We start from the raw sequence: 70655 nt of genomic DNA, 5'->3' as shown, positions 1-70655 counted from the left end.
TATTGAAACAGAAAAACTCCTTGTTGTGAATCTCCTGAAGAATACAGTTTACCAGGTTCAAATCAGACAGAAGTCCATCCAGGCTAAAAACTCGCTGTGGAGCGACTGGTCACCAGTTGTGATAGTTCCTGCAGGTAAACCGTTAAAATTCTCTGCTTCTTTTTAGTACAGTTGAAAACTAGAAGCATACGTCTAAGTACACACAAAAATCATTGAAACTGCACTAGTGCATGCAATTGTACCCACAAAGGCAGAACTTATCTGTAGCTATCAAATGAGCTGTAACCATTACTCTAACCTCACATTTTCAATGGTTATATTATCTTTGTAAACAATAGAAAGACTGCATTTGTGAAAGTACATGCAAAAGACAGAGTGCTTTAAAATAATATGATGTCTTTATTAACTCTTATTTGGTCTGACTGAAGCAAAAATATGTAAAAGTTTTTTAAAATTATGTTTCCAACAGAATTTGAACAACCTCCTATAATTAGGAGCAGATCTACACTTTTAAATGGCACTCGACAAGTAAACCTGAATTGGCAGGTAAGTCGGTTTAATTTACTGAATATTTTGTCACATAACAAAACAAAATTGAGTTGCACAATAAATAAATCAAAGAATAAAAATAGAATGAAGACATAATGTCATAACAGAGTTATTTAAATTGTAGTTTAGAACCAGTGTACTAGCATTGTGTAACAAGTGTATTTACTGCATAACTTTAAGTTCTGATAATGTGCATTTTGTATTGCAGTTAGGAAGTATAATTACATACTCTATAAACAGTGGATAAAACAATTAATAGCCAAAAACTCACAGGAAAAATAAGATGCAATTATGTAAATAATATGAAATTGATATTGGGAGCATTCAGTGAGTTTCTGATATGCATAAAATACTGTGAGTACTCTTATCTTGTGATAATTTTTTCTGAAATAGCATACATTTTGGCAAAACTGGACACATTTTTTGTGTTCAAGTTTTTGCATAACACACATTAATATTAATTTTAAAGTACTATTTATCAGTCAGATTGTGTCTTTAGGTCATGGGTTCAACAAATTTGTAACAAGTTGGGTCTGTTAGGCTAGTAACAAAAATGCTATATGCTTTGAACTTCTGAGGTCTTTTAGAAACCACATGATTCAGGGATTAAAATAATAACTTTGACATCTGCAAGTCCTTCCAGCTTCTTGAACGCCAAATATGAAGAAACTTCTTAATAACTCCAGGCTTTTAAACTGTAGTGAGTGCATCAAGATTCCAGTCTATCACTTCAGCACAGATTTGTTTCCTCTGTGTTTCCACTGTGACTCATAAAGCTGCAAAATATTGTGGCAGGTAGTTAACAAGTAAACCACTCGTCATTAACGGTGCATATTCTTCACCAGTCTGGAAGCCTTGCTCTGTTGCTCCATCATGTCTGTCTTACTCTTTCAGCTTGCATCTTATTTATCATGCATAACATTTTATAAAGGAACCTTTCTAATTAAAGTACTATCAAATACCTTCTGCACATTTACATGGAACATTTTAGAGAATTTCCCAGAACCATCAACAGATTTTCTAAGTCACTGGCTCTCCTTTGTGTTTTTATGCTGCACTACTGTGCAATATGAGTGGGGATTTTCCATTTGTTTCTGTATATAATTCGATCTCTGTTCGTCTCATCAGCAGATGCCCCAGGCAACAGCCATAAGCGGGGTGACTTATATTGTAAACGTCACACAATCCTCCCTAAGGTGTCCCTGTAAGAAGAAGAATAGTCACAATACCAAACGGAACAACTACACCGTTTATGTGTCATACTCAGCTGCCAACATCACTGTTATTGCCAAAAACGCAGCAGGGTTATCTCCTCCAGCAGTCGTGCATGTACCAGCTGTTTCTGCCCCAGATTTAAAAAGTAGGTCCTACAGACTGTGTGCATGTATGCTTCAGAACATGTTTATTTCCTTATGTCAACCACAAATGTTGTCATACCTTTCCTTACTTGCAGCTTGTGACCAAACAATGCTGGATAAAAAATTAAAGAACATGTGCCTTGAGTTTTACGAGCTCCAAGATGCAGATTTGATACCAGAAAGAATTTGGTATTTAACTTCAAAGAACAGATCAAGCAAAAAAGAGGAAATGAAAAACTGTAAGTTGGATGTTATGGTTTCTGCACTTTTTTATATCACATAATTTTTTCAGTTTTGTTCTTCCATGAAGAAAATGATCAAATATGGCTCCTCTGACAGCTGAAGCACCTGCTCTGTTTCCATTACAGACATGAAGGATTACACACGCTACCTTTACTTTGAACACAAATGTCATGCTGACAAACCACAGACAGGAAAAATGTGCCTATACTATAAGAAAGAGGGTGGTAAGTGTTTGCACTCAGCACTACGAACCTAAATATTATGTAGGTAGAACAGTGCATTTTCAACATTGTTGTTCATATATGCTATTATACTCGTCAACCATTGAACACTTCTTTACCAGTTCATACTTCCAGTTGTTATCCATGCAGTTGAGCGTCACTTAGTTGTTTTTTTCTTGGTAGATAAGTATTTAGGCTAAAGTAGAATAAATGATCTTGAAAATATTCAACTCTCTTGTGTAATTTATTCATTTGTTTATCAGTTCTGATCAATTAATATGATCAGAACTAATCATATTCTGATCATGTTCTGATCGGTCCATTGACCGAGGTGAAGACAGATTTGGGCAAATTGAATTAAGACAGATCGAACAAAATTAACAAAATTTTTTAGAGTCATATTCTATCTCAGCCCTACGACAGTCTAGCGACCTGTCCAGGGTGTACCCCACCTGGAGATAGGCACCATCACCTCCCGACCCCACTGGGGACAAGGGTGTAAGAAAATAGATGGATGGATATTCTATCTCAAAAAAGAACATAGTATGTAAAATTATAATATGGTTTTCAATTAAATTGTGATTAATCAATTACAGACTCTGCAATTAACTCTATTAAAAATTAAGCACTACTACTAACAAGAGCTATTTCACCATCAAATTATAATCAAGTGGGTCAGTCTTGACCAGTACAATCTGGCTGTCAAGTAGTTCTGACTCTGGATTTCTTCAGTAACCTCGCCATCAAGTTCTTCAATGGGAGTCATTGATGACGTTTAAGCATGTGCAGTACAGGAGGCAGAAACAGCCTGACAATTTATCAGTTATACTGAAAATAGGGTGTCCCTTTTCTCACTGGCTTTAGTGTTTAATAATCATTTGGGGAATATTCAGTTTGGGTTTTGTACATCTGTAAAACCTTAGTTATGATTTTTGCATGAAAAAATTTGTGCAAATTTAAATCACGGGATTATTTTGTACATTTTTGCTATAATTGTTTCCATTTATGCCTTTGTTTTTGCAGAGTCAGTAGAAATGTTATATAACAAATTACATATTTCCATATTTTGTTACTATTACAATGAGATATTACAAAGTTTTATCCCTTGATGCAGTATCAAAGTTGAAAGGACAAATAATAGATATACAAGTTGTTGTTGTTTTTGTTGTTTCAGTGCCAAGCAAAGAGCCACAGAACTTCATGACTGTTTCTGACACACACGACTCTGCTGATCTAACCTGGAAACAAATTTCATATGAACACCTCCATGGCTTCCTCACACACTACAAATTATGTACTGTAAAAATAAATTCACAGAGCAAGCCTCCAGGTTTGAAATACTGTCTTTTCTCTGATGGTTTCTGTTAATTTGTAGTTAGAAAGAAAATATATTTGCTTGTGTTTTGTCTCATTTGAACAGAGTGCATCAACATATCCGCATCGACAACAAAATACCACCTGAAAGATTTAACATCGGCAACCAAATACAACGTCACCGTGGCTGGAGTGACACAAACAGGAGAAGGGCCGATAGCCATGCAGAGTTTTACCACACTGCGAGAGAAGCCTTTCAATGGTATCAAGCCTGCAAATTCAACTACTGTGTCAACAAAAAAAAAAAGGCTTTTGTATAGCTGTGCATACTTTAAAATCACAACAGTGAATTTTCAAGTTGTGAATGTCTTACCTTCTCCTTTTTAATCTGCTATTTTCTCCTTGTCCTTAGTGTGGATAAGTTTTGGATTGTTGCTTGGGTTTTTCCTCTTCTCGATATTTTGCACCGTTGTGTTGAAAAGGTTTGTGAGACAAACATATTTATATCAAATGTCAATGTCAAAGTTCTTCAGAAATAGGCAAACAATAAAAAAGAAATAGTAAATATTGTATGGTGACAAAAATGTTAAAAAGTTCAACTAAGCTGAGTTTTGTGTTGTAAAATAATGTAACAAGTTTGTAATTGTTTTAAAGGTTGCCATATATTGTCATGCACTATTTACAGTTATGGATTATTTACATTGCTTTGTCATATGCTGTCATATTGTTTATTTAATCTTCCCCTCCCCAATTCAATGTCTTTTTGCAATCTAGCTGTATTTTCCACAAAGCTCACATAAAACGTGATCATAAGATAGAATTCATGAGTTCTTTTTTTGTTTATACTGGATTCTAATCATGTGTCCTATTTCACAGCTGGCTTTCTAAAAAACAAGGCTTCACAAGTTGCTGTTGTGTAAACATTTTCTATTCTGTCTTAATGTTTTAGAATCAAAAATAAGGTGTTCCCTCCTGTGCCAAAACCGGTAATGCCAGACTTCAGGCTTCGTCCACCAAAGAGCGAGGTAAGAAGCTGTGTCTCCACTGATTTTTCTAACAACATTTTTATATAATATAAAACTTTGTTTGCCTCAAATTTCACCATTTCTGCATCTAGTCTCTTTTAAAATATACCTTTAGTGTGTTTTAAAAATGCATTAATTTGGGCACATTGGTTTCAAGAAGGAAAGTCCCTATCAAGCATATAGAAAGATGATGTGAAAGAACTACTAACATTTTATTTCCCCGCAAAGCAGAAGCATGTTTTTATTTAAGGATCAAAAAAATTAACTTTGTCATAAATACATCAGAGCAGGGGGTAAACAAATAGAGTTAAACAAGGGAATATAGCATACTTCTATTTATTCATATAGAAAAGTTATTAATTATGTTACATCATAAAACTGTATGAAGTATTTAGAAAAGAATGAAGTCAAAAAAGATATAGTGCAGATACATGCAAATTTCAAATTATTTTAATAAAATGTAAATTTTCAATCCAAAAAGTCAAAGGTTCTTACAGCCCATTACATTCACATTTCCTTACATGAAAGTACAATAAATAGCCAAAACAAGAGCCAGTAATTTTGAAATGTGTGTCACATCCCACGACTGGCATTTAAAACTTGTTAAAAACATCCAGAACCAAAAAAATAAAGATAAAAAGTTCTGTATGAAAATTACTGAGAGTAATTTACTGGTATTACTTTCATCTTTGATGCCAATGATTGTTACTGAGAAGCTACTTAACTTCAGACTTTGTAGTTGTTCCTGTGCCCCAGAATACTGACTCTGTTCTCCGCTGACGTGACCCAATAACAGGAGATGTGGGAGAGAAAAGAGGAAGTGCATGAGGTCACGCTACACAAGCTCGTTCCAGAGCAGAAGCCCGTTTCAGAGGCCACAGTCCTGAAGAGCGAATGTGATGTGGAGGCAGGACGGCAGGTGGAGAAAGACGGGTGCTGCTCAGGAGAATCTGATGATGAGAGCTCGAGTCTTGCCTCAGCAGATGACACTTTGAGAAAAGTGGACTTAAAGGACCTGGAACAGGTGGAAACAGAGCTGGCCATGCTGATATACAGGAATGGTTTGGTGTTTGATGTAAAGTCAGGATCACTTTGAGTCACTTTAACTGCTTATCTGCCTCAACAGCACAAGACTGTACAAGCATTGGACTGAGTTGCTGATAAATGTTTATCCCTGTAAATAAAATGAAATATAAATGTGAATTTTTTAAATTTACTTTTCTATTTCTTTTTTGTTTACTTTGTGTGTATTTTCTGAACGTTACTGATGTCTAATTCAACATGAATTCAATAAGGTTCCAGTACTACATCAGAAAGCAGAATAATTCACTACCTCTTCACATTTGCACATTAATATTTTCACATTTTTCAAGAAAATCCTCAAGTGGTTTGTAGCATTTTAATATCTTCATTGTATTTTTCTTTTACTGCCTATTAAAATTCAAGTAGTGAATATCTTTGTTTTCTTCTCTCTTCCATTGTTATTGTCAAATGTGTATGTAGTTTTTCTTTTCCAAATCTGAGAATTTTATTTCTGTACATGATATAGTAATTATTACAATTATTGCAGCCGTGAGGGGCATCTTTGCACCAACTCTAAGATATACTTATAAAGTCTTCATCTCTATTAAAATCACACTGTATTTTAAGTATCTGTCAAGTTTTACTTAATTTCTACTCTGATGGTCCGATAGTCTGGCTCGTTATTCGTTATTGTAAAAAAAAAAAATGCACATAGCAATTTAAAACAAATGCACATGATGGCTCAAAAACTCAAAAGTAAACCTCCAGCATTTTTTGAGGAGGCTACATGACAGGAAGTGGTCACAACAAAAGAAAATTATTGACCTTCAAAAAATAAGCAAACAAGGACAAACTACTCATTACAAGAGACACAAAAGCTTTTGATCTGTCTTATTCAGACTAGAATATGTCCTGTTTATTTGCACACACAACAAAAGAGCTGACCTACTTGTATTTTCCACCGCATTGTACATGAATTTGAAAAGAAGCTTGAGTCAGTGTATTGCTTAGCTTGAAAGACCAAAACCAGCAGAGGGCATCTTCTGTAACCTGAAATTAACAGTGTTTATCTTTCACCGCATCGAGATAAAGACTTCCCAGTTTTGACCACAGGCGGGACGCCATGTATCTTTTGCACAATCTGTGGTCATTACGGTAGCATAGTGTTTTTTCTGTATGAGCACAGCAGTAAACATTCAAGTAAAGCCTCATTCCTTTTGTTTCCAGTTAAATTAATGTTTTGGGTTTTTTTTATAAACTGTGAAGTTTCAGTGAATTTTACATTGTATGTTTCAGTTCTGTTTTGTACCCCCATTGTGCTCCTGCTTCATTGCACATAAAGTATGCAAAATTACACATTTCATGCACACTTCTGCAAATTTCATCTGCAAAGGCCTCTTACTGCTGCATCACAATATCATGACTGTCATAATATACTAACAGCTTGATTTTCAGGCTGCAGAGACAATGTTTCACAGGTCCTGGAATACACCCTCAATTATTGGCAAGCACCTCACTTTTGAAATCTCTCTTTTGTGGTATGATTAAAGTCTGGAGCAGAGACATTCTAGTTGAGGATATTTCTCGCCCATTATGATCGATGGACAGGATGGTTTTAACTTCCTGCTCCTCTCTGCTCTGCATCCATCAAGCCTCCTTTTTCAAATTCTCTGGGAATTGTGATTATAGCTCAGGTATTATTTGAGCTTTTGAGATACATTTTGATATCACAAGATCAAAACAACACCTGAGCTATGATCACAATTCACAGCTGACATACAGTTGTAACTTACTGTATCTCAGTAAGTTGCAACTGAGATACAGAAACTGGAAGAGTCACTGAGTGGATACCCTTTGGCCACATCCTAGACTGATGACTGCTTTTCTGTGATGAGTAACTCTTTATGTTTTCAATAAATTTAACTTAAAACACAAATACTGAAACTTTTTGAGAGTAGTTTTCATAGCATCAATCAGAAGAGCATTCATCCACTGATCATTGCAAATTTAGATCAACACAGTAGTTTCATATTTTGTGAAAATATTTTTACCCAATTTGATCTGAAAAAAAGATACTTCACAAATACAGAGTTGTCCGTTACTGAATCAAGTCATTTCTTTATTGAACATAATAAAACTGTGTTTTCATCAAGAGCAGAGATCTCATGTGTTGCCAGGGTTTTCATGTTGGGGAGAAGAAGCACGTTACTCTGTCGACCTCTCGTGGTCAGATAACGGCGATACAGAGAAGATTCGTGTTTCAAACAGCCACCAAAGGGGACGGGTCACTTCTGTTTGCACAGCAGGACCTCAAACAGACAATTATTGTACGTCTGTCAGAAGTCGCCAACGGCTCTTCGCACGAAATAAACAAAAACAATAATGAATCATCCATTCGTGCCGATGACTTCCTGATAACATTCCTAAAAATGCTCTATGCATGTTGGTATGTGCTAGAAGATGGCGGAGTCGGACGGTGGCGATTTCACTCCGAAACAGTCGGAGAACAGGTGAGTGAGCTGCAGTTGATGGTGTTGTACGTTGGCGGTGTTTATCTGGTACCACGGTGTCTCCCCACAGCCATTGAACCGACTGTACTCCGAAGCGACTCGCGGCACGGCTTCTTCGGGTCAGGAAACACCGAGGCTCTGATTCGGCCTCCAGACTCTGGGGCTCATGTAGCTTTATCTGAGGATACTATAACATGTCTTCAGCAGGTTTAATTACGTTTACATTAATAATGCCTTACACAATTCAGTTAACATTTTTTAAGTTGCATTAATAACTTTTCTTTAGTAACCACAATACCACAAGAAATTTGAGATTTCAGATAGAATTAAAAAGGCAAATGCCTTATTTTTAATAAATAAATGAGACTTTCTTAGTGGATAGTCTATATCCAATAGAGGCTAATCATAGTATATTTCTGATACAATAAAATTAAAACTCACTTTATAGTAAGTGCTATTTAAAAGTCTTTTTGCAGTATTTACAAGTTGTCTTTTAACTTAAATAAAGTATAAATGGAATTTTACATGTTACCAAAACATCAAATATTCAAATGAAGCAGTGTGTAAATGTAAACTGTAAAAGATAAGAATGTAGAAAACGAAGGGAAAGGAGTAGGTTTTTGTGGTTCACTCTAACTTAAGATGATTGAATATATAAATATTGAACCTTAATTTTTTCCAGGGTTTAATGTTATTATTGCATCCAATGTCATGCTTTTCCGTTTTTTCTAAATTTTTGATATATCCACTCAGAAAAAAAAAAGAAATTTCTTTTTGGATTTATACAATGAGGGAGACTTTGTGTAAATGTTTGCACACATATATATTTTCCTCAGGCCTCATGTGTAATGGATGCATTTTTATATTTTTATTCTATCTGAGGTGATGCTGAAAAAAGTTCTCAGATGCTGTTTTTGTAATGTTAGATGTTGTTTTTACAAACAACTGATGGAGCAATATTTCCTTATGCTCTAATTGTTATGTTTTCGTACTAATTCCTTTTCAGCACGTGAGGATTTAAAGTTCCTGAAAAGATAAATAGCTTTCTCTTTAGTACCTTTGTCTTCATACATGCATTCTCACTCATTCAAAAGCTCTACGCTAAATGCATTCCCCTCTGCCTGACTAGCAAATTACATTATGTTTCCATTAGAATGCTACTGGGTACTACAGTTCCACACACTGGCCTGTTTTCATCAGCAGATAAGAGCTTCTAGATGTAACAATTCAGCTTAGATTTATGTTAGGAATATATTACATTTGCATTTGAAAAGGGGGGGAATTGCATTCTAGCTTATTGATGGTTACAAGGCGTATTTCTCTTTCCAGTATGGCTAACAAGAATAGTACCCTGCGCTGTACTTTCTCCGCCAAGAGCCACAGTGCCACTCTCCTCCGGGGCTTGTCGGTTTTGCGGACTCAGGGTCAGCTCCTGGATGTCGTGCTGGCTGTCAATGAAGAGCACTTCCAGGTCCATAAAGCAGTGCTGGCCGCCTGTAGTGATTACTTCAGGTTAGTCTGGAGATTTCACCAAGTTCATTCGGATTTTCAATCGAAAGCACTTAGTTGATGCTTACAAAAAATAGGGTGGGAATAATGACTTGTAAACTAGTGTTGTTTTCAATATATTATCCGAAGTTATTGAGTGAATGTTAATGGTGGATAAAAATGTTCAATAGGAAAGCCTACAGTGCCTTACAAAAATATTTCTACCTCTTCAACTATTTTGAATGTTTTTTTTATGGTTATTGTTAAGCTGTAAGCTGAACCTCTGTCCCAGTCACAAGTCTTTTGCAGCCTTTCTCAGGGTTTCTTCCCCTTGTCTTGTTGCTAGTTACATCCATTTTTCCATCAAGTCTGTAGAAAGGATATGTCTTCTCTTGCTGAAGACATATCCTTTCTATGTCTTCTCTTGCTGAAGACATAGCCTTTCTACAGAATAGTGCCTATACTATTTTTTTTACTGTAGTGTGGTGTGTTTGTGGATGTCCATACACAGTTTTTAATGTAGGCCAAAACTTTGACTTCACATTCTTCATGTTTGCTATAATTCCTACATGGCGTTCAGTAAACTGGGCTTTGTTTTGATATAATGGCTTTTGTTGTCGTCCATAATTAGCATATTTATATAGTTTCTGTCATTGCATTTTTACACCTGATCTGTAGATCTCTGCAACTCTTCCATATGCATTTTACCTAATTTGTGGTTGTTCAAACGGTATGAATACATTTGTAAGGCTCAATAGGCAATTAAGCCAAAAGATAACCTTGATCCTACTTTTTATTCATTGGCTGTTTAAACTAGAATCAGAAGGATCTCAAGCAACTGTTTCAAACAAAAGCACATAACATGATTTATTGTGCTCTTTTTGATTTCAGAGCTATGTTTACAGGAGGCATGAGGGAATCAAACCAAGACACCATTGAGCTGAAGGGTTTGTCAGCCCGAGGACTTAAACATATCATCGACTTTGCCTACAGTTCAGATGTAACTTTAGACCTGGACTGTATTCAGGATGTTCTGGGGGCTGCAGTGTTTCTCCAAATGGCTCCCGTAGTGGAGCTTTGTGAGGAATTCCTTAAGTCTGCAATGAGCGTCGAGACCTGCCTCCACATTGGGCAGATGGCCACCACTTTCAGCTTGTCTTCCCTTAAAGAGTCCGTGGATGCCTTCACCTTTCGTCACTTCCTCCAGATCGCTGAAGAAGAGGACTTTCTGCACATTCCTATGGAGCGCCTCACCTTCTTCCTACAGAGCAACAAGCTGAAGAACTGCAAAGAGATCGACCTCTTTCACGCTGCTACAAGATGGCTCCAGCATGATGAGTCCCGCCGGGCTCAGGCGAGTAGCGTCCTCTGCCACGTGCGTTTTCCACTCATGCGCTCCTCAGAGTTGGTAGATAGCGTTCAGACAGTGGACATCATGGTGGAGGATGTGCTGTGCCGCCAATATCTCCTCGAGGCCTTCAATTACCAGATCCTTCCCTTCCGACAGCATGAAATGCAATCCTCACGGACGCTCATCCGCTCTGATGTGTTGTCCCTCATCACCTTTGGTGGGACCCCCTATACCGACAACGACCGCACAGTGAGCACCAAGTCTTACTACCTTCCTGATGCTGCTTCCCGTCAGTTCAAAGAGCTGACCGAAATGGAGACAGGGTGCAGCCATTCCTGCGTTGCAGTGCTTGATAACTTTGTGTACATTGTCGGTGGGCAGCACTTACAGTACCGCAGTGGGGAAGGGGCCATGGACAACTGTTTCCGCTACGACCCGCATCTTAACCAGTGGCTACGCATCCAATCCATGCAGGAGGCTCGCATCCAGTTTCAACTCAATGTCCTGCAGGGACAACTGTACGCAACTGGAGGCCGTAATCGATCCGGGAGTTTGTCTTCTGTGGAGTGTTATTGCCCAAAAAAGAACGAGTGGTCTTATGTGGAACCATTGAAACGAAGAATTTGGGGCCATGCTGGGACTTCGTGCAGAGAAAGGTTGTACATTTCAGGAGGTTATGGCGTCTCGTTGGACGACAAGAAAACTCTCCACTGCTATGATCCAGTAGCAGACCAGTGGGACTTCAAAGCCCCCATGAATGAACCCAGAGTGCTGCACGCCATGATCAGCACCAAACAACGTGTTTACGCTCTGGGTGGCCGCATGGATCATGTGGACCGCTGTTTCGATGTGCTGGCGGTTGAGTATTACAGTCCAGAAAGTGACCAGTGGACGACCGTTAGTCCCATGAGAACAGGGCAGTCCGAGGCGGGCTGCTGCCTTCTGGATGCTAAGATCTACATCATAGGGGGATATAACTGGCACCTGAACAATGTCACAAGCATCGTTCAAGTCTACAACACAGAGACGGATGAGTGGGAAAGGGATCTGCACTTTCCAGAATCATTTGCTGGCATTGCAAGTACGCCGATTATACTTCCTCAGAACACCACACAACGCTGAGCTCCTGACCTGCAACTGTGAAGACTATTGTTCTGTGTCATCTTCTACTGCCCAGTGGATTAAATGAAGGTGTGAACATCTTGTTTACATATTGATGGTTTGTTTTTTAGTTCTTTAGGCTTGTAAACTTGTTAACTTTTTAATATATTACAGCATATTTAAGAAACTTTCTTTAAGTTTTAGGAATTATAGTTATGACTACTGATGATCAGGTTTCATTGAAGAGGCTAGGTTTTAGATAAGCTAATAATCAGAGTAAATGCAGGTCTGAACATGTATTAATCCAATCATAATTATTGCAGAGTTCCTACAGAAAAGGCTTGAATGTAATTACCCTGGTCTAGTTAACCATGGAAAAGATGACAAAATCTTTCCAGCCTTTTTTTTTATTCCTTTGTCAAATGTTTTATGCATTTCCCTCTGTCCTTTGTTTCTTCTTCGTGTTACTTCTGTCTATGTTTTCCTCCTTTCTCTCTTCCTCCCTCCCTTACGTCCATTTCTTTTGTGTGTGCTTCTTTGCCTTCTTTGTTCCTTGCACCCTTACTTCCTTGTCATGTCTGACTTTTTTCTTTTCTTTTTTTAGTTCTGCCTGCCTTTGTTATTATTTTTCTCCTTTTATTTCTCGTGTCCTACATTTGTTCATTACATGTGTGTTCCTTCCATGCTTCTTTCCCTCCTTGTCTACTTCCCATTTTGCATTCCTTGTATTCTTCCTTTTGTACTTTGAGCCATTTATTATTCCCTTCCTTTCGTCTTTCCTCCATTTTCCTTCCTTTTTTGTGTCGTTTTTATTCCTCCTCTCTTTTCTTCCTTTCTTACATTTGTTGTCCACCCTCCCTTTGTTCTGTTCATTCCTTTATTGTGTCTTTTCTGTTCGTTCATTGCATTCCTTATGTCCTATCTTTAGTCCTTCCTTCTATCCTGTTTCTTTATACAGTATGTGAATCCTGCTATAAATTGATGAAGAATGTTTGAAGTTCATAATTTTAAATAGTGGTAAGACTATGTCTGAAATCTTCAAACATGTTGGAACACTGTTCTTAAATGCTTGGCAATTTAGAAAGTGTTTTATCACAGCCAAGTTAACTGGTGTAGCATTAGCTAAATTATAGTAGATTTTCAGAAGAAAATATTACTTTAATTTGTAAAAGTGATAAAAACCAATGAAGGGATTACATTACAAAAGGCACATCAAATATGACATTCCTTAGAAAATCAGCATTCAAAATGTTGGACAATTTGATTGTATAGAAGTTTTATTTGTTATGCTGTTTAATTTTTTAAACAATGTACCTTTTAAGTCAGTTACTGTAGATATATCCTAACCACAAGCTACATATCAGCACATAATGCTGGCACAAAAATAAGAACAGGATGATTTACAGTTTGATTTACTGTATGTGTTCCACATGATCTTACTCTTTATGTGAATGTCTGTCTGATTTCTGATGTTTAATGGAAATGAAACTATTTTGGATGTTTCTTTTTCTCACCTAAGATTACACACAACTGCAGACCTCTTGCGGCAGCTACATGAATAATTGTTTTGTGTCTTAATGCATTGTTTTTTTTTCTCTGTCCTTGAAGCTTGTTCACTTAATTTTTACAATTTACATTTTTCTGCATCCTTTGCACTTTTGTAGCTGTATTTATGATGTATTGTGTTTGTACATGACCTATATATTTGTTTTTAGTTTAAGAAGCAAACCTTTTGTTTTTTTCCTTTTGAACTTGACCACCTCCAGTATAGCCAGGAGGTTTTTTTGTGGAAAAATGTCTGCTGTCTGCTTGCCTAAGCATGTCTTTTTCTGCCTGTACCCATCAAAGCACATTATATGGTCAAAGTGCAATACAGTGAAAACTGATGAACTCCAGGGGGAATGTACAAGATTGTGTAGCTTCATGTACATCCTTTATTAAACTCAATAGTGTTTTAAAAATGTAAACCTTTGTGTCTGTATTGGTTTTATAAATATGCTCTGATACTTCTGAATTAAAAAACAAACGATCACCTATACCTCAGTTTTAGAGAGAAACCAATCTGAAATTTGTGAATGACATTTTGAATATAGGGTTAACATTCTTTTTCATTATGTTAGATTTCTTTTAGTTGTCCAGAACTTAATTTACAATTTGTTGCAAAATGTGAATAAAACATTTGCAGTGCTTTGCAAAGAAATTACATCCATTTCTTTTCATGTCATACCTAGTTACAACTACAAGTTTGAATGTATTTAATTGGGATTTTATGTGGTGGAACAACAGAAATAGTCAAATGTTTTTCACTTTTTACAGGGTGATTTGACGTTATACATTTCCACTAAGCTTCCATTTTTCCTAAAAGGTCTGTGGCACTCTGAAAATGGGGCTTTTTAAATGTCTTTTAACAGTAATTGTATTCATACCAACTGTTCTATGCAAGCCAGATTTGTAGTGTCAGCAACAATTGTGTCAAAGTATATCAACTTAGCCATTATCCTGGACCAATCTACTATACTCCATCATATTAATGATGCTGTTTGTTCACTAATGTAATGGAAGACCCTCACCCCCATTAACAAACCTCTGTAGCCTTCACACAGCAGTTGGGTTACACTGAGATTGGATTCCAAACTAATTAGATTCCTTCTAATTACAGCATGCTGCCTTAGATTTTACTTAAGGCTATCAAAATAAGTGACAATACATTTTCATGTCAGATTCTTAAACCTATGTGTAATTTTTCTTCTTCATCAGCGATTTGCTTCTTTAGATGAGTATCACATAAAATTTTAATAAGCCCGAATCACACTCTGCTTTAGTAACGTGACAAATGTATTCATTGTATTTCAGTCAAGTTTTCACCTAGTCACTTTTTCTGTGTCTAAATTTTATTGTCTTTCCGTGCATATTCATGTTTATTCTCCCCCCTTTATGTTACTATTAATAACGAACATCTAGGGCACACAATTCCCCCTGTGGTGAGTCTTATTTTATCTCAAACTCGGCCTGCCTCTCAGACTGCAGGCAGCTGAAGCAGAGAGGGGGAACATCAATAGATGCGTTCGACCGTGCGTCGTGACGACAGTACGAGGGCCTAGCGTCGTGCGTAGCGTAACATTCCATTGAGAAGAAGAGGGAAAGATGGCGTCCTCTAACAATCCGCGCAAATTTAGCGAAAAAATCGCTTTGCATAATCAAAAGCAGGCGGAGGAGACTGCCGCTTTTGAAGAAGTGATGAAGGACTTGAACATCACCAGAGCCGCTCGGGTAAGACTCCCCACCCCCTCACAGGCTGGTCCCAGTTTGTTGCATCGCTGTTTTTGGCAGTTAACGAACACTGCGGTGATATGTTTGAGCGACTGCTCACTATTTGGGTAAGGTCCGTGTTTTCTTTCTTAGCTGTATCGGTCTATTACAATCACAACACACTCCCTTGTCTGTTGACGGACGCTACAGATTTTTATTTTGTCGATAAGACATGCGTGGTTTAGTGCACCGTTAATTGGCTCCGCTATCAGCTCGAGTGTAACGTGCACCTGTTCCCTGTGTATGATTTTAACGGTAAGTGCACGCGTTTCGGCTGCTTCCAGGCGCACACATCACCGCATAATAACACGTTGAGGCTGTTGGCAGGTAAATTAAAGCGGAGCAAACGCGAGTGGGATCTCTGACAGGGTTAAGGCAGCGTTAACTGGCCAATCAGACTCACTGGACGTGGATTCCCTCCCGCCCCCACGTCAACTGTTTCCACCGTGGCACGTTTTAATTCAAACAAAAACACAATGTAGAACAGAAGCTTTAGTTAATGTTCTACATGCTTTTGGCTAATCCAGCCACACCCTTGACTGCACTAGTTTTTACAGATTTGTTGAAAGTCAGCAATGGATCACAATGAAATGATTTATAATAAATGATAATAATGATAATATAATAAATAATCCTGCTCTTTAGGGCCCACTGTCCTGACTGTTTTAGGTGTTTCACACCTGGCTCAAATGAATGGCCGATTAACTGGCTTCTGCAACGCTTAATAGCATGTTGAGGAGGTAATCTAATCATTGGAGTCAGGTGAGCTGGAACAGAAAGGCATCTAAAACATGAAGAACAGTGGGCCTGGAGGAGCAGGATTGAGAAACATTGAATTATGTCTCCCAATTATGGTGGGCCCATGCAGTGTGTGTGTGTGTGTGTGTGTGGGGTGTGTGTGTGTGTGTGTTTGTGTGTGTGTGTGTGGGGGGGGTGTGTGTGTGTGTGTGTGTGTGTGTGTGGTGGAAAGACTCCTCACAATGATACAAAGAAAAAAACTAAAATAAGGGAGAGCTGTGGTGCAACATCTATACAACTTGTTTACCTCAGATTTTGAAAAGGAAGAGAAAGAAATCCATATATTTGTTACAACTCATTATCAGGCCTGTTTTTTTCTTTTCTCAAAGGCTTGGTGCAAATTGCTTTTAACTTTATTAAATGTCTTATTGTAATAGAATCCCTGCAAATGCAGATTTTTTTTTTCCGTAAAGTTTTTTTTTTCTTGTTTTTATTATATTTTGAGCATACATGTTTTATGAAATACTTGTCTATCTGCAAAGGTCAGAAAGTTTTCAGTGACGCTTAAAGGAAATTTAAGCTCTTTATTTTCTGTTGGATTCAAAACTATTTCCACCATTTTTTGTCTTTGATTTAAATATTATAGCTCTTCCTCATGCTTAATTGCTGATCTAAATTCAAGTTTATCCAACTGAGTTTGTGCGACTTGGCCTTGGGCAAACACAGATGTTACGTTGTACAACTCAAAAGAAAAGTTGCATTATTTGGGAAAACCATAAAACTATAAATGTGCTCCCTGTTGTGAAGCAATATGCATGCACCATGCACTCAGGATTAAATTGCACCAGTTATGCAATTAAAAACAGAAGAGGGAGCTACTTGTTGATGTTTTATATTTGCAACTGGCATTACATAGCTATTTCTCCCCTTTTAGGAACTAACTGAAAATGTGTGAGCTTTTGTGAACTTGAAAGATTAAGCAAAAATTCTGGACCTGTTTTTTTTTTTTACAGGCTTCAAAATGTTGCATCTTTTTCCTGCTCTTGTTCTGCAATGTGGATAAAAATGTGATTGCTTATCAGTTGTGGGCTAAATTTTTTTTGTAAGTTTCTATTAATGAGACTTGATCAAAAAGTGACTTAATTTTTCTTCAAAGAGTAGTGTACCTTCAAATTTTTAATTTGAAATCATGTTTAAAGGCTGTCATACTGTGCTATATTATGTAATGTCATGTAACTGTACACAAGAAATGCTGCCTATATATTAATAAGCAGTGTATTCAGTCAGGTTTCCAATAATTTAAGTTCACATTTAGTAGGTCACAAGGATCTGTTCAGACAAACAGTTCACTTCAAATGGGTCAGTGGGGCTCAATGCTGAATGTAAAGACATGTCAGAACTACTTGCTATTTTAAACCTTTAGCATTTTGTGGCAAACATTCACATTTACTACATTTTAAATATGAGGACTGTTTTGTTTCAGATTGTTCTGTTTGGATTGGAATAGTTTTTTTTCCAGGACTTCTTTCACTTAAAAGATTTCTTCAGAAATATAAATAATTCTTCCTTGAAAAGAAAGGAAATATAAATCAGATGGAGTTTGTTTACTGCCACTCCCTTGCTCTGGAGTGAAGCTCTTCAAAATAAGGATCATCTATTGAAATAAAAAAACGTTTACTGTCCCTTTAATCAAAAGAGGGAGGCAGGGGCCATGGTAGTAAGTGTTGAGGACATCCAGTATGAGCAGCAGCCAGTTAGTTTTTCTCTGCCCCAAGCCCCAAATGATGAGAGTTAATCATCCAGGAAGCTCCACCAGCATATATTGAATGAATCAATTGACTCATTTCTTCAAGCTGCACTGACGTCAGGAAGTCAGGAAGTGTTTGAGAAATATTTTTTTTCTGTTTGTTGGAAATTAAGGACACTTATTACTATGATGCGTGTGTCTAACCCTAAGCCATATTGATATTTCCTAGGAGGGAAGCACTCTTCAGTTGTATAGTCTCTGCCTGATTCCTTGTGTTGCCATTTAGATTTTCTGTCACTGCATTATGTCTGATCATCTGACTCAATTCTTCTGGGTGTACAGGATGTCAGTGTTTTGTTTTTGTTACAGCATACATTACTTTTTATTACTGAAATATGCAAGTAGTGAATACACAACTGTGACAACTCAAGCTGTCAGTCCAGTGTCATTCAAATCAGCTCGTTTTGTTTGCTTGTCAGTTGTCCATGAAAAAGCCACATTTGCCTGTTTCATCTTGTTACATTTTTTTTCAGTTCATAAAAACTCATTAATCTTGCATATAATCATTGTAGACTTGCACGCATTGCCCATTTTTAGCATCTCTTTTGTTTGTGAATCAGATCAGTCATTCACTCATGCTTTCATGCAATTTTACTTTGCACAGTTGCAGTTACAGAAGACCCAGTATTTGCAACTAGGGCAGAATCGTGGACAGTACTATGGAGGCTCACTGCCCAATGTCAATCAGATTGGGAATGGCAACATTGACCTGCCTTTTCAGGTGAGCCCCTAGCCTCTCTCAGCAATGGTTTTGTTCTGGATCAGTGTACTCTTGTCAGCTGTTGGTGAATGTTGGACACACATAGGTTTCAGCTGTCTTTCAGATTTGTTGAAAAATACTTTCTCTACAGACTAATCATTTTTAAAGAGGAGTAAAATAGTCTGCTGGCTTTTCTCTGGCTGCGACAGCTGTAAAACTATTGGCTGGTTAGAGCTGCATCTTCCACCAGGTTTCACCATACCTCAAAAGTTAAAGAAGAGCTTGTCTTAAAGTTTTTTTTTCTTCCCCATAATTGAGAATTGGTTCCTAAATTTTAAAGTTTACCATTGCTTGTCATGGCTTTTCATCTTTAATTACATTTGCCAACTTGGCTTGATCCATCTTAAAGTGAACATGTTTAGCACCATTTATTCCAATGCAAAGATGTGCTCTGTTTGAAAGGACTCCTCTCATCTCATTTACCTGGTGTGTCCACCTTAGAACTCTGTGCTGGACACCAGTCGGACAAGTAGGCACCATGGACTTGTGGACCGTGTTTACCGCGATCGTAACCGCATCACGTCTCCTCACCGTCGCCCACTCTCAGTGGACAAACACGGTCGCCAAATATCCTTTATATTGCACCGTCACATGTGCCAATCAGACTTGGAAGTTACTTTGTCTCACCTTCCTAATCTGTCTTATTTATCATTTGGAATATCAGTGAAGTACAGTGTTAATTTTTAAAACTTTTTCAGTTTATTTTCTGAAGTGAATTCAATGAAAATTGTTTTTTTTTTTCTGGCATTGGGAATTGCATCATAGAACTCTGCTCTGGAGAAATCCTCCATATGCTACTGAAAGCTGTAAAACACCCATTTGATTCTGTAACTGAGCGTATATATAGTTGAGTAACATTTTTGTGTTTTAAAGTCTGTTTTTCTTTTATGTTTTCCTATTTATGCTGATTTGAAGATCAATAAATTAATGATTTTTTGTACATCCATTGATAATCATTTTGTTGAGTTATACATGTTGGCATATTGCACTTTAATAGTTATTATGACAAATGTTTTCCATTTTTCGATTAGAGATTTGATCTCCCCATAAGATTTGTCTAGGTTTAGTTATTCATAATGCTTTAGGCACAAAGGGATGAACTAAAGCCTGTGTCTGATTGATTCTTTTATTTTTCCTCAATTATTAGCCTTGACTAGATTTACATTGACAGCTGTCCCTACAGTTCAGTTTACCTCTCCCCACCGCCAGACACAAGCTGGAGAAGGTAAGTTTCTTGGCTTGTCCGTTTGCTAGAGGTTGGAACTACCCAGTCAGAAACAGTTATTTTTATGCCTTTATTTAGTGTATAAATTACTCACAAGGTTGGACCACTACCTGGGCAACCTGGTGGCAAATAAAGTTCAGTAATGAGGGCTGTAACCCCTGGTGGATATGGTGCTTAGCATTTGGCCCTCTTCCAGTGTTGGGATTCTGCTGACATCTCATCTTTCTGTCACATACAGGACGAATTCGGATTCGGCTTTACACCAGAGCGCCATGAACCCGAAGCCCCAGGAAGTGTTTTCAGGAGGATCTCAGGAACTGCAGCCTAAACGAGGTGAGGGAGGATCCAGTTACAAAGATACAGAGAATCTTTCATTTATTCATGAGCAACGTCCTAATCCAAGCTGCAAACCTCTGAAGACACAAAAGAGCTGGTGTCAGAGAGAGGCAGATGTAGATGCATGGTAAAATATTTAAGGTTCAAATGGAAGCTGATCTACTTTTGAAGTGTTTCTGTTTGACTTTTTACTCTGCTGGCTATAGAAATTTCTGAATGAAGCTGATTCAGGGCAACCTACAGAGCAAAATCAATCATGAACTGACTCTTTATCGGTCATGTCTTTTTATTTGTAAAGCTCTAATACAATGAATCCAAGATTAGCTGACCTCAGCATCTGGTGGTCACCCGTGCTATTTTTAGAAATGTGAGAATCTGGTGCACAGCAGTACTATTTTCTGCATGGCGGCTTGGGATATTGATCATTTCTTTCAGAAAGGCTTTGCATTTTTGGATATTGTCTCAACAAAAAGAGTGTTATGTTTTTTTTGTTTTAATAGTTCTGCTGCTGACGGTGCCTGGGACGGAAAATTCAGAGTCCGATGCAGACAAGGATGTACAGAATCAGCTGTGGGATGACAAGAAGGTACCAGTGGGACAGTGAGGGATTGTAAAGTGAACTCATGTGGTGAATTAATCATGACTCTTTTTTGTTTTGTTTTTTATTAGGATGATGCATCTCAGCCTAATACCTGTGATGTCCCAGGAATCAAGTGAGGATCACTATTTTGATTTTCCAAACCTCTGAATAAGAGGTCTGGAAAAATGCTTAATTTTTTCTTATAATGACCAACATCACATAAGTGGAAGTAGATTTCTAATTGGACAACGCTTTGCTAAATGTAATGAAGCTGTAGACTGACCATATAAAACAAAAACTTTTTCTAATGTTCTAGATTTATTTTTTTATTTAAACAAGTTATCCAAAAACATTTTTGTTGGTGCTGTTTTTGTGCTTCACGTCACTAACCAACTGGTTTTCTTTTTCCAGTATATTCCCATCACCAGACCAGGAATTGAGCCCGTCTGTGGTCCCAGCTGCTCACAACACTGGTGGTTCGCTGCCGGATCTGACTAACATCCAGTTCCCTCCTCCGCTGTCCACACCACTTGACCCCGAGGACACCGTGTCCTTCCCCTCGCTCAGCTCAGCCAACAGCACGGGCAGCCTGACCACTAACCTCACCCACCTGGGCATCAGTGCTGCAAGTCATGGTAAGAACTCTTGGAGGATGGAGGAGGAAGATGAAAAAACTTTTTTTTTTACTCCCAATTGAGAAAGTAGGTTGTTTTAGCCAATATCTTGGTCTGCATTTTGTTAGCCTGTTTTTTTAAATCAAAAATAATTTTACTATAACAAAAATTTTTTTTACAAAAACAGAAAAAATTATCTCTAACTTCTATTCTAAATTCTATTGATTTTAGAATAGGTTTTGTTGTGTATCTATCTGTGTGCAGAAAACATTTGACTTAGATTCTCCTTTGTTTTGGTCTGCTGCCTGTGCCAGTGGGCTGCTGGCTGTTTCATTATGTCCTAAAATCTCATCCTCTCAGAACTGATGAGTATTTTGGACAGACAACAGTTGCACACAACATCTTGTTCTCATTTAAAATTTGGTAGGGAGTTCAAATTTTACATGAAATTCTAATTTAAATTTTGTTTCCTGCATATTCGTTATCCTCTTTGCTTTGATTGGCAACAACATTCACTTGCTTGTTTTTGACACATGACATGGGTGAATAAATGTGGTTTGTGGTGAGAATAGTCTGTATGTGTGTTGCCTTTAATAAAAGTCAAGCTTTAAGAAGCAGTACATTAGACGTTGCCAATTGTCTGATTTCTTAGCTGATTCTCATGTTTGGATGCTTAATAATTTGACTTTACTCTAACAAAACCCAGTGACTTGTGCATGTGTGACTCTTCTGTTGCCAGGGATCACCACTCCTTCTCAGCCTTCCATGACTGTAACGGGCCAGCGCAGGCAGCCACCTGTGGTGCCACTTACTCTCACCTCTGACCTCCACCTCCAACAGTCCCCACAACAGCTCTCACCCACACTCTCCTCACCTGTTAATATTACACAGGTGAATGTCTGGTGTCAGGCTTCACTTGGTTTTTTCTTGGTGTTCAAGGTGAAACACTGTAATGTAAGTGTGTGTGCTCTTGTCTCTAGGCTTTGCAAACGGAAACATTAACTTTGGAGCAGCAGCTTTCCCAGTACCCCCTGTTCAACCAGCTGACGCCGCAAGCCCAGGCTCAGCTACTCAGTGACCTCCAGAAACAGCCGGCGCTGCCACAGGGCATCCAGCTCATTGCTCTGCCCACTCTGACCTCGTCCGGGACAGCCACTGCAAGCAGCCCCTCCCCGGACAGCCAAACCACCGCCAGCATGAGCATCAGCTCGGTAAGAAAAAACACAATTCAGTTAGGAAAAGAAGGCAGGGTCACAGCTTTCTGAAAATGTTTCCTAATATTGTCATGGTTACCACTTTGTTGGTTTTGCCCAATATATACATTTTTAAAAAACATAACATGATCATTTTTACTTAGACTTGCTGCTATTGTGGAGACAGACAAAATTAATTCCCTACCTAAATTTTCTCAAGTCTTATGTGGAGGCTGATGATAAAACTTGTTGTTTTGTCCACTGTACAGTCAGTGAAAGGCTTTGGCAGTGACACAGATGTTATTCTGTGGTTTCAACATGTTATGGTCAACTGAAAAAACAACTACAAACATGACTTCTAAAAACGTTTATATGACATTTGCTTATCCAGGAGCCAACTTTACAGAACTACTATAGTTTTTTTTAATTCCAATATGATTTTTTTAACCCCCTCCATCAACTATTTTTTCCTTGTGCTTGAAAGCACCAAATTGTCCCTGCATTGTTGGTCGAAGTAGCTTTTGGAATCTATTTTTAGCCTGTCATTATTTATGGAAGTGTTCTTTTTCAGAGCTGTGAGTAAGCCCTCTTCCTAGGATGATGGACATTTAATCAGTGAAGGTACCTTTTTCGCAGCCTTCTGCTGTCCATCACTAAACCTTCTGCAGAACTTAACTCTCTCTCCTTGATATCTTTTTTTAGACACAAGTATTTTCTTTTCTGCCCCAAAGTCTTTGTGTGCTTGCAGATATGCTCTCACTCACCTGCTGCTGATATTGAACAAGCGCTGCACTGGTAACTTGATTCTGTAGAACTGATCAGGAAAAACTGTCACTGAAACCTCATGAAATTGTTCTGTCCTGTTTAATTTCTTACCTTGAAGTTCTCAATGGTCCAGAAAATGTTGTGCAAGCTTTTTCTCCTGGAGTAACACAAGAAAACAATGATGTCAGTCCCAGTAGTAACACATTTTAATACCATGTTAACATCCAACAAATCACTAGACAATATACCATCATGATAAAGATGCAACATTTGCAAAACATAGCATATATGTCACTGCCAAACTTTAACCTGCGACTGCACACGTTTTGATCTTATTGCTAAAGATGTGTGTGTTTGTGCCAGACATGAAGCTTAGTGTTAGCTAACCCTCTTCCCTCCAACAGTATCGCAATCAGACTGGCTCACCAGCCACTCAGTCTCCAACCTCCCCAGTCTCCAATCAAGGCTTCTCCCCTGGAGGCTCGCCTCAAGTAAGGGCCCACCCTCCGAGCTCGCTGCTGTCTGGGGAAAGGCTTTGCTTCTGGGGGAAAGCTAACTGTTCATAGCCAGGCTGCTTTTCATTCTGTGTGTTTGCAACACTCATGGTGTCAGCAGCTGCATAACTCATCTCTTCATCTCCACTGTCACGGTTCACCATGTGCATGACAACATGTCGGTTTTCTCAGTGTGGCTCACACTGGGACGCTCCTTGTATAATAAAATATTTTATTGGAGAAAGTGCTAGATTTTTTTTAACAACTCGGTTGCTGAATGTTAAATCTTCTTTTCTGTGCATAAAGATACATTTTTGTATTTTTTTTTTACTATACAATTGTAGGTAAATTAATTGTGGGTAAATCAGTGAAAGTTCAGTTCAAAATTGCTCAGATTCTAATCATTCATGGACTGAGCTCTCTTTGGCAAAGATGATGCTTAAGCAGGGACTCTACCAGATAAGAAAGCTAAACCCACATTGTTGGTAATGTGCTCTATCAGGCATTTGTTTTTTAAAGTTATTTAAGGGAAGTTTAAATGTTTTTGTTTTTCTTTTTACCTCTGTAAATCTAATTTGACCTCTGTCATGCTGGATTTGACCTCTTTATCTCTTCTTTTTTGTATTTTTGATTCTTTTTTTCTTCCTAAATTGCCAGGGTTTATTGTCTTTGTGTTTATTATACAGTTGTAGGCTCACCACCAATGCCTCTCTTTTATAAACTGAATTGTGATTCTTTTCTAGCGGGGCTGCAGCAGCCAGCATTCACTCTTTCATAGGCTGGTGTTAGCTTTGGTTATGAGAACCACTTGCTTATATTTCCTGCTCTGCTGAACAGCTGTGTGATGTGTTGTCTTGCTAGTTTTTTTTTTGGTTACTCCATTACTGAAGTATGGCCTTTATTGCATTGGATAACTTTTTCGTGTTTATTAGAGAAACTTGCATTCTATTTTCTGATTTTAATTCATATTTCCTGTCCCCTGTAGCACATTCCTGTGGTGGGCAGTATATTTGGCGACTCCTTCTATGATCAGCAGCTGGCATCGAGGCAGACCAATGCACTTTCTCACCAGGTAACCAAGACTACCAGTAACCGAGGACAGAATGTTGTCCTGACTCTGCTCTGCCTCACAAATCTATGCTTTTCAGCTTGAGCAGTTCAACATGATTGAAAGTCCCATCAGCTCGTCCAGCCTTTTCAGCCAATGCTCCACCCTCAACTACACGCAGGCAGCCATGATGGGCCTCACCGGCAGCAGCTTGCAGGACTCGCAGCAACTTAACTACAGTAACCATGGCAACATCCCCAACATCATTCTAACAGGTAGTTGCATGACCATCCATCCATACATTGTCCTTCACCCATCCAAATCCGGGCAGCAGAAGGAAAACCCAGCTCATTCTGGAAATGCACTTTTAGAAAGTGCATCTGAAAGTGTTTCCAGGCAAAAAGATGGGAATACAGTAGAGACCAGATATTTACATACACTATAATATACAACCATAACTATTTCTCCCCCACTATCCATTACTAAATCAGACTGAGCTTTGCCTGTTGGAAATCAGTTAGGATTACCAAAACTATTTATATTTGCTACACACAGAGCTAGGAGATTTTTTTAAGCCCTAAATGCTTTTCATATTTTTCTACAAGTTTCTCACAACAGTTTGCAGGAATTTTGGTCCATTTATCTTGACTGAACTCTTGTAACTGAGTCAAGTTTGAGCCATCTTGCTCAAACATACCTTTTCAGCTCTTCCTTAAACATTTTCTTTGTGATATCGATAACGGCTTTGTTGTGGCCCCTCCAAATACTGAGCTCGTTTCATTTATGCCATTTTGGTGATAAGCTTAAGGCCCCCACAAACCTGGGCACACTTTACAATGCAGAGCACAGATCTGCTCAAAGGTTCATTTTCACGTCCATGAGCTTTTTGTTGCACAGTAAACTGAACTGTTTTGTATGTTACATCAAGTTGATAAGGTTGAGAGTCAATGCAACCAGTTTCAAGGACGCGCATCAGCCAGACTCCCATGTGGTGGGTTTTTTTATTGAGTAAAAAAACGCCTAGGTGCCCAACTAGCTGATGTGGTGAGTGGTGCTGGAAAGACTTACCTGGAAAATAATTGGAAAGTGCTTGAATTCTACTGTGGGAGAATTCACAATTTTCGGATTGGGGGAAATAAAGGAATCTGTCATGAGAAACATAGGCAATCGGTACGGCTGACTAATAAATCTGAACCGTCCGCAGACGGTGTGTGCAGAGTCTGGTCATAGAAATTGGAAGACCCATTTGTGTTAAGATGCTTTAATATTCCAATAATTCATGATTCCATTTGATCATGATACCATCTGTTTTGTAAAATGTATCCGTCCCATTGGTAGCTAAATGACTGCTCTGTGTTGAAGCTGTCTGCGTTTCTCTGCTGTCACCTTTCTTAGTCACAGGTGAGTCTCCGCCCAGCCTCTCTAAAGAGCTGACCAACTCTCTGGCGGGTGTTGGTGATGTCAGCTTCGATGCCGACTCCCAGTTCCCCCTGGATGAGCTGAAGATAGATCCACTCACACTGGATGGACTCCACATGCTCAATGACCCTGACATGGTGCTCGCTGACCCCGCCACAGAGGACACGTTCAGGATGGACAGACTGTAGCAAGGCTGTGTTGGAGCAAAGAGGAATAAAACAAAAACACTAACGTGAGTGAAGAGAAACAAAGGGCAGGATGAACCCTCTCCCTCGTTGCATGGCCGTCCAGCTGTATGACTCTTTGAAAGATGCGCCACCAAAAAACACAACGGGGAAAAAGTCGTCCATTGGCTTGCAACGGGAATGGCCTCGCTGTTGTTTTGATAAAGATTGGTTGCTCGGCGCTTTCGCTAGCCTACTCTTGTTTACAGTGCTCCATTACATGCCACATATATTTAAAAAAATGCACATTATAGCCATTTTCTTTTCATATCCACATTAATTTGAATCGTTTTTGCTTGTAGCAGGAAGCTGCTAATTTATTGGGTAAAATAATTGTTTTGGCTATGTATAAAAGAGGAGGAAGCCGGTTTACTCACTACCCCTCAAACAAGTTCTCCTACCATAGCATGATGACTTTCTTTTTGACACTCAAAGCTTTATTTTTGACAACCAAATGTTATTTTCATCTTGTAAATGTTTTTATGCTTTGTGTATTTATGTTTTATTTATTTATTTATTTGGTCAAAGGGTTGATATTTTATAACTTACATTTGATGCCAAACTGTCTGTAGGCGGAGTGTAATGTTACACATAAATTACAAACACATAAATGTTTTTTTTAATTATTACTTTAAGCTTTTACTTGGGAAACGAAGGAGTGCAAAACCTCCCCATAGTTGCTCTTTTGGTGTTAGTTGTGCCATTATGTTATATTGTGCTGCAGTTCAACAAGCAAATCTAGAAATCAGTTCTAAGCACCACGTCAGGTGGACTTTACTGGGATTACCACTCATCAGGAAATTCAATTTAACCAAAAGTGCAACAGAATTCATTCTCAGCAAGAAAAATAGCCATTATATGCACTATATTGCCAAAAGTATTGACTTAGCCATCCAAACAATTTATTTCACCTGTTCCAATGTGTGTATACAATACAATGAGGAGTGAGGTGACAGTTGTGAGTTTATAGAAAATCACCAGAACAATATGTCCAGTTGTGACATTTATTGACCACTAAATATTCCTCTCTACGGCGCCCCCTAGGGGACATGGGAATTTTTTTTTTCTTTTGCGTCCCCTCGCAAAACGTTTGCGTAACACAATACTTCTGCGTTACCTCGCAAAACGCAAGGGGAAGCAAAAGTATTGTGAGGGGACGCAATACTTTTGCGTCCCCAAAAACTGGATTAGAAAGTTTGGTGTGGAAGATCAGGACTGGCCTGCACAGGGTCCTGACCTCCCTTTAGGATGAAGTAGAGTGGCGTTCATGGGCATATGCCATGTTCCTTTTACCTTGAAAGTCTGAACTTGAAGCTTTGCTTTACCTCACACTCAAGTGTTCCAGTTAACATAGTGTGAGAAGTCCTGTTTGAGACGTGGCGATGCCCAAGTAGACCTTGCTTGCAGTACCTCTTGCGATCTTTATTTGAAGATTTACTTTCCATAAGCAAACACCACTCTTAATTTTAGCTTCTAGTTGAGGGCACTACGTGTAACATTGAGTTTATCCACACACTTTCAAGTTTGTCTTGTAAAATAAAAATGTTTCCACTTCAGCTTACGACTGTTGATAACAGCCATGTTGAAACTGAAAGTCAACTTTACAAATAGCCTTGACTGGGAAGTGTGTCTTCAGGGGCCATTGACATCGATTTTTCAGACGGGGAAGTCAGAATTTCGGAGTTCTGTCTCCAAATGTAACAAACCATATAGACTTTTGATAGATTCACATGAACACACTCCTAGACCTTGTGGAAATCCTTCCCCTAAGAATCGCAGCCAGAAGAGCTGCAAAAGGCAGGCTGATAAAATTAACCATGTGAATTAACTATGGGATGTCACTCAAGGTCATATAAGTATTAAGAGCCAAACCAGGAAATACTGATGGCAATGTAGTTTATATTTAAGCTGAGAAGTTCACTTGAAAAGTAATACATTTGTTTTTAAACCAGAGAACATTTAAATCTGAATATTTTTCAGTCACTGTGAAATCACCTGATTTTGCCTTACAGTAATATTGTGCTTTTCTTCTTCAGTGTTTTATGTGACGACGTATTTTCCTAACTGAATATTTGACCTCTTCTTGTATTTGAGACAAACTTTGGTCAGTCAGTAATCTTTGTGATTATGTAGAGTGTAAACAAATCGATGTACTGTATTTTGTAGCTGTACACTTGATAGCCAAATTGTTTTTACGTGGGACAAAAAGAAAACGGGAAAAAACAAAGGTCCAAGAAATTATGTAAAGAGTGCAATTATGGGGAGGCTTTATGCTCCTTTCCAGGGGGTCTCTAACAAAAACGCAACTAAAGTTAAATACAGAGAGAGGAATCCGAAGTCAAGTGAAGTGTTTTAAGATGCACGCTAAGATTTTTAAGAGACTTCTCTTGAATGTTTATATCCTCTATTTGGTTAGATTAGGTGCATAAAAGCTAGCTAAAGATCTCTTTAAGATGAACTCTTAAGTGTAATTATGTAAAATGTGCAATGTTTCAAAAACTCAAATCTGCCTTGTTTGTTCAGTCTCGGAAGCAGCAGAAATAGCTTCAAAAACAAAACTTCAAGACTTTCAAGCCAAACCGTTCACATTGTCATCTGCAATGAGTTCTGACCTTTGTTGCCAAAATGTTTCCAGTTGCACGGCTGTTGTTGACAACACTACCTTTGCATTCAGTGCCAACTGGTCTGCCTCAGCCTTTTTGTCAGAGTTTCCCTGAAAGGCTTCTGTGGATTTTTGGGATCATTTTTGGCTAACTTTAATGTTCAGGTGTAAATGTATTGAAATTTTTACAGACTGTCTAAACACGCCCAAGATGGGAATTACACCCATCTGTTGTGTGGTTTAAAGCATTCATTGTGTCTCGTAGACAGCTCCATCAGCAGTTTTGTTTGCCTTCAGCACACCCTGACTCCTATGCAAATGAGATGACAAAAAATCTATGGAACTTAAAGGAAAAATCCAACTTCCTCCATATGCTCAGCTGGATTTATTCTTCTGAAGCAGAATATTGGAGGGATTTTTACTTAAACGTCTATGAAACTCCTCTGAAAGCTTTGACAGACATGGTCATTATGGGCTGCTTTTTGTAAAAAAAATAAAATAACAAAAAAAGCTAATTGCCGAGGCTTTCACTGAAAACTTAATTTGGCCCAATTCAAGCCAAAATCTATTGGTTGTAGGTTGTAAAATATGGTAAAAACGACTTTTGATGCTTGAGTGCAGAACGGGAATGTTTTGGTGGCGGTATGACAATCAAAGACCAAAATTGTGTTTTGAAATGTTGACATAAGAAAAAAGTTTCTACGCTGAAGCATAAATCCAGCTTTAAAGTGATGCATGATGTTGTCTTCTTCTTTTTCGAAATGCTTATATCTTGTGGACAGTAGGGTTGTTCAGTTATGAAAAACATTATGATTATAATTATTTGAGTTTGATCACATTTTTTGCACAAGCTTTAGCTCAAAAGTTTTATATATTTTTCTAAATTTTGTCATTTGCATAGTAGCCAATCTTTTTTTCACATAAGACATGTATAGGTGATGTATAATCAAATGATTGATATATATGATGGGGAAATGTATATTCCAATCAGAAATGTCTTTAAATTTTAGTGAACAACAGCTAAACCTGACTATTCACTAACAGACAGGTGGCTGCAGTGACCAATACTGTCTCTATCATGTTCTTTAATTGCTAACATTGTTGCAGAGGTTTAAAAACCTTGTACTACCATGATGTTCCAGTTTCACGATGTATTTTTTCGGAAATTAGGAACACTAAGCTATATGAAAGTAAAATAAATAATCTTTTGTGTGATTGTTTGGAGCCAAGATTGGATTACTAATTTAATTAATTGTACATCCTCAGTGGACAGAGCACTTCTTTCTGCTCAGTAAGCTGATGTCCAAGTTTAGCTGCCAGCTGTTATTTAAGATTAAACATGATCTTCAAGAACAGTTAGTTACCTAAAAACAACTCCATAACCAATGTTGGATTTTTTCTTTAAGCGTAGACATTTTGTACAGATGTTCTGTTTCCAAAGGTTTGCATACATAAGACTTTGCTGTTGTGATGCCAGTGATTGGAGCTTCACCCCAGTCCCTCATCCTGCCGCAGTCATTCAAATGGACTTTGTACATAAAGCTGCAACAAAATGCATGACTAAACGGACAGTCCAGACCTCTAAACGAAGGCCTTCTATAGCTCTGCAGGTTTGATTTGTGTAACATTATGCTAACACAAACCGTCTAAAGGGATGCATGTTATGAGTTTCTTCCTGTGCACCAGTAAACTCCTGTTAAGTGACTCTGTTACCTCCATTTCTGTACGATGCTACTTCACGAATGATACAAGAATGTAACTTCTGTGGCAGTGTTGTGGTTTTAGCCCAATGAGCTGATGTTTGGAGTGTTTGGTTCTGTCCCAGCAGGTCAAGGCTCCCCTCCCCCCCATGAAGAAATTGACTGTTGCTTGTACCGCGTTCTCGTCACACTGTAGCATCTCTCTGCAGTTGATTGTGAAAGACCCTTTTTCAAACAAATAGGAGATGCCGCCCTGTAAATGTTCCAGATTGGCACGCGCTCTGATTGTTTGCATTTGTGGACTTGTGAAGCATCTACATTATGCAGTCAGCTGCATGACATGATTGACACATTTGGCAGGTTCTTATCCCATGATGTACTGGATCTTAATCTTGCTATGCTAAAGTGGAGCGTGTTTTAAGACATGTTTTTGTTTTCTGATGTTGCCTACCATGTTTGGTTCTGGGCTGGATAAAGTGAACTGTTTCTGTTACTGTGCAATGTTTTAGTCCACTAGTTGCTTCGCACTTTAACTGTGACTCACAATACTCACGTTTGAGCTGGGATTGTTCAGCCCGATGTGAATGCTGACTGTTTCATAGAAGAAATATTTTAATGTAAAAGAAAAAGATGGATTTTCTATTTTCTTTTGGGAACTACACTTTGGCTTGTCCTGTTTGTTTTTTCTGTTTTTGTTTGAAGCTGTTAAAACTTTTAGAAGATGCAAAATCAGAAAGGGCTTATTCCGGTGCAGCTTACACTCTAATGTTGGAACTGAACGAAGGATATTGCTTTTGTGTTCCTGTGCTTCTATGTTCCCCCGTTTTATAAACTAAATCTGAGACATGTAAAAATACGTGTTGAGGAACATGCTTTAAATTTAAAATTGCACAGAACTGAAAGGAGACCTGTAATTGATTACTATCTTTTCATTCTTAGATTTTGTTGAGGGAGATTTTGGATTAAGCACCTTCTCTTGCATTTTCAGGGTTCCAACAGTCTGGAAAAGTATCAAAAAATAAATCAGAGAGAAAATGTTTCTGCATTTACAAGCTATCTCAAAACTTTCAAAATACGGCCATACGTTTATCTGTCCCGTCATTCCTGCGTGTCTATCTGTCTTTCCTTCTTTATGAAAGAAATATAGTGTCATCAACCAACGTTTGTTTTGAAATTTTAATTTATAACAGAATTTTTTTCTGTTCTGTTATGAATATGATTATTATTACAATTAACCCTAAGAATTTACTTGTTAGGCTCATTTGATCACATGATACCAGTATGTTGATAGGCTAAAAGCTGCTCAACACCTTGTGGTGTTAATTGCTTTGGCTTGGGTCACCAGAAGGTCACTACATTTATGGCAAATATAAAGTAAAATAAAAATTTGCATACATAATTGCACAGAATATGAATATTGTAATCTAATACAATATTCCGTGTCTAAAATAAACCAGATTCCATTGAGTCTATATTTCTTACACATCACACATCTCAGTTAGTCTTTTTGTAGATTATATATTGGACGTGTAACTTGACCTCTGTAGAAATATCTTGTATAAGTATACAGTGTATCTCAATGTTCTGTGTTTTAATATGAGCCAAAAAAGATTAATTGATATTAAACATTTTGATCTGAAAAACATGCAGGAAACCTGATTTTTCACTATGTATATATGACTAGGATTAAACTTCCAGAAATGGTGTCTTCCCTTCAAAAATATGATGATGCAAAAGCCGACCAAGTCTAAGGCTGCAAAATGATGGGACGTGCTAAAAGTTTGACTTTTTTCACTAGGCATGTTTGGATTTTGAATATTTATACACTTTTAAGATAAAACTAGGTGAATTTAATTCTCTTGTTGTGTCTGCTTGATCAGAATTTTGAGCTGGGGAACATGGAACAATGGAAACATAAATGTGATCTATTGTACCTCGGTTTTATGTTTCAATACTTTAAAAAAAAACAACCTTGGAGTAAATTTGAGAGTTCCAGCTCTTACTGGGACTTTCCCTTGCTTCCTCATTTACTTGTAATCTCAAAATCATTACACTCAACAGCTTGTATTTGCATCATCTACGCAAACTGTTACTAAGTGTACTACAATGCTGTTGCAATGCTTCACAGAAGTAGCTTGGACTGTAAAGCGATGGTCGTTCAGTTTCTCACATCTGAACATATGAAACATTACAGGGTGGATAGGTTCATACAGGAGACACTAGTGTGGCATTAGTCATCAGCAAATGCAGCACTAGTACTTGATGTCAGATTTGGCAGCTTGTTAACTTTATATTTCAGAGGTACAAAATGTATCTTTAGAGTAAAAGCAAGGTTAGAATTGAAGATGAAAGTTTTTACCTGACTTTTGTTTGTTTTTTTATTATTGTTTTACATCTACACAGCTTAAATTTTACTTTAGACTCCTTGTTTTAGTCTCAGATAAACTCACATTACGCTGCAGCACAACAGTCAGGTTGTGTTCCAAGAGCATTGGAGATGGATTATGTATTTTGTCTAAAAGAGAAAATGTGTCCAAGATTTGCTGCTCAGTCAGAAAATTATGTCCCTTTAAGAACCAGAGGTTACTTTTCAATAAAATCTATATGACAGGCTCTAGAAAAAACAGTTTTATGTTCCACTTTAAGCTTATCGTGAGAATAGCATTATATCACTGTTGTCCTGTAAGTTGTAGTGAGACCTGTAGATAATTATTTGTTGCCCTGTGATTCTCTTTTATGTGACCATTTGTTTTATAAAGCTGAAAGAAAACCCTTGATTAAATTGAATGTGAAGGACAGAATTTTTCTCTGCATATAGTCTTGATTTTCAAAAAATATTGATTCGAGACATACAGAAAAGTTTTATTTCTTAACATCACAGCGTGTTGCTGTAGACATGCATGATGTTTCAGTCCTCTTGTAAAAGTGTTTTGGTTATTGTTTCTATTTTGTAACCTGTAAATGCAAATTTAAAAGATTATTTTGGATATGTGCATGCTTGTGAAATGTTCAGAATGTTGATTTCCACTAAAAGCTGTTGAGTTTGGAACAAAAAAAGGTAATGTCTGTTACTTAAAACTAAATATACTGGCCTTTTGAGGAGTAGGTATTTTAAAAACGTCTGGACGTATCTAATTTTAGTTAGTTTAGCTTGTTTATAATAAAAAAAGATGAAGTTGCATTTAACATTATATAATTCTATGCTATGCTTTCAATATATAGCTAAATTGGCACTGAAGTTTGTGAATGCCTCTAATGGTCAGCAGACAAATATTGAAAGTATTTTGGGGAAAAGCAAACGTTGTGTAATTGTGTGTTAAACAAGAAAAGAACGGCTTCATTTACAAGAAATGAAAGCATTCCTATAACAGTTGTGGGAGGCTGAAATAACTTTCCGAACTGCTATTTACTATAGATCAATGCACCTTTATTACACTGTGCAGTTGCAATGCATCAACTACTCTTATATTTAACCGCTGACAACTCTGAGATTCTGCAGTTTAGTTTTTTTTTTTTTTAAAGCGCCAAAATCCTAATTTAAGAGCAAAACATTCTGGATTTCTAAAATACCCAAAGAAACTTTACAAAATTGCCACTGTTGCCACATCCTTTTTTTTTTTAAATTAGGAAAACAAAAATGTAGTCATCCTGCAATCTGCATTTTAATCACACAGTGGTGCTAATAGTCTGCAGGTCAAAATCAATTCTTGCAGGCTTCATTTAGCTGTTGCAGCTGCATTTATTACCTTCAGAGATGAACCCGACAAATGATATAGAAGATTTTAAAAATGCTTCAAGAGAGAAAGTAATGTGACAAATGGTTTTTCTTTGTCAACTGTGTCTAATTTTTTGAACAAGCCCAAGCAGAAATGTTTATATAGTAAACATCTATGTAGACCACAGAAGACACCAAATAGTCAGAACACAATAAACCCAATATGGTGGAGAAAGATCCACAGCATAAGAAACAAAAGAATAATGACCATACACCGTCTCTGTTGGTTCTAAATACAACTGGATCTTTGTAGAGAAAAGCCAAACCTAAATTATTATCACAAGCTTCAAATGTTTAATGGCAAAATGCTTTTGTTTCAGTTTCATAAAATCATCGGCCTTGTCTCCAAAAATTAAGGTGTTTGTCTCTGAATGCATTTGCAAAGACTGGTCTTTGCAAATGCTTTTGTATTTCTTTTGGCTTCTTCCTCAATGAGTGGCTGTTTCAGACATATTTCACACAACAAATTGGGGTGTTTTAGCAGTTTTCTTAAAATGCATCTATAAATGTGTCCTCAATGGACAAAAATATCACAAATTATCCCATCAAAAATGTAAAAAGCTATATGACAATTTCACCAAATGACTTAGAAGCATAGAAATCATAATGTATAAAATATTTGACTATGAAGAAGGCACAAAAAATATCTTCTAACATTATCTCATTATTCTGGCAGATAGGAGATGGAAATTATCTTGGAATCAAATCACTTGAAACTTTCTTAGATTTAATGAGTTTTTATTCTCTGACCCAAAAAGCAAGTTTAAAAATGACATTTTTTTTAAAATTATGGTCTTTTTTTAATGTTTAAAAAAATGCAGCAAGAGGGATTGGGTTACTTTTTAGAAAATCCTGTGAAACGGGTTAAATAAATTGCTCAGATGAATTCAGTTTATACTTTAACTTTCATAATGTATCATAATCTTTCATACGAGTGGCGCCTCAAAGATTTAGGATTTTTAGCAGGACACGGCTGCCACCTGGTGGCCAAATAAAAAAAGGGCATGTTTTCCAGAAAAGAATTAATCAATTATCTCATGCATTGTAGTTCTTATTATAAGGTTTAATTCTAGTTTCAACGTATTTAATATTCGTCACAACAGGCGGATGTGATTTTTGCTCCATATGACTGCAACTGGATGAAAAAAAAACAAAAAACTACAGAGACGACCCGGTCAATCTTCAAATATATTTACAATTAATTAAGAAAATAAAAGATTAGAATTCTATTTTGAAAAGAACCCCTTTTATCGGGAGCAAACGGCTTCTATTTGCTCTATTTTCTGTTTTTTGAGCTGTTTGTATGCTGCTGCTGCTGCTGCTGCTGCTGCTGCCGTTCAGGAGTTGGTACACAAGCCACTGCCCCTGTCGTAACCATAACAACGATTTGAGCAGTAGGAGGAGTAGAAAGGGGGAGGCCCTACGTAACTTGTGATTGGTCAGTTGAAGTAGCCGAGCTGCCTCTTTCTTCTCCTTGATTTGCTCTGTCTTCCGTCACATTGAAAAGACGTTTCCTGATTGGCTGCGTTTCTCCTCCTTTACCCGCCCTCGGTGAGTAATCTCTTTCAGAACTCCGTCTGAAAACAACGACAAGGCTTCATCAAGAGAAAGAAGTGTTCAGCGTGGCTTGTTCTTATGAGATAAAGGTTCCCCTGGCTTTGGTTTATACTTTGCTACTTTTGGCGCGTTGCTGTTTGTACAAAGCTGGCAATGAGGCTGTGAGGGATGTAGGGGCCGTTTAAGCCGCCGGGTGTTGTGGGTTACGATGGAGGGACCTGCCACAAGGCAAGTGGTTTTTACCGTTAGCTGTTAAAAGTTGTGGCTCAAGTGAATAAAACTTCTTGTGTTTGTTTTTGTTTTGTCTTAAGTTCAAAATAAATGCGAAGCGCACGCTACTGTGCAGTGTGTGAATGTGAATAATGACTTTAATGAATCCAATGTCGTTACTCTCCACAGAGACTTTGAGTTATCTCTGTCAGACGGCGCCTCGGACGACGACATGCCCGTGACGCTGCCCACAGACAGCAGCCACAGCGGGAGCATCCGCAAGGTGAGACAACAGAAACACCCTGGTATGACAAAAACGCACAATTCTCCATCTCAGATTATTGCAGTGTTGCAGCCAATAATCATAAAAATCATTTAAAAAAAGTTTTATGTTATGGTCTTTACAGTCATAGGAGATTGCTGACTTGACACTTGTTCAGCATAGTCACTCACTCCTCCACATAGAAGATAAGGCACATTGGTTATTGTACTTCCTCTTATTGAAGGAAAATTGAGTGGTAGGAAAAAGGCAAGACAAGTTGCCATGTTCAGTGTGTTAATTTATAAAGAATAAGAGGTAAGGAGAAAACAAGCTCAACTGCTGTTCAATGATCCAAGCTCCTCTTTCAAATTAAAGCAAATTTTGCAGATTCTTGCTTAAACTCCAAACACCTATTTTTAGATGGTTGGTAGCCAGACTATCCCAGGGGAACTTCAGGTGAAAGGTAGAGACGCTGGCTAGTGTCCCAACCCATTCTGCTGTCCAGCTCTTGTTCTGCATACTACACAAAAAACATTCATATTCATTAAAAATGAGGGAAAATCAGTAACTTGGGTAAAATATCAAACTTTATTTTATAATCCCCCCAGTAGCTTTTAAATGGAGGAATTTAAAAAAAATAAAATATATCTTGTCATTTCCCTTAACTTTTAAACCAACCTGAGCATTTTGGGATGTGTGCAGTGACGTTTCACCAGTGTCTCCTTCTTTAGATGTTTTGTGCTCTGTTGTTGAGCAGCCTCTATCCTGCTGGCTCCCTGATGGTTGAGCAGAGGTGGGAGCTCAGCCAGAATCTTAATCCACACAGGCACTTTGAGGATTACTTGACGTTCGCATGTTAAATAAACACTTTAATTGAGTGAGCAGGAATGAAACAGGGAAGTGAGTACATTAAAATGAAAGAAGGTTACATGTTTCCTGCTTGCAGGAGGGAGAAGGTGATTAGAAAAAGTTATGTGGAGAAGCAGAGGGAGTATTCAGCATATTTAAACTCCAGCTCCTGCCTGATATGAACTAATTTTCTTCTCTTTTTATTATTATTAATCTTAAACTTGCTCCTAAACCCCTCTGCAGTTGACTGAAGCAAAAAAAATACAAAATACTTGCAGATTCTGGAATAATCCTAAACTAAATTCTCGTATGCTGGATGTAAGAATCAGAAAAAAGTTTTCTCCTCCTGTGGTTTGATGTTTCCCCTGTAGGGCTGTGATCCCTTCGCTCAGACTCAGCGCAGTAAACTGCAGCACCGACGAGCGCGCATCAACCAGCAGATCAACAAGGAGATGCGCATGAGAGCAGGAGCGGAGAATCTTTTTAGGTAAGCAACATGAACTTACTTACACCGATGCCTTTCTATGAACCACACTGTTAATGAACTACATTGATCCTCTGGCAAGGCAGAAATTAGACAAAACCGACAGGAGTATGGACCTTCAGAACATTTTTGTTTGAATTGCTGATCACTTGTGGATTCTTGTAGTGCTCTTTTTCATTTGCACTTAAACCTTCTTCTTTCTCCATGTTCTGCTTTGCACATCACAACAAAAACGCTTGTAGATGTAGAAACTGTTTTTTAAATCATTGTAATGTCTTTTGCTTACTAAAAAAATCTAGTTTTATAACATTAACAAACATTAATAATTTTGATTAATTAATTTCATAAAACTAAAACTCATTTATTTACATCAAGGACAAGAGTAGCTTAGGGATCTGGGGGGACATGTGCTATGCCAGATTTAAGCATAAACACATTTACTCTCTCAGCTGGTGCTTAGTTAGTAAAAGACATCAGAGAACAAGTGAATTTAGTGCAGAATAGAGCCAGAGCTGCACAGCAGATCTCCTACCTCATGTGTTTGATTAGTCTGAAGCAGTTTGAATGCCCAGCAGACTGGAGACCAGTTCACAAGTTGGAAGCGGACGATGGCGGAGGGATTTCTGGGTCAATAGAACCAAAACAAACATACATGTCAAGTGCCAGCAGGAGAAATGACATAAGGTCTTTAACCAAAGACAAAAGAGAAATCCTAGAAACTCTGAAATATCCAATTTTGTTTAGATTTTACAAGAAGAAAGTTGCGCTCGTGTCTTCCTCTTCAGAGCTTCAGCGTTTTTGTGTTGCTTCGGTCTTTCAGTCGTTTTGGTGCAGCGCCTCCACAGCTGAGGGGTGAACAGGTTTTTTCAAAGGTTTCAGTAATGAAAGTGAACTGGATCAGCTGAAAATGTAACAGATGTAGCAATTGTGGTCCAGCCAAGTTTACAAATCTCATTGTACACTTGTTTCTGTGTTGTTTGTGATTTGTGAAATCTTTTAGATTTGATTCCTTGTTCCCTCATTTCCTGCTTTTTTTTTCATTGACATGATTAATCACACATTAGAGCTGGCAGTTTTTTAAGCTGTTGTGTTAAAACATGATGATTCAGTTCTGTTCAGATAATGAAAAAAAGCAACAACAAAAAAAGCACTCCTGCGCCTTCTTTTTGGATGCTTGGTCACAGAGACAAAGAGGACCCCCACACAGCCCGGCAGCCTGTAATCAGCCAGCTTTGTGTCCGCCTCCCGTCCTGTTCCCATGCAGAGATTCCCAGTGAGTTTCACTGAGCTCATCCCCCCACTCATCTGGCTAGCAACCTCCCCCTTCATAGTTTGTTAGTGTGTGTTTGGTTATTCACCATGCAGTTTTAGTCACTGAAACTGTTGGGAAACTGCCTTGTTTTTAGGAGTGCTCTCCTGTGGGAGGTGTTCAGTGATTCTTGATGTTGAACAAAGAAGGGTGTTAGTAATATGCCACGCTTTCAGGTTTTCTCTTAAAACTTCAGGGTCTCTGTTTTCTCTTAGGTGAGGTAGTCAGGGGTTTTTTTAACCTGATGTGCGTGCAAGTGTGTGTAAATGAAGGGGATACTTGGCAGCCCAGGTAAAGCTGTATAATCAGATTGCCTTTGGCGTGAGACTAGATAAATGTGTATGTTTGTGTGCATGTTGAGACTTGAGATGGGAGTGACTAGTAAAGAGACTGGTAAAGGTTAGGAGCTCTGACTGGTTGAATTAACCCTTCTGGTCCTTTGTTGTTGTTTTTTTATACCCAAAGTAGAAAGAAAATAGGTCTCTTCATTTTTTGTTTGTTCCAAGTTGTGCAGTTGTTGCAAGACGTGCCAATATTATCGCAAATCATGCAATTCCCCAATATTATGCAATTCCACATTTTCTTTTTGTTTTGTAAATATAAAAACACAATTCAACAGTTAGAAATTTATATATATGAGGACTGAAGTTAATAATAACATCCATAAAAGGAAATTGGGGGGGGATTGCTAAATGTTTTTTCACTGACGGATTACAAGGAGAAGCGAATGAAGTCAGACAGTGTTGACAAGGAAAGACCTTGTGATCAAAGTGTTGTGAAATTGTACACCTTCAGCTCCTTATACACTGATTAATTCATCTGCAAACTGCATGTTTTTAATAAATGTCCTCCAAATATAGTGGAGATGTTTGCTCTTCTGTGTTAGCATTTGAGTTAACTTTATTTCAGCCTCTTCTTGTGTGCTTATTCAGTCATTGAGTTTTGGAGGTGGAATGATTTCCTTGCCAAACCCAATGATTCCTGAGACTTCCTGGAACAACAGTGTGAGCTGGCATTGCTCTGTGCCAAGTCTGTGTTTAGAGAACAGTAGAGGCTCTGATCGACTAATAGGACAGTGGAGTTACCCAATAATAGCAAATTCATATGTTGTTTTTTAACTGTGTAAAAAAAAAAAAAAGAGGTTCATAAAATAAAATTAATTTGAATTACACTGTGGGTGATATTATTAGGTAAGTGAGCAATATGACCAGATATATTTCTGAACCCCAAACTGTAAAAATATGCACATACCTAGTAGATTTAAGCAGGCGGTGTTTTTTTAACACCCTACATTAAGGTGTGCATATTTATCAGGCAGCTTCTATTATATTACAAGAACTTTTGTAGGGGAACAGAGAAGGGGCTTTCTGTTGATAATTGTTCCTGTTTTTATGTTTTTATTTTATTTTGCAGGGCAACAACCAACAACAAGGTGAAGGAGACGGTGGCTCTGGAGCTCAGTTTTGTCAACTCCAACCTGCAGCTGCTCAAAGAAGAGCTGGAAGAGCTGAACAGCAACATGGAGGTCTACCAGACAGACAGGTATTCACATAGACACAGTTCATGGTCTGTTTGTTGCATGCAATTTAGGTCACACTCATTAAACTAATTATAATGGGCAAAAACAAGTGGATTGTCATTTTTTTATGGTCACGCTCTGTTTAGGTTGCATATCTGTCTACAGTTATATTTGTGATGGTTTATGCTTTAAACTTTCAAAGTAATATATTTCTTCCGTTGAAAGAATAATTTTAGGTCTAATTTAGATTGCTCATACAGTTGGGTGTTCAGTAATTATGCCAGTAATTTGCAGCTATAGAGATGCAAATTTTGTCTGTCAGTAGGTTTTTTTCCCTCCACTGTCCAAGGTCAGGGCGAGGATAAACCCCCTCATTTGTGTCATTAATGACCCCATCACATGCATGCATGCTTTGTTTGCGGTGCTAGTTAATGGTGGGGGCTTACCTCGAGGTTGAGCGGCCTGCGAGGCTTAATAATTGGCTTTAACATTGTTTGTGAGCTGGATCAGTCAGAGAGTGGAGCCCCCCTGCTGGGTTTTAAGATGAGCAGATGGCAGTGCGGACTTGTCTTCTGTTTGAAACCTGCTTAGTGCTTACGTATGCCTAAGATCCACAATGTGTATTTATGTCTGTCTACAGTGATGCCATCAGTGTTCCCATGATCCCCCTTGGCCTTAAAGAAACCAAAGAAGTGGACTTTACTGTTCCGATCCAGGTGGGAGTATTATTGTTATTATTATTCAATTTTTTGTTCATGACAAAACATTTTGCCCGATAAACTGTATATTTTTGTAAGAAGAATCCTCAAAGGAAAATCATAAAGATGAACCGTCTATTAGATCCTCTTTAGATCTTCCATATCCGAAAGAAACAAATGTTCATTACAAGTTGACCAATTCCTATCCCAGTTTAAACTGGTTTCAGAACAGTGAAAAGTTTCTACACACATAGATCCATAACCTGGTTGTTAACATAAGGATTCGGAGGAACTTTGATCATTTTGTTAAGATTCACTTTAAAAAATACAGATGTTTCCTGTCCAGTCAGTCAATTGCCTGAGAATAAACATAACTTCATACCAAATACTTTTAAATATTTCTGCTATTAAAAGTTGCATTCAATTTGTTTTAACACACTCAAAGCACATCACAGCCAGTCTACATGACTGATTAGCTTTCAACTTAATTTGGGAAATGAATATTTCACCTCAACGAAAGAAAGAAGCCTAAACTTATTTAACTTCCTAATTTACTCATAAGAAGGCTGTTTTTTTATCTCTACATGAAACTGCAAAAGCAGTTCAACTGTGACTGTCAATAAGATCGGAAATCATTAAAGACTGAAATTATTTAAGTTAAAATAGTAAAACCTCAAATATGTGCTTATATACAGACTTATTGTATGTTATAATGATTTCTTGCTGTTAAGTTTAATAATAATATTTTACAGCTTATTAAAATAAAAAAATTTGGTCTCAGAAATCTTAATTATACATAAAACCAAAAAAGGATTTTCACTCCTGAAGCACTTTATGCACCTCTACCCTTAAATGAGTTTTGCTTCACAGTCCTCTCAAGGCTGCAGTGATGCAGGTTTGTACTGCACCTTTTAGCACAACACATTTTCCTTCCTCTCAATTATCTGTATATATTATGCTGAACAGGAATATTTTGAATTATTGAGATATGCCTGTGCATATTTTTTTCTCTTCATGAAGGATTGTTCTTACTGTGTTTAATGCAACAAGATCTGTTTCAGATTTGATATATTAAGTCAAGATTGTACAGCCAAAAGAGAATCTTTTTTTTCTTTTTTGTCTTTTACCTAAGGATAGCTGAAATTTGCTTGTTGAAGGTATATAAGCACACAAAAACAATGAGTTTCTTTTATCTCTCCTTTGTTGTAGGATTTCATCTGTGAGCACTATGGAGAGGACAGCAGTTTGTATGACAAGGAAATCAAAGAGCTGATTGAACTCAGACAGGTTCATAAATGCACCATCACAGTTTTATACACAACAGACTTCCCAGAGGTTCAATGCTGGATTTGCTTCCAGGAAATTGAAAAACACCCAATGATCAACAGTGATGGACATTAGCAGGGATTTTGTATTTTGGTTAAAACATTTTTTGTTTGTTTGTCAGGCGATGCGCACACCCAGTCGAAACCAGGCTGGACTAGAACTGCTGATGGAGTACTACAACCAGCTGTACTATCTGGACCAACGCTTCTTCTCCTCACACAGGAACCTGGGCGTTCACTTTCACTGGTACAACATGTTCACTCTCATTAAAAATTTGGGAAATTATCCTCATTTATACATCATGTTTAAGGCGATTACCATTAATATGACCATATAGAACCAGCCAGAAGTGGACACAATGTCTTTAATTTTGGACTCTAGGTATTTATTTAAATTAATGCAAACTCATAATTCCTCAGGTACGACTCTCTGACGGGGGTCCCGTCGTCCCAGCGAGCGCTGGCTTTTGAAAAGGGAAGCGTGCTGTTCAACATCGGTGCCCTGCACACGCAGATCGGAGCGCGGCAGGATCGCTCCACAACAGACGGCATCGACAAGGCTGTAGACGCCTTTCAGCGAGCTGCAGGTGCTGACAGCGCTCACATTTACAAAACCACACAGACATTTCATTCAGTTGTTTTGTGAAACTTGTGTAATAGAGGGGCAATGGAAGAATCACTGAAGTTGTTCTGAATAATATTCCACTGAAACTACATTTTATTTTTCTCTTTAACGTTAGATCTAATTTTTAATTAACAAATGGATTTATAAGTTACCATTGTTATAATACATTTTACTAAGTTTAGCATTTTTTTTTAACAAAAGAGATAAAAAAAATGTTACTGCAAGTTTTATATTATTTTTAGTAAAACATCTATATATGTCATGAAAACCACATAAATTCGTCTTTGTAAAAGAAGACATTTAAACACTATTGTGTATAATTGTGCGCAGTCGTTCACAATCCCAGTCAAGATCATTTTAGGGAGACTTTGATGTTCCTTCTCTTTGAGTTTTTATGGTTTTTCTGAAACATCAGATTAAACCTTTAATCTGATGTTTCACATTCTGAGATACTGCCTTTGTTTTCCATTAGGTGCATTTAATTACCTTAAGGAGAACTTCTCCAATGCTCCAAGTCTGGACATGAGCGCTCTGTCTCTCAGCATGCTGGTTCGCCTAATGGTTGCTCAGGTGCAGGAGTGTGTGTTTGAACGCATCACAATCACCACGCGGAACACTAAGTTTACCTCTCAACTCCAGCTGGCACAAGAAGCTGCACAGGTGAGTTGACTTTGCTTTTTATGTAACATTCAATAAACATCACCAGTGTTTTGAATTTAGTAGAAAATGATGTGTCAAAGCACATGTTCACAACCTTTACCTGTTGCTTTGTGAACTCAAAGAGCTTCAGAGAACATCCTGTTGGTGGATGCATTTCCAGACAGGAAGGAACAGAAATAATATTTACATGTAATGAAAAGAGTTTGGGTCTTCAATAATTTGAAAACACAATCAAGATTTATATAGCTACTTTCGCTGAAGAATGTAATTTGTCAGTTTGTTTCCTTTGCAACACACACTTTCTTTACACTGTGTTTTAAAGGTGTCGGATGTTTACTCGCTGGTGCACCAGACGATGACGCAACCCCTGATGAAGGACTATGTGCCATTTTCATGGGCCTCCATGGTTCAGGTCAAATCTGAACACTTCCGTGCTCTTTCACACTATTACGCTGCTGCTGCACTCTGCGGCCACACAGGTGAGGAGATACCAAGATTGTTGTTCAGTTTAGTTGTTTTGGCCTCGACTTAAATCACTTTTTACTGAGGAGTTTATTCCTTTCATCTATAAACCTCAAAAACATAATGAATGTTCATCAGCATAAGTGAATAAGTGTATTGAGGTAGAATGGGAACCTTAAATATTACTCATGTATAGATTTTTTTTAAATATGGGTTTTGTGAAATTAACATTGTTTGAAAAGACGGAGAACTTTACCTGTTTCTCTCTGACATTGTCACTGAAGTGCATCACTTCACAATCCCACCACACCTGGTTCTGACAACACATCTTAACTTAACTTGTTGTATTATTTCCTCCTTTAGTATCTTCTGACGGAGAGGAGTGTGATAAGGAGTCAGACAAGGCCTTCCTCAAGTTTTATGTCAACATTGCTTCAGGGCAAACTCTCAGCCAGATCCTACAGGATCCTGAAAGAAGGCGAAAGCTCGGTGAGGCTACATGTTTCAGAAATCTGCCCTCAGCAGGAATTACATCACTGTCAACATGGACTTAGTGCAGATTCATCACTCACTTCTTTAAAATCGTTTCTGCTGACACGAAGGTAAAGCCCACCTTCGACGTGCGGTTATGAGGCACGAGGAGGCCATGCGTGTCCACAGTTTGTGTAAGATCCTGAGGAAGATGGACCTCCTGCAGGATGTTCTATGTCAAACACACAAACGTTCTTTGGAGAAGTACTTGGAGCTGGACCGTGAAGACGACTTTGATGAAATAGCAGAAGCCCCAGAGATACAAGGTGAGAACTTCCTACAAATGCAGTGTTGCAGTTAAGCAATTCATAAATAACTAAGGGTGACTTCTTATGTTCGCAGCTCATACTCAGCAGAAACCAGACATCACTCCACCAAGCTTCACTACAGTCCAGGTTTCTGACATCTTTCAAAGACTGGTGAGGAAAAGAAAGCCTCTTTTTAGATATGGGATTGATGCTTTTTTGAATCAGCTGTATAATTTGTCTCTATGATTTCTTTCATCTATATCAAGGGGACTTATGAGAGCCCCAGAGTTTGGAGCAAGCAGTTGTTATTTGGCTACAGTTGTAATAAAAGTTTTGAATAATTTGTAATAATTCATACTTGCAAGACTAGTATAAAATATCAGTCAGTTTGGTCCCAAGAAGAAAATAGAGCTTAAAGAATGACTAGCTAATATCTAGGGTTTTGAAATGGTTTAATTGAACTTTAGAACAAAGTCTGACCAAAATTTGATTAAGTTGCCAGAAGAAGGAGAAAATGTGGATAATAAATAAACTCTGATATTTTTGGAGGCAGAGTGAGCAAATATTTCTGTCAAGATATGGAATGCTTCTATAAACTATTATTATATTTTTTTTTGACATATTAGTTTGTTTTTCTGTTGAACTTGACATAATAAATGTCACATTCGATGATTTTGATTGACATTACATTTAAGTTTTTTTTGATAGGGACAGACACACTTCACAAAAAAAAAAAAAGAAAAAAAAAAATATATATATATATATATAATTGATTTAGAAATAATCAAAATAGTCAAACAGAACTGCTTCCTGTGCTGCAGGGCCCCTTGTCAGTGTTCTGTGCAAGGGCCCGCTGGGGCCCCCCACGTGTGATCTGCCTGCAAAAAAGAGAAGGTGGGATGGGTCTCACACTCCGAGGGGATTCCCCTGTCCTGGTTGCTGGAGTCGTACCTGGAGGCTGTGCAGAGGTGAGACTAACTGCATGTTCTAAGGATTCAAGCCTTAAGAAGAATGAAATAAAAACAAGATCCATACAAATCCTCGGGAAAGTATTTGTATGCATAAAATGTATTGACAAGAAGTTCTTGATGCTTAAATAATGCATTAACGATCGGTCATGGAACTAAAAGGAACCAAAAACACACTTTATGTTCAACTGTTGAATAAAGAATAAAGTTTCAGAACAAAAAGTAAGAGATGAGGACGATGAAAATTATGTAAAAGATATGCACCAATCAGAACTTTGTCCGTGCTATCTAGTTTTTCAGCAAAATAAATTAGTTTAGTTTCCATGAGTTGATAGAATCTATGTTTGATCGGGAAAAAGATCAAATTGTTAAGTTTTCTTACTTGTAGGTCACTGATCAAGGCAAATCAACTGAAAATTAAACTAGTAAAAACTAAATATTTGTTACAGAGAATGTAAAATTAAATGTTCTGTTATTTGTTTTTTTTCTCTATTTTGTTTGATGTTCAGGAGGCAGGTCTAAGAGAGGGAGACTACATTGTAGCAGTGGATGGACAAGACTGTAAGTGGGCCAAACACGGGGAGGTGGTTCTCATGCTGACGAGCAGCAGTGACGGAGAAGTAGAGATCAGTGTGGTGACCTTACACTCACATGACACACAGGTAAATGCGACCATTTGTGCGCAGGAGATGCAGATCTGAGAGATAACTTGTATTGAATAAATCATATTTGTCCATCCAGGTGGAGAGAAAGGCGGCCATGTTGTCCCACAGCAGAGACAAAGAAAACAGTCGCCAAAGGCTGCTGGGCGGGGCCAAGGGGCAGAGCTCTGCCTCCTTGTTGAACTGGAACAGGAAGAAAAAGAGGGAAGGCAGCGGTGTCGCCAAGAAACTAGGAAGCACTTTTAGTTTGTCTTTTGGAAATATCCGTGACACGGAGGCCATGTACTGAGACGGGACTGTGGAGGAATCACTCAGGGACCCACAACAGCAGAGAAGGTACGGTGTGCAGCAACGGTTGGTGCCGAGCAAAGGAGCTCAAGCATAGAAAGGCAAGTCTCTCTGGAGAACTGGACATTTTTTTAAGTCGAAATGTGAGTTGATTTGGCAAAACCTGCCTATAATGAAGCTGTGACATAATCATGGAATGAAAAAGTCTACTTTAAAACATTGTGGCTTTGTTTTTACCTTGCATACTTTTTAAAAATTTGCTTGCATCAGCAGATAAAATCCTGATATTCTCTGCTGTAAATTTACTGCTTCTACAAAATGACACTTAGGGAAATCATAAGAAACAATAACGAGACCAGACTGTAACAAGAGCACTGAAGGGAGTTTCAGTATTATTGGAAAAATCAGTTATTTTCTCCAGCTAAGAAAGCCTCAGTGGTTGCATCCCTATGTTTTCAGTACATACTGTACCAAGGTACGCATTGAGAGTTGAAAAATGTGTTGTTAGTTGAAAGTTTTTGTACTTGTCTTTAGGACAGATAAAATCACCCTCACTTAAAAATGTTAAGTCAAAATACAAATCAAACATTTCTTACTTAAAAACGTTTAATGATGTTTTCCTTTTATTTTCAATCTTTGTCTTCATCAGCATCAGCCTCTTGTCTGCAGATCTTGGATTAAGACACTTATCATCAAATGAGGGAATATATTGTACTGTAAATACAAACCCGTTTGATTTTATTGGTTTTACTACAAAAGAAAATCCAGATCCAGAAAAGATAAATCTATTACATTGCTGAATGAACCTTCAGGGATTGTGATTAAGAATTAGAAACAGTATAAATATTGAATGTTTTATTATGAGCCAATGATGCTGACTGTGTTTTAATGAATTAAAATGTTACTTGGGGAGAATCAAGATTTAAATTCATCTTTGTAATGCAGTTGTCAATCCACTCATTTAGCACAGACAAAATAATTGTGTTGCTTAGGAAGGCAAATACTGAGGAAAAAACATAAGAGTAATATTTGGAGAGAGGAGTTATCAATTAAAAGCTTCCAATCAAATAAATTTTCAGTTCGCACTACAGGGGGCGCCCTTTCACATTAACCAGACCAAAAAAAAAAAAAAAAAGCAATAACAAAATGTTGCTCTGACTGCAAATGACTCGTTTTTTTACATCATTTTTGACAAGGGTAGACAGTGAGAACCTCAGTGAGCACTTAAAAAAACACTAATGCATTGTTCTGAATCCTAAATAGAGCATCAGTTACTGATTGTGCTTCTTGGTACTGTACCTGGTGAACATTGCAGCTGATATATAAGACTGAGTTATGTCTCGAGTTCCTACACATTTTGTAGAAGTATTAAATTTGCTTTATTTCACCTTTACTTTCCACATATGAGCATGAAAAACAAAAAATGAAGCATGAAAAGAAGTATTTTGAGACAGTTTTTCTCTTTTCACTTGAGTTAAAGATGAACATTTTTTATCTTTTGGTAAATAATTACCCAAAGAATCATTTATTGCAAACTTTGCGCACCAGGCCAAACAATTTAAGAGCAAACCACATGTATAAAACGTAATTTAAGGGTTCACCCTGCTTGAAGGCATAATGTAGCTTTTCCATTTCGTTTTACAATAGGAAGAAATTGGCAAGAACTGTGGCTTTAAATGTTTTGATGAAAAGTCAGTCACTTTGTATCCTCGAAAACACAAAAATGCCCTAACAATCAACTGGACATGAAGGGAAATTTATGAATGTTTGGATGACTATGGTGTGAGACTCAACTCTCCTTGAAATTGTTAATTTCTCTTTAGACTATTAGCACTTGAATTTTCATTTGCTTTGCATTTTTTATAGTGTAGACATCTTTAATGCACTGTGAATTTTTTTGTGTTTATTTTGTAGTTTTATTGTTACAATAAACTCACACTGAGGCTGTTACTTTTTCTGGTGAAGTATTTCATGTGGTGCAACTATTCCAATGTCAACAGTGGGTTATTGAATGTATATATGAGTCAAGTCACTGTTTTAGTTTCTTTAGTTGAGGATGTTAATGGGAAAATACTTTCATTGTTTTTTTTACATTTTAAAAACTAAAACAGGCTCATAGTATGGCTTGTTTCAGGTCAGATTCTCCTGTAAAAATGTGTCGTTTCACTTCAGTTGTTTTTTCTAGCGATAGTCTTTCGTAATGCACAGATGAAGCACACAAATGTTTTGTATGTTTTCTTTAGGTTGGGTTTCATAAAAATCTAAAATTCACTCCAAAAGTACTATTTGTAATAAAACAAAAGCCTCTGTTTTACTTTGATAAATTCAGTGTTATTGTCAGCAACTTTGAAGACAGTATTTCAGTCTTTGGTGTTTCAGACACTTCAATGTTTTGTGTCCTGTTTTTAAATCTGGTAAAAACGGGACACATGGCTGACTTTTTTGTTTGAAAAAAGTCAGCCATGATAAATTGAATTCGTGTTGTGTGTCTGACAGTCCCTAACAGGAGTGTGCACTGTCTTTGATATATAAAATGCCATCAAATTGATAAACACAGTTCACTTGTGAGAAAACAACACAATATTGAATTGTTTTATATAAATGAAAAGTCACCTGTGTTTATTTTAAAGAAAGTGGTTTAATTACATGTGAAAACCAAAAATGAACCTTGTTTCACTCATTAAAAGAATTTAAAAATGGTGAGTTCTGAGGAAAATGATAGCCGCCACCGTACCCAACTCCTCACCCTCAGCTATGAAATGTTTAAAAAAATGTATTTTTTTTTCATGTCACCCATCAGAATCTCCATAAATTCAAAATCTGAGTTTTTTATTTTTTTGTTTTCAGTCAGTCCTTGGAGGACTTCCTGGTATGTTTTGAGTCCATGGCATGCAATAGTTTCCAGTTCTGGATCAGGCCACATTTTCTTCAAATATCCTCTGATACTCTATAGAAGTCAAGTTGGAATCTATGGCGATGAGCTGGCCAGGTCCAGCTGAAACAAAGCTCCCCCCACATAACACTTTAGTTATTAATATAGCAATTATTGTGAAAAGTAACGAGGTAGAAGCTCAATACACGCATGTCTAACTGTTGTATAACCAAAGAGAAGAGCACTCAAACTGTTAAGGGATTTTTTTTGTTTTATTAAATATCAAATGTAGAATTTTGAGCCTAGCTACAGTGCTTACAAAGTCTCTTGGATCCAGTCTGGGGAAAACTTCATTTATTCCACCAAATTATTTCCTAAATCACTAAATGTCAGCTCATAAGATGCTGTTCCTGCATCTTTTCTGCTCACAATATCCATTCACGAGTTTGGATCCACATGGAGAGAAGAGCCATGATGCTTCAGATAAATAGTCTCTGGCCATCTTCTGATCTCAGGAGACCCCCAGGGCCCCTGCCGACCCCAGCCCGCTCTGTTCCAGCTCTGCTATCACCGACATATGCTTAAAGTCTTCAGGCTGGTGGTTAAACATCTCCACCAATCGGTACGTCTCCTGCCTCTGTGTGCCGTAGAACAGCTGCACCTGATTGGCCAAGCACTGAGCCTGGTGGACAGTCTGAGAAATAGAGAGATGCTTTAAATGTCCCCAAAGACATTTTAAAACACAAGATTTAAAGACAGGCTTACGATGAACTTGGGATCCATCTCTGCAGTCATGAGCACGACGCCCTTCTCCTCCTTCAGCTCTGGGTAGTGGTAGAGGATCAGCTGACTCGGAGCGTTCTCGCCAAGCGTCTGCGTGCAAACACAAGAAAAAAAAACTGAATGCTGGCAAACATATTTTAATGCAGATTTGCTGATTTTAGATGTCCATTGCATAAAATATCTACATAACAAATGAGTTCTGATATTTTTAGAAGTGCAGCAGTACAATCAACATATTAGGCTGGTAAATAGGTGAAGTCATGACGTCAATGTCTGACGTTGCAGAAATCCTAGATTTGTTTGAAGATTGTTAAACAGAAATTAATTTTAGATCAGAAAGGACCTGAATAAACCTATTCTGACAATTTTATGTTAAAATAATGACGAACCAGAAAATACAAAAATATATGGAGTTTGACTTCTGTTTGAAGATGCTCAGCTTGTTTTTTGGAAATAAATAAAATTACAGATATGAGAAATTAAGTGTGGATCATTCTGGCCGTGTAGAATATGCCTAAAAAATTCACTGAAATTGTTGCATTTTATTCAATTGATATTACCTTAAGTCAAACAACTAACCTTTCAAATGACCTGATTATATTTGTTTTGCCAAAGTTCATATTTCCAGGTCTTTCAAAGAACAAAAACATGTGTAGGAAAATTTGAGAAGCAACCTGAACTAAAGATGAGCTCACTTCCTGTCTTTCGGAAGTGTGAGGTATCAAATGTGAATCGGTTTACCTGGATGTTTATGAGTGAGGTGAAGTGCAGCTCATGTCTGGACCACTGACCCACAAAGAACTCATAGCCCTCCTTCTGAGGCAGAGCGTAAAGGAACTGGAGAGAGCACACAGACGGAGGTGAGGAGGGAATCCATGATGGAACAACAGTTAGCAATGAAAAATCTGAAATGATTTTGGTTCTGCAGACCACAATCTGTCTCTCTCACACACACACACACACACACACACACACCCTGATTTGGTGCCCGTTCTGAAACAGGGATCTTACCATGGGGCAGGATTTGGATCTGCTGAAAATCACCTCATACATCTGGGACTGCAAACAAGACAGAAGACGTATATTAGATGATCGTCTGCACCTTTTTAAAGTGGAGATGTAAACTATTTACATTGAGGATTCATCAATAATGAACTCACTGGAATGGCGGCGCTGATCGTGTCTTTGGTCGAATAAAACTCCATCCAAAGCTGGAAGAGTAGAAGATAACAGTTCAGTCTAGACCTATTTTGCTATTTTCAAATAAACCCCCCCAGAGGGCGCTATAGAGTGAAAGTGAATCTGAAGGTTTGACCTCAGCGACAAAAAGAACAGAAAAATATTGTTTTAGTTTAGCTTATTTTGATCAGGATGAGAAAACACAGTGGAACCTACATAGATTTTGCTTAGACCTATGTGGTTTCATCTTACAAACCAAATCTAGCTTGACGTTAAATTCAGTCAAATTAACTTGGTCTGTCTTGGACATTTGGTATCGTGGAATGTTACTTTTGAATTGTCCCATCCACAGTAAAAGATTACAAGTAAACGCAGTATGGCTTAGCAGGAAGTGTTTTTTTTAAATTATTATTATTATTTTAAACAGAAAGCTCATAGACCAAGCTCACCTGTGAGATCTCCTCGCCAGTCTTGTCCTTGATCATCTCCAGATTAAGGATGGAGCCTAATGTCTAAAGGAGCACAAAATTATTTTTACACATCTTCCTCTTGCTGAAAGGTTTTAATTTATCTCTTTTATATATATAAAAAGTTTAATTAATAGTATTTAATTGTTGTTCAGTATTTTTGTAAAACAAAACAAAAAACGTAACTAAATTATTGTTCAGCCTTTCAAACAGTGACTCTAAAAGCTAAACACATTCAAGATCTGATCCTCACCTTGTTTTTTGTAAAAGCTCCAGATGCTCCATCACCAGCTGCCATCTTATCTCTTTTCTCAAACTAAAAAAGAGGAAGGAACAAAAGGAGTTATTTCTTTTTTCTGATTAAAAATAACCAATGCCTGAACATGGAGCTAAGCAGAAACATCACCTCCTGCTCCATGACCCGGACGAACTCTGCCTGCTTGGAGTGTCCCAGGACATCCTTCTTGGCCTCATGCCGCTTCTCCAATCGCTCCTTATATTCCTGGGGTTTCGCACTGAAAGCAAACAGAAGACAGATCACTATTTGCTCCACAACAAGCTTCTTCAGTTTAATACTTTTCATGTTTTACTGCCAAAGCTTTGCAAAAACACAAAATCTTAACAAGTATTTTTGGTCTAGTTTCTAGTGAAAATATCTTGGGACACTTGAAATAAGGCAAACCTAACTTTTCAGCAAGGTGGAGGAGCTTAAGTCAATCATTTCTTAATAATGATGGAAAAAAACAACTTCCATTGGCAGATTATTTTACTTTAAAAAATTGGGAAAATGTCTTGCTGTGGAAATGGAGCTTTTTCCATATCAGGTTGATCAGAAGGGATGCACCTTAAAGCTGAAGGTCAGCAGTTCTCACAGGCATTTAGCTGTTTTAAATTTAAAATGCATCTTTAATGGACCTGTGCTTAATCTGCCAAGCCGAAAAGTGAGTCTCCAGTGGGAGATTAATACTGTTATACTCGTATGGAAGTTGACATTTGCTTTTTGTACAAAAATCTGAATGCTTTACTGTGTTACTATGGGCACAGGCTGCAGTACAGTCCTGCATACATATGTGGCTTAGTCAATTTAGATTACATTTGACTTACTACAGTGAATATGTTTAATGCATTTTGTAGCATTTTCAAATAACTGGTATTGATTTTTCTTCCACATTTTTTCTATTTGCACTTTCCAGAATTTTACTTTATTCTGCTGCTTTTGCCTATTTCTTTTATTTGTGCAACTGATTTCAAATCCTTCTGAAATTTTCACTAAAATATTCAATGTATAGCATACACGCTGCATTTTCGCAGGAAATGCATCCCCCCCTCAGTTAACATACATTTTCAATAGTTAGCATGTAAAAGGTTGATTATTTTGGTCATGTCCACTCTTCCTAACCATGGGCTAAAATTCGGCACAATGTTCAAGCTTGCTGCTGAATTGGTCTAAAATGTTCACGCCTTTTTCTGTAGGACAACATTGCGGTAACGCCTGACTACTTTTTATGAAATAAGGTTTAAAACCATTTACAGACTTAAAATAACAGCATGGACTAATGGGCCGAAATGATTATTTGACATTAAGTGTTTCAGTCACACTTTCCTTGGCTCCACTGACTACTCTCTGTGCTGTAGTATCTAATGATCTTTAAAATAGCCGACTACATAACGGGGTTCCGGACGCAGCTAGCTCCGTCCGCTGGCTGACCTGCGCAGCTTCTGGATCTTGTCCTGGTACTTGCTGTAGAACGGATTCTCCTCCAGCTCCGGATCCTTTCGCACAGAGAAGGCCCGAAACTGTTGTGGGACCAGCCCGGGGATCAGCGTCCTGGTGCCGGTGGCTCTGACGGCCAACATGCCCCGATAGAGACATGACATTTGAATCAACGCCGCCGACATCTTCCCATCGCTGCCGTCCCACATCTATAATAGTCCGACCACATATGTGGCGGCGCATGTTTTTGGTTCCGCCTTTCCAGAAGTTTGGGGTTTTTTTCTCTCTCTTTTTTTTTTTCAAAAGAGAGATACTACAGATACTAGAAGTATCTGTAGTATACTACTACTAGTATTTGTAGTAGTATCTGTACTACAGATAGTATCTACAGACTCTCTGTCTGTAGATACTACAGACAGATAGTAGTATCTATCTCTCTGTCTGTCTTTCTGTCTGTCTGTTTGCCTGTTTGTCTGTCTGAAAACATAAAGGCCTTCAAACTTTGACCTTAAAACTGTCAGTTTTTTTTAGGACATTACAAATAAAATCACACCCTACAACCACCTATATCAAACATGTTCTATTTTCAAAACCTTATGAATAAACACTGTAAAGTTGTAAGAACTCCTTAATGGAAATATCAAATGAAATGTCATGTCCTAATGTAAGTTTTTGTAATAGTAAGGACTTGCAGATTGCATGTGATTGCTGAGACACCTGTCACCCTGTAGAGGTCAGTACAGACTATGTTTTGCCCCTGCTTCAATCCTCAGCTCCCATTTCTGTCTTTAGTTAAAGCCCTCATCTCTGTCGATCACAAAGCTCAGCAATAATCTGTTGCAGCCTGTGTTCTGTCCTCACAGCATGTAAACACACACTCATCTCTCTCTGTGTGTTTGTGCAAATGTTCACAGACGCTGTGCATTTCCCTCATGATGGTTTGAGTGCTTCAGTGTTTACGCTCCGCAATAATTTCTTCAGTTTCTTCTGATCAATAAACAGAGCAGCTGGAACAGTTCAGTGCTTCTGGAGCCCAGCATATGACAACAAAAATGTTTGTGTTTATGTGTTTACATTGTGTCTCAGTCGTTCATCACCGCACCACGTGGTTGACTGTACCGTTTGATTGTACATAATACATATCAGTTTGGTCATAAACAGCTGTCGCTCATGGAATTTTATAATAAATAATTTTGCAGATAAATATGCCTTTTGATAAATGACATCATTCACTGTGCAGCAGGGAAATGTGAAAAAAGAAGGGTGGGTTTTATGATCAGGCAACATGCCTCAGTGATCTTTGTTCTGTACTGTCAAAGTTATTAAAAAGTTTTTTTCAAGTCTCAGTCCTTACGTAGACAGAAGCATTTCTCATACTTCCTGAGAGGTAAGTCAATTTGAAGTGAGACAATCAATTTTAATAGAGCTTGAGCTTTTAAAGATGAAAATGCTGCACCTGCCTTCTTCAGAACCTGCTGCAGCTCTGGGTCACTTTTCTGGATGAAAAAATCTTTTTGAATACAAACATTTACACAAAGTCCAAACTTGTAAAAACCAGCAACTCTTTGTGACAACAAAGTGATCATATATCATTTGTAGAAGGCAATGAAAAATATGAAATGACTGTTTCTCAAAAAAGAAACTCAAATTTAAAGTTCCAAAATCCTTTTTATGGCCTAATTTATGTTGACAGAATAAGAACATCAGAATATTTACACATATTAACTGTAAAGTTTGTCAGATCACCTTCTGGTTGTACAAATAATGCAAAAATAATACTGCACACTGAAACATAACACACTTTTATCCATGTGGATGCTTAGGCAGAAAGCAGCTAGAAGTTAGCAGGAGGTTTGGGGCTGAAAAGGTCCCACAGCATCACAGATCGTCCTTCATACAAAGTAGGAAATCCATTTTCTAAATATATCTCCTTTGTTTGATACCTGACCTTCTTGAAGTTGTTGTTGCTGAAAGGCTCAATCTAACTGTCATCTTTACCACAGCACAGATTTCCAAATAAAGTCTCGGTACAGTTTGTCAAATGCCCCATGTTTACATGTAGCAATAAGACAGAAGAAACTTTTGTATGACAAACCTTTCATTCATTTGGGAAGAATGTCAAAGGAAACTAGTGGATGTTTTGGAGACTTGGTCATAGAAGCATACCATACTCTCTAAAATGACCTTATGAGATTTCTGTCATCCTCTTGTGTTTTCTCAAGAGAAACTCAGGACCTTGTCCAGCTCCCTTATCTTGATCGTGCTATGAGTATGGATATGGGCCAGGTTGTATTTTATGGTAACCTTTCTTTATTTAGAAAGATGAACACACGGCTGATTTTCTTCAAAGGCATGTTCTCTTGTCTTTTCCATTTCAATGATGAACTAAAAGACACAAGCCAAATTATATTTAAACAGCATGGATTACAAAAGAAAAAATCCAGGACTTGAACAAAATAGGTATAAATAAATTATGGAGTGTAAATATAAAATCTTTGGTCAAATAATTTTCTTTAGAAAAAAATGGTATGAAAGATTTTGTAGAGAAAAATGTAAATTTTATTAAAGAATTTCTCCCAACTAATAAACTTGTTCAGATTAACAATTTTTAAAAAGTTATTCTTTTTCAATGTAAATTGACAGAACTGCAACAACATGTATTTATTTAAGAGGTTTTCACACTTCTTGTTTGCTAATAATTATGCAGTGAACTCCATTAGCATCTTGTTCCCACAACAAAATAAAGTGTCGATCCAAAAGCAAAGGTGTGGTTGTAATATTTGTCATTTTTTCAGGTTGTCTTGAAAGATTTTTCGGTAGAAGATTTGCACTTTTTTTCATTCAAATACATATTTATCTTCTGTGCTCTCAGACTCTAAGCTCTTCTTTAAATCTCTCTTCTCACTGACCCACTGTCCCTCCTCCTCTTCCTCTGTGTTCTCTTGCTCTCTTTGTTATGGTGGTGGGCTGCTGTGTGGAGGATGTATATTTCATGCGCAGCTCTGGAGGCTTTTACCATTAATTATAGAGAAACACTAAGCTCTCCATTTGCCGGACAGATGTTATTTTTTACTTAAGGAGAGAAAGGGGACTGTTCCATAATTCAGAGGTAAATCCCGTTCTGCAGAGAACAAATAAATAAATGAATAAATAAATAAAGCAAAAACAAAAACCACAAACATCTGGTACAGTGCAGCTGCGTTCTCAGATGTGTAACACGGCAGCCGAAATACAGATTTTCCTCCGCAGCCTTCAGCCTCTAAGTGCCTTTTGTGTAATAAATATGGAACAGCTGCTTCATGCTTTCATTTTTTATTCAGTCTGCTGAAGGATTTCACCAAATCACACACTTTGTAGTTTCAGAACAATACAGTGTTTAGAACCTGCACAGAAACAGCAACACTCACAGATCAAACTATTAAACCCTTAAAGATGGATTAATTTACAGAAATCTTTTGATTTCAAATGAACTTGACTGCTGTTTTTAAACTAAACTCTCTCACCTCTTGAGTGAATTCATTGAGCACACGGATATGGTGAAGTAGCATTTTTATATTTAACACATCCTGGTTGAACAAAGTTTTAGTTCCTTACATTTTGTTACATTTTGCAAAATGTTAAATGACTTACAGTTCTCTCCAAATATATACAGAAAGTAAGCTTAAGAGACAGTGACTTTCAGAATCTGAAACACTACTTTATTTTTATTTCATATTTGACCAAGAACATTTGGTGATCACAACACCAAACAAAATCAATATTAGAAAATTAGAAGGCACAATATTTCTTCAATAAAGTCTTCCAAAATGTAATCAATGGATATATTTGGTTGCATTTGGGGGACTCGTCTGTAGAATAAAATTTGTGCTCTTGTTTAAGCCAATAGTCAGACTTGATAAATAAAGAAGCATTTATGTTTGGAAAATGGCAATTCATTTTAAAAGTGCCAGGACCTGAAATCAAGTGAAAACTGATTGCATACAGTGGACACTTAGGTGTACTACATATGTTACCTTACAAAATTCAATTTTTTTTCCTTTCTCTGGTCCATTCAATTCTCACCTTTCTACTTATTTTCTCACTGATCCACTTTTGATTGTTGTAAGTTATTTGCTGTATAAAGCTGGTTTAATTTGTGTGCTAAGATTTCTTTACCATTTAAAGCATTCACTCAGTCTATATTCTATATGCTTCAAATTATATTTGCTTGCTATTGAAAGAAAAAAAAAGCAGTGAGTGGAATTCAGTAAAAAGAAATGCTAAAGAATATCAACAGCTGGAGAGGAATGGCCAATGTATTTGGATGATATGGTTTAACAGGATTACTTCAAATGAGGATTGAGCAGATGTTTGTGCAAATAATGATTTGCTTGTTAGCTCCAAACAAATAATTGTTTCAAACATATGTAACTAATTTCCCTCCCCTATGAAATTATGCTGTGGAAGCTGGTAACAGGTCAAATGTAGGCTTGTAAAAAGCTTTAGAATCAACCAGAAGTAAAACTGGTAAAAACCATAGACGTTAACCATTTGCTACATGTAAGGAAAAAAAAAGATTTGCCAGGTTTGTAAAGAAAAAAAAATCCAGAAAATTCTCAGTTTGATTATGCAAAACACAAATAATTTTCAATGAAGTCTTTTATTTCATTGAGCTATTTGTCAAATGACATAAAATAGTTTTCTTTCAAAACTTTTGACTAACAATAAAAACCACAAGGTGCACATGAATGATTTAATCTGTTTTTAACCAGCTAGTTGTGGATGCTGTGTGCAGACAAAGCAAAGCAAGTAGCTCCGAATGTGATGCATAAAAATGCTTCGAGTGACAAAATCCAGAAATTTGTGCGTTCAAATGTACGATGCAGATCAGTCTTCTCCTATCTGGTTTCCATTGAGTTCTGACTATCCAGTTCAGAATTTGACCAGTTCTGATATTTTCATTCTGTTCTATAAAGAATTGGCATTCTGAATAAAAACAAATGCTTAAAGTCCGTGAGTAGGACATCAAAATTCATGCAGTTGGTTCATGAATTTATGGACTGAAAATGATGGAATTCCTTAGTTTTGATGGATTTAATAACAAAATATAAGAAACCTGATCATCCGATGCAGCAATCAAAGTTGAGAAAAATGTAATTATTTCTGATCTGACAATCTGATCACTGCATCTCAAGTTAAAAGGAAACTTAATGTTGTTCTTTTTCATTACAATCTCTCTGATGCGCCTCCTCTGAGGAGCAATAAGACCAAGATGAATAATAGTAATAATAATAATTATTATTTTTACAATAATAATATTTATCATTAATGTAAAATATATATTTTTTTATCAAACTGCTATTTGAAAGAGTCTGTGCATCTACTTTTGCTGAATCTTTCCAACAACATCTAAACAATTTCCATGCAGATAGAAGATGGTTTTCATTTATTGTAAGAACCAGGAAGTGAACTCCAGAGCCGCGAACTGGATCACTCCACTTCTGGATAAAAAAAAAGAAAAAAAGAAAATAAAATAAAGGACCCTTCTGCATGTCAGTGGGAGATCTGAGATGTTTTGAGTGTATGAGCGCAGTGAGGGTTGATTTCAAGCCTTGGGGTTTTCTGGGGTCTTGGGACCACTCAGTTCCCCTCCCTTCGGCAAACTAAAATCGCACCCCTGGGCCAGTGGATGCCACCCCCTTGTCCACTCCTCCGGCAAACACCCACACCCACAAACCCACTCACACTCACACACACTGAAGAAAAGGGTCGCACTTGGCAAAGGAATCCCATGGTTTTAGAGAGGGATCCCATTAATAGTGTATGAGTGTGTCTGTCTAGGAATCAAGACAGCCGCTCTGCCGCGGTGCTGATAGTTCTACGTGTGTGTGTGTTTTATTTATTCATGTGTACATTTATTAAAGCTTCTTGTGGTGGTCTTCACTCTTTTTCTGTGCTAGGAGTCAATGAAAGCAGTGTGTGCATGTTCTGCCTGCACCTCAGGAATCCATGGTCTTCATGCAATCATTACAGGGACCTCTGACCCCTGCAGCAAACATTGTGAAAACAAGACGCTGAGCGCTACTTTAACATAAGGTACATGAAGTCAACAACAAAAACAGGACAGAGGTAGTGTTGCTGGATTGAAACTTCAATGCTTAATTTTCATGTTGAATCCCAGATAAAACTCCCTGGACCCTTTCACCAGCAAGATTTTTATTTATATTACTTATATATTTAAAAAAAAAAATTTAAAATAACAATTTACATATTCCAAAAAAACGTAGTGGAAAGATTAAGGAAATTGTAATAAAACAAATGCTATAAATCATATATATATATATATATATATATATATATATATATATATATATATATATATATATATATATATATATATATATATATATATATATATATATATATATATATATATATATATAAAAATCACGTGGCCCTTTATTTAATATCTGTTATTTTATAAGGTAAAGATTAAACACATAAGAGGAGAAGAGGATTCAGAAATGCTATATATTAAACTGAAGCATTTCATTTTGGAGAATTATACTTTTTTTTTTTTTTACCAGTTTACAGAGTTTTCCTTCCATCTTTGTTCATGTGAAGAATAAATAAACAACCAAAGACTTATTCTGTACAATCATAGTTTTTCATTAACATCTTTTTCGTGACCCGAAATCTCTGAATAATGTAAGTAGAGTAATCATTAAAATGTAAATCTGTTTTTTATTATTATTATTATTATTATTTGATCTTCCTAGAGAAGCATATATTAAAAAAACACAATGACAAGCTAAAAAGAAAAATAAGCATACTTACATCAAGTAAACGCCGTTGATTTCTCGTGCTAGTCAGAATAATTGTCCCGTGTCCGCAGCTCCACAGCTGCTGTTGTCAGAGTGGATGTGAAGCTCCGCGGAACTCAGAGCGCTGACTGCGGCAGGCTGCGGCTCCGCCCCTGGCCAGCAGGCGGCACTGCTCGCACACGGACCCGCAGGAGCTCCGGGGCCACAGAGAGGCCAACAGCAGGGTGTAGGTTGGGATGCGAGGCTTTTAAGCAGCTTTAATGTACGTTTACATATGATTTAATGGCTGGGAAAGGATAATTTATAATAAAAACGGTTGTCATTTGCATCACTGTTTAATCATTTCATGACACAATATTTGGCCTTTTTTCTTCTCCTTGTTCCTCCCTTTCCTCCTCCTGTCCCATTACTGGCTTCTCTTTTCTTTGTTTTACATAATTGTTTATAGTGTGTGTACATATCAGAAACAGACAGTTATCTGTTTCTGATAAATATATCAAACATCACACCACGTTTGACCAATAGCTCTTGCCTCAACTGATAAAAAAACAAAACAAACAACTTTTTATCTTGCTTTTAATTTAATGGCTTCTCCCTCTCTGAGTGGCCATTCAGCTCATGCTGGTGCAGGACATTTTTCACTCTGGATAATGACTTTTTTTTTTGACCAGTGTGCAGAGTGCTATGTTTCCTTCCATCTCAACATCATCAGGTAAGACAGAGAACAATGCTTTCAAATGATCTACTTTGTGGTTAATAATTTAAACAAAAGTCAAAACAGATGAAAGTGGTCTGCACAGGTCACAAGTCAGCTAAGGCTCAGATTTTATTTGGGCTAACTTCATAATGGACCAATGAAACATTCTGTACAAAACAAACAAACAACCCCCCCCCCAAAAAAAACTGTCACATTTACTTCAGATGCATAAGTTAGGATATTTTTTCTCTACTGATCAAATACTTGCATATAGTTTTTAGTCTTTCAATTAACTTTTAGTGACTGTTATTCAGCATGTGGGTTCATGTTTCTGGAAATTCACTGAGTTACCCTTCTCAGAGACAAATAAAGGTAATTTCTCTTTTTATCTTATTAATTTTCCTTCTCTGTCTTCCATTCTGTAAGTTATCCTAACCTGTTTTGTTTTTTGATGGTTCAGTCTTTTCTCCCTCTTTTTAAAGAAATCATGTCTAAATTGTATGACTGTTATTGCTTCTTTTCTCTTTCCTTTCCTTAGAATGTTTTCCTTACTCACCTCTCTCTCCTTTAAGTACAGATTTCTGTTTTCCCTCCTTGTTTAACACGCTTCTGTCTCTTCTTCTTCAGCCTGGCCACGCTCTCAGGACGGATGGGTTGGTGGGAGGTGGGGGTAGCATCCGGAGCGAGCTCGGTGACGCTGACAGCTGTCACTTCTGTTGGTGCTAATGCACAAGAGCTAACCTGAAATGAGCAGCGACAGGCCTGAAGCTCTGCATCACCTCCTCCACCTTCTGCTCCTCTTGGGGAGTGGTACCAGCAGGGTACGTGGCAGGGCCTGGGTGCAGGCTGCTGAGTTGGGATAGATAAGGTAGAGGATATAAGACAGGGTCATCCGGGTCATGCTGCTGTTAGCAGTGACAGCGGGACTCTGAAAGTGATCCGAAGCTAACAAAGAGGCCAACGTCTGTAGAGGAAGAAGAAGCAGAGCCAACGTTTTGCAGTGCTAATATGAAAAAGGCAAACAAGAAATGTTGTACGATGATTTTTCTAAAATATAATTGAATCTGCTCTCATCTAATAGTGACAAAACATTCTAAAATTATCAAGAGTAAATGGTTAATGTAAAATTTTAAAACATTTATTTTTGCATACGAAAAGCAGTTCTGTCTGCATGACCCTTGTGATAAATTTTTGTTTTTTCTTGGTTGACAGTTACTCATTATTTTTGTTGAATGGTAAATAAAATAAAAATTTTGATCAAATTTGATACAAAAAAAAGAAAGTGGAAGCCATCAGAGCTACCAAATGAAGGCTTCAAAATCATGTCTTTCATTTGTTCACTGATGCTGCTAAACATGAAATAGGTTAATAAAGTATTTGTACAAATGATTTGATGAACCAATTTTACATTTCCTATTTATCTAAGATGGATTTATAGCGTGTTGTTCCTCACTGGATAAAATTTGTAATTAGCAAATCAAGTCGTTTTAAAGCCACTTTTTCCAAGAGTGATGCTGTCCTAATTCATTCTGTCTGTCCATGTCAACGCTTTAGACTCAGGGTGGTACTGATGGACAATTTAATCTTCCTTTTACACACGTGCCTAACAAATAAAATATTTAACAATAGCTTAATCAACAAATTGTCTTAGACTTGCCAGTATTGATTTTGACAAAATGTGTAAAATAAGCATAATTGCTGCTGTAGAAAGTCAGGATTCATCTGCCACAGACTTCACATTGAAATTAAAAATGTGTTAAGGAGGTCAATCAAAAATGACAAAAAAAATAGAACACAGAAGTAAATAACGCTATATTATAAAATCTAAATAAAACAACCGTCTAAATGCCAGGTTGTGCTATATAAGTACCTCCCTGTATTCATTTAGTGTCATTTGATCACACATAAAAAATAAAAAAAACTCTATTATATCTCCATTGGGCTTGCCATACCTCCTTTTCCTGCTCACAATTTCTTTTCTGCACGTTGCATTTTTTCATAGACAAAGGCAAATGTGTTTTCTAGTCTCTGCATTTCTTCATATTGGGCATTTCTTTGGTGTGGAGTGACTATGAACTCAGCTTATAAATTACTGTTCCAACAATCAGATGAATAGAGCCATGAAAGTCGGAGAAGTCAAAGACTCAGCCTAACTACCCGTCCATTGTTTGGGTCAGCATCACTTGTAAAATGCTGCTTAATAAAGCCAAGATACAAGCTGCTTTCTTCATGTCTTTGGATATGAATGTTTGAACCTCAACCCACCTTCACTGCTTCATGTTATTTTGTTATGTTTAATGTAGATCGCTTCTTCCCCCTTTCTCAAGCCACGTGTCTTTCCTGACCAGAAGGGGCACATTGTTACCATCAAAGGTATGTGCTTTGTTCTTAGGATCTCGATGAGTCTGCTACTGCTGCATTGGGTCACCAGAAGTTAATGAGATCTTCAGATTGGGGCAAACAAGTCTGGATATTTAATAAACTTTGACATCTTAACTTAACTTTTGACCTTTTCAGACTCTTAAACCAAATGTTCTGAACTGCTCCTGTTGAGAAAGGAAACTCCATGAAACAAGAATGTCAAGGAAAAAGACGTGCAGAACGAAAAGAAGACAAGAGATGATAAAGTGACAGTTGTGTCTCTAAAAGGACCTTAGCTCATTATATCAGCTCGTGCTTCTCTCCCGTTCCTCTCTGGATGTCAGATGCGTGCTCACTTTAACGCTGTGTGTGTGTGTGTTCATGGTGCATGCTGAATCAGCTCGTTATCTGAAGCAGCCGTAGACAGAATGAGTTTAAATCTCAGCGTCGCCGCCAGCGCTCACAGTGCTTAATCTAGTGTTTGCTCTCTGGATCACTCTCATAGTGTTATGCTGCACAGGTACACACACTCACCATGAAGGAGGGCAACCAAGATATCCATGTGAGAACGGGGAGTGTCACTGATGTCAAAAGTTTACCACCGAGTTTTCGGAGAACCTTTTAAAGCTTCAGTTCAGTTTATTTTCACGTAGTCATTGACAGGTAAGCGTTGGATGTGGGTTTATTTGAGTGTGCTTAAAACGTGTGGGGAAAATGGAAAATAAAATTTTCCAAGGGGGCTAAAAATGTAGCAGCTTTTGAAAAGTTAATTTGAAGGGAACTTTTTGAGAGCCTACAAAACTAGCCTCTGTGTTTCATTCCACAGATTATTGTCAGCTGTAAAACTCTCAAAGAAAAGAAAAAATCTGAGCTGATTTCTAATATCGTCGCCACACATTTGCATACAAACATTTCTGTGGTGCACGAAGATAGACAACTGTGGTAAAATGATGCTACAGCACAGTTACATGTCTGACACAGTAGCACAGACTGTGAGATCATCACTCTCATGATGTACTGTACTTGTTGACTTTAATGGAGATTTACTCCCTATTTCCTCCCAAACATTTGTGACTGACACACAAGCTTTGTTTCCACTGACTCTCTCTCAGTGGCAGGGTAATAATAATAATAATAATAATAATAATAATAATAATAATAATAATAATAATAATAATAATAATAATAATAATAATAATAATAATAATAATAATCTTTATTTGACCAGATTAAAAAAAAACAACTTGAACTGGTAATAGTTCTGGAGGCCACGTGGTGCATACATTTTCAACTTTACTCACATAATACACACATAGTACAAGTAACTAAATGGATAAATCTTGTTCATAGAGTCTTTCTGACTGCTGATTATTTCAATTGGAGAAATGTTTCCTAATTTAACAATTTTGGCTGAAGTTGCCTCTGTAATCCCAGTCTCTGAGGTAGAACCATCAAGGTCCAACCATCTTCTGCTTCATTCTACTATCAGTCCTGATTAAAACAATTCCTGCAGATCAGACAAGTCTCCTCCACCTCCGACCCAGAAAGAGCGCTTCTGCTTTGACTAAATGAGCAACAAGACCTTAAGCTTAGACGAGATTTATTAGATCCACTTTATTGGTCATGGCTTGAAGACACAAATTTATGTGGCAAAAAGGAACCATAGACAGAATGAGTTCAATGGGAACAGTATAAATCTAAAAAATGTATCCCTGGAAAGAGAATTACTGAGTTAAAGATAAACGTATTCACCACACACAGCATTTACATTTGATTCAAATGTATAAAAGTTCTGGGAGGGAATTTGAAAGATATGATCACAAAGAATAGAGACCAAAGAAAACTAATTATTAGGTAAGTGTTTCAGTGCATGTCTAAGAGACTTCAGCTTTAGCCCTCCCACAGAGATTTTACAAGGCACTAATACTCATTTGGGGATTATCCTAAAGTAAAAATTAGCAATGTTTTCAATCAGACCTTTTTTTTTTTAGTAATTTGAGTTCAGGGTCTGTTGACCCAGAGCAGGTGTAATAATCTGGATAATCTTCCTGTAAACGCTGGATTACTGCAGGATGGAGAAGTGGTACTCTTTGGCAGAGCTCCATTTGGATCTAAGCTCTAATTCAGTAAAAAAACTAATGCCCAGTGAAGGTCCACTCAGACACAGACGTACCCAGCGGAGCTCTGAAAGATACCAGACAAGCTGCTGTTATTCCATATTTTCTCATTAATCTCATTTTGAAAAACGTTGAGAGCTCCCTCTGGGTTTGGGTTGAGTGAATCAAGGGAGGGCAATTCAAGCATTTTGCTCATTTGGGGAAGACAAAAGAATAGATAAGGAGGAATGAATTGTGGATTTGACTGGAGTAATAAAGCTGTTACTCGAGGGTGTTATGGTAAATAAATAGTTTAGTAGAATAGAAAAGCAATTCCCCAAATTGATCGGTGCATCCACATTCTGTCCTTTGCCTATCATAAGATATAGATCATGACTCAACATTCTATTGAATTGACAGAAATAAACATCCTTTGCAGGAATCTAAGTGGTGTGTCTTCTCTTCCAGTTTCAAAGAAGTCATGAAGTCTTCAAGGAAATCTCTACAGATGAATCACATGTAAAGAGAATTTTGTTCTTGTTATGGCCACAATATGAATGATTGTTTACAACAGAAAATGCTGTTAAACTTATTTCAAGTCATGCAGAGTGGATATGAAAAGCCTGTAGTTTAGCATCTCGGAGCCAGTCCAGGTAGACAGACCTGAATTGGAGGCACAGATTTACTCTTCTCACCTGCCAGGTGGAATAGAAAACTTTTGAAACTTTCATGGTGGCACATCGGCCAGATTGCCTGTGTGTGCTGCACCAACAACAGGTGTGCGGCAGCTTCCCCGGTAGAGAGGAAACTGAGCTATGTACACAACTAGCTGGTGTCCTTTCAGATTGTGGGAAATTAAGGACTTTGTCACAAGAAGTATATGGATATAGGTACACTCCACTACAAAATCTTAACCATCCATATGCGCAGAGTACATACAGTAAACCCAAATATGAAACAGCCATTGAGATGTCAATGTCTGCCTATTGATTACCATAACACTGCATAGTTCAATTCTGTTGGTGACACAGGATCAGTTTATCAGTGACACTGAACGTGTTTGGCTAATGATTGTTGGTCATCAGGTAGTGTCTCAACTTGTTTAACAAAAAAACCCAATAAAAACAAACGTTGATCTTATTGAATAGTTGCATAATCTAAAAATTGTTGCAATCCTTGATGCACATCAATTCTATAAAGAGAAAACAACTGAGGAAGCTTTGAGTGACAGATGAGGAGCATCAAGGTTGCTTTATTTACATCTGGCCACTGGCGGTCAGATTTGTTATAAACAAACATGTTGACAAACACATCTCACCTCCTGCCCATCCCCCCATAAAGCCCACAGCATCCTTTGAGAGGGGCCACAAGTCCAGTGTGAAATGCACGCAAACATTTAAATATTTCAGACAGTGCTCTCATTCGCGACGCAAGCGGCTGTCCAACACACACTTGCAGAAAGGGGGACGGCGACGACAGCTTCATAAATAGTCTATGAAGAACGGGCAGCCCCCCTTCACCACAACCGTCAAAGGCCTGCAATGATTTATTGATTTATTTATTTGTCACAAGAAAAAGGGAAACTTGCTTCTGCTGTCTCGGTCTCTCATCTCTTGTTCTCATGCCTCTTCTCCTCCTCATCTCTCCTCAGAGGAAAGGGGGGGGGGGAAAAAGAGGACAAATGGCCACTTGACAAGATGAACAGGAGGGAATTCCCTGCCTGGTGTGAAAAATGCTTCTTTTAGCACAGAGTGTGCTGTGGCTGACAACTGTGTGTCTACAGGTGAAAGTGGGTAACTCTCTGTTTGCGATGCCTATTCGTCTGTCTTCTGTGACAACACATGAGACAACCACTTTCCACCTGCACAACAAAGAACACAAAGGACATAACGTTATTCCCTGTTGCCTTAGAAAGTGTGTCATTTAATTTCATGTCATCTTGTAAGATTTTGTTTTAGGGGTTCTTTTCTCACTGAATCATATAAATTTGACCAAGTTTCTTAATTTGCATATAATCCAATAGGATTACATGCAAGTTAATGTGTTATTATGCAATAAAAAGCAAAAAACAAAAAACATATATCTGAGATTATATTATAAAATTCAGGAGGAAATTGAATTTGAAACTTGCTCAATTTTGCTTTAATGGCTTTATTTTAAATCTTTCTCTTTACTGCTTATCATACATCTAAATATTTTTGCAACCGTTGTCAAAACTGTCCTTCCCGTCACAGTCTTCTGTTTCATTTGACTTGACCTCTTTTTTTATTTTCTGCTTTTTCAATCCATCCTATTCACAAAAAACCTTTCAGCTATCAATTCTCTTGAGTGTTAACTGAGGCCATTTGGAGCAATACTTGACCAAACAATGGGCAATCCTCAGATGTCTTAATTTCCTTCCCTCTCTGGTAAAACGTAGCTCTCTCCCGTCACTGGTACCCCACTTATCTCATCCTCAACTCTGGCCATCCAGTTTTCTATGTCCACCCCACCCTCCGTCTGCCTGCCCCCCGCTTTCAGAGCCTCTCTGAGCGCTGGCAGCCTGTCGATGAGAGGCATTGGTTGGCGTCCGGCGCAGTCGATGACCCTGACAGTGTGCAGTTATCGTTCTAATTAAGATGCCACACTTGAGTTAAACCGCAGCATTAGGATTTGATGGGGAATTGATCAGGGTGTCAGAGGCGGAGTGAGATGGAGAAAGACGTGTGTGGGTGGGGGTGATGCTGATAGAGGAAGAGACGGTGGGACGTTAAAAAGTCAAAAGCAATACACAGGAGAAGCAGGAAAGAGAATCAAGCTGTCAAACATTCAGAGTGTCACACATAGTTGAGTTTGGTTCTAAATCATAGTCAAGAAAAAGTCAAATAGCTAGCATTATAAGCACATGTTCGATGTTTTAAAAATGCAGGGATTCTCCAATAATGAAGCTTAATAAGCCGACTTAAAGAATGTCTTAAAAAAATCTACAATCAGAACACAACTTGACAAACTAAGTTGTCCATTATGCGTTCTTCCAAACATAATGTGGCTGCTTTTAGTTTTATCTTCCTTCCATACAATCTAAAATCCACTCATTTTTTGTAGTGGGTTTATAGCTTATTTTCAAGATGGAATATCTATCATTCATAGTTAGTCTGAAATATTGTTTTAGTCACTGATTAAATGAGAGTAAGAAAGATTCAGAAATCAAAGTTGGTAAAACGTAAAACTTTAAGTCCCTACAACTTTTACTGGCTCTACAAAAGCTTAGAGTTTTGAGTTCATAATTATTGTTGCCTCAAGGCTTTAAATTTTGTTACATTTTCTTTTTATATAGTTTAGGAAATGGGATGCTTATAGATTCCTATCTGAATCCTGGAATTCAATTGAAATGTGATTCAGCAAAGTTTGAGGTTGATAAATAAATCCAATAAGAGATTTATTTACAGTTGTTTAAAAATGTGAGATCTTGTTGCCAAGCACATTGCAAATTAATAAATTAAGCAGAGCTTGTTAATTCGAATGTCAAACTGAGTTAGATAAGTGAGTGTTTAGGCCATTTTATTTAACCCATTGTTCACTGTAAATGTGGCAAAATTGTTCTAATAGTTTTCTGTGTGTGACCTCCCAGTCAGAGGTCACTGCTGGCTTGTCATGCATATTTCGCAGGAGCCATCTGGCCCAGATGGGAATCCAAACTACAGTCAACAGAAACAGGATGGAGAATAAAATCTTTAGAAAGCAATATGCAATTAAATGAAATCAATATGACCAATATGAGATTCCCATAGATGATTTTTGTGTGAAGTAAATGTTTACTGTCAGTGACTAACAGATGTAACACACCATTATTCTCACTGTGATGGAGCGTCTTGTTCGTTTGTGGAAGTAGAGGAGCCTCAGGGCGAAGGTTAAGATAATCGTGACTCTACTTAATCGATGACTCAGTATCCTCATTGATAGGTGCTGAGTGTGTGTCTGGTTGTGTGTGTGTGATCTTTGCGAATTAGCCTGACACTGAGAGCTGTTATAGCTTCTCACTGTGCTTTTCACAGAAAACATGACTTCATACAGAAACTATCAGGATTAGTCAGACTGTTTGCAAACACCTGAAGTGTGTGAACTTCACGTGCTGCACCAGAGGGCCGCTTCACATCCAAAACTTGCAAGTGCACGGCTACCTGCTCAGGAACAGCTGTGGGCCAGAACACACACCAGTACTGCAGATAAATATGAATGAGCAGTAAATAGGCTTCATGCATTGAAGTGGGTGCG

At 37.6% G+C, this 70655-nt stretch overlaps 5 protein-coding genes across 6 annotated transcripts in view; 4 read left to right on the top strand and 1 right to left on the bottom strand.

Moving 5' to 3' along the window:
• il12rb1 (interleukin 12 receptor subunit beta 1) overlaps positions 1–6272 on the top strand; it is an 11730-nt gene extending 5458 nt beyond the window's left edge. Inside the window, exons 6-15 of the mRNA XM_055055620.1 lie at positions 12–134; positions 470–546; positions 1681–1909; positions 2003–2146; positions 2276–2374; positions 3546–3701; positions 3792–3947; positions 4098–4167; positions 4635–4710; positions 5507–6272. Coding sequence (XP_054911595.1) covers positions 12–134; positions 470–546; positions 1681–1909; positions 2003–2146; positions 2276–2374; positions 3546–3701; positions 3792–3947; positions 4098–4167; positions 4635–4710; positions 5507–5806 — 1430 coding nt within the window. The 3' untranslated portion in view covers positions 5807–6272. The remainder of the gene's footprint in view (positions 1–11; positions 135–469; positions 547–1680; positions 1910–2002; positions 2147–2275; positions 2375–3545; positions 3702–3791; positions 3948–4097; positions 4168–4634; positions 4711–5506) is intronic.
• Positions 6273–8004: 1732 nt separating this feature from the next.
• klhl26 (kelch-like family member 26) lies at positions 8005–14150 on the top strand. The gene is made up of 3 exons (XM_055058485.1): positions 8005–8243; positions 9573–9755; positions 10623–14150. Exons 1-3 carry the CDS (start codon positions 8194–8196, stop codon positions 12202–12204), a joined length of 1815 nt encoding a protein of 604 aa, XP_054914460.1. The 5' UTR covers positions 8005–8193; the 3' UTR covers positions 12205–14150.
• A 1153-nt stretch (positions 14151–15303) lies between these two features.
• On the top strand, positions 15304–33980 carry LOC129374112 (CREB-regulated transcription coactivator 1-like). 2 transcript variants are annotated; one of them, XM_055052320.1, is made up of 14 exons: positions 15304–15453; positions 18642–18758; positions 19239–19366; positions 19963–20022; positions 20261–20355; positions 20859–20944; positions 21028–21071; positions 21350–21573; positions 22292–22443; positions 22533–22763; positions 23915–24001; positions 24990–25076; positions 25153–25327; positions 26448–33980. In XM_055052320.1, exons 1-14 carry the CDS (start codon positions 15328–15330, stop codon positions 26657–26659), a joined length of 1824 nt encoding a protein of 607 aa, XP_054908295.1. In that variant the 5' UTR covers positions 15304–15327; the 3' UTR covers positions 26660–33980. The 2 variants fall into 2 exon arrangements, with proteins under 2 accessions (XP_054908295.1, XP_054908305.1); XM_055052330.1 differs by lacking the exon at positions 23915–24001.
• A 2375-nt stretch (positions 33981–36355) lies between these two features.
• On the top strand, positions 36356–50128 carry rhpn1 (rhophilin, Rho GTPase binding protein 1). Its single transcript, XM_055055726.1, has 16 exons — positions 36356–36557; positions 36729–36822; positions 38022–38137; positions 40857–40985; positions 41603–41678; positions 42870–42947; positions 43108–43232; positions 43406–43572; positions 44083–44270; positions 44593–44749; positions 45096–45221; positions 45335–45529; positions 45606–45682; positions 46333–46479; positions 46989–47141; positions 47221–50128. The coding sequence occupies exons 1-16, from the start codon at positions 36538–36540 to the stop codon at positions 47428–47430; spliced, it is 2058 nt and encodes a 685-aa protein (XP_054911701.1). The 5' UTR covers positions 36356–36537; the 3' UTR covers positions 47431–50128.
• A 426-nt stretch (positions 50129–50554) lies between these two features.
• Positions 50555–54653, bottom strand: atpaf1 (ATP synthase mitochondrial F1 complex assembly factor 1). Its single transcript, XM_055055738.1, has 9 exons — positions 54439–54653; positions 53137–53245; positions 52984–53046; positions 52713–52775; positions 52245–52295; positions 52096–52143; positions 51826–51921; positions 51067–51174; positions 50555–50995 (listed from the first exon to the last, which is right to left on the bottom strand). The coding sequence occupies exons 1-9, from the start codon at positions 54651–54653 to the stop codon at positions 50813–50815; spliced, it is 936 nt and encodes a 311-aa protein (XP_054911713.1). The 3' UTR covers positions 50555–50812.
• Positions 54654–70655: the final 16002 nt, after the last annotated feature.

The sequence above is a fragment of the Poeciliopsis prolifica genome, unplaced genomic scaffold (genome assembly GCF_027474105.1).
Source record: "Poeciliopsis prolifica strain line A6 unplaced genomic scaffold, Auburn_PproV2 SCAFFOLD002, whole genome shotgun sequence".
Taxonomy (NCBI): Eukaryota; Metazoa; Chordata; class Actinopteri; order Cyprinodontiformes; family Poeciliidae; genus Poeciliopsis; species Poeciliopsis prolifica.
This window is presented reverse-complemented; position numbering and strand designations above follow the sequence as displayed.

What these genes read in the sequence shown, in the direction of transcription:
- klhl26 (XM_055058485.1), top strand. Translation starts at nt 8,194, where the DNA reads ATGGCGGAGTCGGACGGTGGCGATTTCACTCCGAAACAGTCGGAGAAC. An exon ending in CCGAAACAGTCGGAGAACAG is followed by an intron (nt 8,244 to 9,572) that starts GTGAGTGAGCTG and finishes TTCTCTTTCCAG; the next exon opens with TATGGCTAACAAGAATAGTA. An exon ending in GCCTGTAGTGATTACTTCAG is followed by an intron (nt 9,756 to 10,622) that starts GTTAGTCTGGAG and finishes TTTTGATTTCAG; the next exon opens with AGCTATGTTTACAGGAGGCA.
- LOC129374112 (XM_055052320.1), top strand. Translation starts at nt 15,328, where the DNA reads ATGGCGTCCTCTAACAATCCGCGCAAATTTAGCGAAAAAATCGCTTTG. An exon ending in ACATTGACCTGCCTTTTCAG is followed by an intron (nt 18,759 to 19,238) that starts GTGAGCCCCTAG and finishes TGTCCACCTTAG; the next exon opens with AACTCTGTGCTGGACACCAG. An exon ending in CCCCTGGAGGCTCGCCTCAA is followed by an intron (nt 24,002 to 24,989) that starts GTAAGGGCCCAC and finishes TGTCCCCTGTAG; the next exon opens with CACATTCCTGTGGTGGGCAG.
- rhpn1 (XM_055055726.1), top strand. Translation starts at nt 36,538, where the DNA reads ATGGAGGGACCTGCCACAAG. An exon ending in ACAGCGGGAGCATCCGCAAG is followed by an intron (nt 36,823 to 38,021) that starts GTGAGACAACAG and finishes TTTCCCCTGTAG; the next exon opens with GGCTGTGATCCCTTCGCTCA. An exon ending in AGCTGATTGAACTCAGACAG is followed by an intron (nt 42,948 to 43,107) that starts GTTCATAAATGC and finishes TTTGTTTGTCAG; the next exon opens with GCGATGCGCACACCCAGTCG.
- atpaf1 (XM_055055738.1), bottom strand. Translation starts at nt 54,653, where the DNA reads ATGTGGGACGGCAGCGATGGGAAGATGTCGGCGGCGTTGATTCAAATG. An exon ending in TCCGGGTCATGGAGCAGGAG is followed by an intron (nt 53,047 to 53,136) that starts GTGATGTTTCTG and finishes CCTCTTTTTTAG; the next exon opens with TTTGAGAAAAGAGATAAGAT. An exon ending in AGATGGATCCCAAGTTCATC is followed by an intron (nt 50,996 to 51,066) that starts GTAAGCCTGTCT and finishes TCTATTTCTCAG; the next exon opens with ACTGTCCACCAGGCTCAGTG.